At 38.1% G+C, this 60660-nt stretch overlaps 1 protein-coding gene across 3 annotated transcripts; it reads right to left on the bottom strand.

The window, feature by feature from the left end:
* Window positions 1-6040: 6040 nt before the first annotated feature.
* cdh19 (cadherin 19, type 2) lies at window positions 6041-39286 on the bottom strand. Of its 3 annotated transcripts, XR_004655305.1 has the most exons (14): window positions 38684-39286; window positions 33305-33684; window positions 32872-33166; window positions 30947-31066; window positions 29082-29249; window positions 27811-28001; window positions 26000-26253; window positions 24475-24611; window positions 23511-23632; window positions 23092-23209; window positions 22076-22327; window positions 18854-20140; window positions 8544-8548; window positions 6041-6051 (listed from the first exon to the last, which is right to left on the bottom strand). XR_004655305.1 is itself a non-coding variant. In XM_034862319.1 (13 exons), exons 2-12 carry the CDS (start codon window positions 33548-33550, stop codon window positions 20785-20787), a joined length of 1920 nt encoding a protein of 639 aa, XP_034718210.1. In that variant the 5' UTR covers window positions 33551-33684; window positions 38684-39284; the 3' UTR covers window positions 19904-20140; window positions 20760-20784. The 3 variants fall into 3 exon arrangements, 2 of the variants coding, with proteins under 2 accessions (XP_034718209.1, XP_034718210.1); XM_034862319.1 differs by lacking the exons at window positions 6041-6051; window positions 8544-8548 and adding an exon at window positions 20760-20801 and having other exon boundaries at window positions 19904-20140; window positions 38684-39284; XM_034862318.1 differs by lacking the exons at window positions 6041-6051; window positions 8544-8548 and having other exon boundaries at window positions 18744-20140.
* Window positions 39287-60660: the final 21374 nt, after the last annotated feature.

The following is a 60660-nucleotide window of genomic DNA, read 5'->3' as shown; positions in this document are numbered from 1 at the left end:
AAAAAGGCTGCAATGAAACAAAGAGTGAAAAATTTAAAGGGGTCTGAATACTTTCCGTACCCACTGTATGTCATGAAAAGTCTTTTCACTATTAGAAAGTAATAGTATGTCAAAATGTCATGAAAAAGTCATAGTATAGTAAAAAAAGTCTGTATCGATTTAAAACCAAAAACCATTTGGGTTTTCCAACCAGCATTCTATCGTGCTGAGCGATCAGCTCTGATATAACTGGTTTGATATGTTAACTGGAGTTTAATCCTTTCACCTCAGATTATTTCAGTAGTCAGCCACTTATCTTGGTGAGCCATTACTAAAGGTGTCTATTGACGTTATTTTTTAGTTGTTGTTCACACAGGAAAATTAACACAGATACCCGGTCATAAAAAAAGTAATTATTTTAGTATTTTAAATTAAAAACGGCATTTAGGTGTCACAGCGTTGTTTTTTTTAAGTCATGGAAACTTCATAGTATGTCGGAAGAAATCATAAAAATTCCTAGTATACAACATCTAAAAAGTCATACAAAATCATAGTATTTAGTATAGTTGGTAAAGGTTCCTGTCCTGTCACAGTACTTGAGTAACAACTAGGTTCCATTCCACCACTGTTGACATGGTAACATCTTTGGGCTCAGACCGGGCCATGGCCTGCTTGTATTTATCTTGTATTCACCTATGAAGGTGGTAGTGAAGACATGAGAGTTGGTCATATATGTTAACAAACTATTGAATATAATCTGCTGAAATTTCAGCAGCAAAAGAATACATATCAAAATAAGAATAGAATCGCACTGGTTCTTCATTTTTAAATCTCAGCAATAACTTTTTACAAGCGTGCAAATGGAACTCGGCTGATGACAAATAACCATGCAGTTTTGGGTTCAATAGCTGTTGCTGCATCTCAGGACTCGCTGTTTTCATGAATACAACTGACAGTATAATTCACAGTGATGCAAGAGATTGCAATGAACTTGTTATGCATCTTTGCTTGATAAATATGTCGTCTTCTTACAGGTATTGACATAGTTTCCAAAGCTTTGAACCTGACAAAAACAAAACATCTGAGATTTTTTATAAATGCAAGTCAGGAGTAATCAAGGTCACGGTGTGTGCTAAATCATGGTGGAGTTCACACAAAGCTACAGGAAGAGATGTGTAGAGTGTTCTTTGTTACATAGTCACAGGTTGCTGTACATGATAGCCTCTAGCATAGCACATTCAAAACCACACATGTAACAATTAGACAAAGCAAATAGAAGAGGTCTATCCTCAAATAGAAGAGGGGAAACATTTGTAGTGGAAATGGACTTAGACAATAGACAACATCGGAATTAGTTGAAGTTGCAATTTTAGCCTGTTAACACATTCTAAGAGAGTCAAATGAAAACAACAAGGAACGTAAAAAAATAAAAAAAAAATCCAAAATAACAACATTATGTTACATGTGAGAGAACAAACAACACATTCTTCTTCTCACAGAAAAAGTTGAATTCATAAGCAATAACATGCACCGCTGCATTTCAGTTAAATACACTCTACCACTTTTCTGCTATCCTTACTTTATCTGGAATGAGTTGCTTATGGTGGCTAATGTTATCTGATATTTCTAAACTTAACTTTGAAAAAACAGAGATTTACCAAGTATAAAAGTAAAAGGGATGCTGATATGTAGTCACATAGTAAAATACATTTAATGGTAATGCCATTAAAAATAAGCACATTTTAAATGTCACAGTAGAGAAAAAGGTCTAAAGGCAATGATATATGTTAGATGTAAAATAGGTGCAATAATTACAATAAAAACAAATTCCTGGAAAATTGCCAAGCTTTACAAGTGTGTCTTCAAATAAGATCTAAATGCTTTGAATGTCTAAGGTCTATTCATCATTCAAATAAATCTGAGCTTTGGAAATGGGTGAGCAAACGAATCCAATGATGTTGATTGTTCAGCAACAGTTACATAGGCTCACTTTAAAAGTTCTACACTGTACTTTACCAATAAAAATGTGATTAAACTCAAATACAGCTATTTCTATTTTCTCATACGCCATCTGTTTTCTTACTGTTATGGAAAAGGAAGACTAGTAACCAATACAGATGTCAGTGATATTATAGCAAGATCCAGCTGGTATATCACATAGAGAGAGATTAGATTTTTTTATTTAAGCAGATAGACTCAAACACAACATCTGATGTGAACTCAAGCACTGATAGCAGCTGCTACAAGATGTTGATTTTGATTGACCAGCTGTCAATCAAAATCAGCAGAAAGTATTTTAAAAGGGTTGCTGCCTGGGGGTACTTATGAGCAATCAGGGACCCTCTGCTATCAGGGGCACAATCTGGACCTCAGTTGATTACTCATGTTGGCCCGGGCGCCTCGGCACTGGAGGCCCTGGGCTGCGACAGACACTTCACTCAATTCTTATCATAACCATGCATCATCAACAAATTGCCCTGACAGAGAGGTGCCCAATTTCAGAGACTCTCTACGAGATTAGGAACACGCTTTTCCTCAGATTGTCTGCTGGGACATCGCTAATGGAGTTTGACCTCTTGGCTGCCCGTTAAAGAAATCATTCTCCACAGTAGCCTTTTGGCTCCAAATGCAACGAAGGTGTGTGAGATAATTTGTCATGCTCATACTCTCTTCTATCTATAGTGAAGAACAGCAATATTGCCACTTTAATCTTATTAACAGGATCATCTCTTTAATTATGTGTTCGTGTGAAACTTAAAATAGAAGATAAACACGGGGGGTGATGTTTGTTTGTAATAATAAATGCATACACATATTCTTTATAGATTATTTTAATAGATATTGAGGTGAAAAAACATGCTATAGTTATGTCTTTCTACCTTCAGTATAAAATGCCCTCCTCTCTAGCATAGAGGATGAGGAATAAGTTGAAAATTGAGCTTAACTCTAAGCCAACAGGGGACTAAGTCCTTGCATATTAATGAATGCATGTGAATATTTATTTCTGCGATTACACAGCATGAAACAAAACTCCAAAGAAAGTCGGTCTCCGTTTTCTTGCTCATACGCAGAACAGAAATAAAAATTAGTGATGCGTTGGCTGTCCATCCTGTGGTGCCTGTTGGTGGCAGAGAAATGGGGCCCCTGCACCGCCATCAGCTGGACGACTCCACACTGGTCCTTTGAAAAAGAGAAAAGGGGGGAAAGGAAGATCAAAGGCTATTGCAGCACCATGTTTTATTCTCTGTCTCTCTCAGCAGCGCTCACAGTTTGCCTGCCTTCAGCAAGAGGAACGTCAGACCTGAGGTTTGTGTACTCTATAGTTCCACACAAATTAGACTGGTCCCAGACCTGGGCAATATAAATAATTCTCTTGAGATGTATGTGTGTGAGTGAGTGGGAGTGCAACAGCTTGCTGCTGAAGCGCCTGGGGAATACAAGGAGTGGAAAAGTAGGTCAAAGTGGCAAGATTAGGGTAATAGGGTGTAAAAGAAGTGAAATGTAGGATAAAAACTGGAAAATAACTCTAAATGGATTCATATATGATGTCCAAGGAAACTGGCCAGAGTAATGAAGTGGAGCCAGAGGAGGAAAATTTGACTGGAAAAAAAGTGATAACTTTCAAAAGCTGCCATTTTTCTTCTTCTCTGAAACAACAAGATAATTGTGAGAACTCTCTTTAAACTTCATCCATTAGAAGCAAGGTTTTACATAACTTCATATGCATTTATCTGCACATTTAATGGCAGGGTTGGAGACTATTTCTAATTTACACCGGCAACGCAATACTTCGATAAGTGAAATTGCTGTCTTTTCTCCACTCCGCTCTAAAGCAGCGAGGCAGCGGTGCAGGACATGCTAATTTCAAATTTTGCTAGATTTTCAACATTACTAACCTTGCCTTTAATGGCTTGACATACGATGGACTCACAGTTGTTATTTCCAGTCTACCATTTCTTGGTACAAGAACAATTATATATCAGATTGTTTTTATTTTTTTACATTTTGGGCTTTTAAATCTCACCCTAAAAGAAAACCTTTTTACATCATCCAATTTCTTTGCCTTGGATGGTTGAAAGAAAATCTTTTGGAGCAAGGTCTCACAGTAAATACAATAAGAGAAAGTGGACATTCCTATCTCCGCAAAATGAAAGCCCAGTTTGTGTTCATTGTGGGTAATTTCCCCCTGATTTTGATTCAAACATGACCGCAGATACAAACATGCTTAGAGAATTAGTACAATGAAGAATTAAAGTAATTAGAAAATGATGCACTGGAGCCCTCTCAAGTTATGATTGGCAAAAACATGTCAGGGCAACATCAGCAATAATGAGCCATAATCGACACAGGCCTAATTAGCAGCATTTGGTACTTTTACGTAGGTTTATCATCATTAGCCAAGCTTGGCTAGATATAGCACCGAATATGTGGGTGGCAGTGTTTGTTCATCATGTAGACAAGGAAAATAGTTACATGCTACAATAGGCTTGGTGGAGGGGGGTGTTTCTGTAGGCCTACAACTGCCATTAGGAGGGGCTTCAGGGCTAATTAGATCTCAAAAGACTCTGGAAAGTGTGGAAGGAAACATGCATATTTTACCAAACAGCAGGATTTACTGTAGGTGCTTGGGAGGGGGGGTGGTTAAGGTTAGACCTTTTCAGCCGAATTATACATTTAAATCAGGGTGACTAATATATCATCTATCAACGGGACTATTACAACCCATCAACAAAGGATTAACACAACCTCTGGGCATTGTAGTACCACCATTGTGTTTAAATCAGGCTGACGTCCTTGAGCTCCAAAAAAAAAAGCGTCCAAATCCACTGTGGGAGATTTCTCTCTTTCCTGATCTGACGGTGTTTGTTTGACATAATTAATGAAAATATTCATCGATCATGTCTTCTGCCATCCACTAATTTACATATTTTTGCATGAAGCAACTAAGCACACAGTCGACACGCTGCTTAATAATTCATTGGATGTTTTCCCTTTCTATTGTAATTTTAAGGTGTGAACATGCTGGTTTTATTTTTCTAATAAAACCAAATGGCACAATGAGAGGATGGAATTATCCCGGTTGTATTTAATTGAGTTTGACCAGGTCCCAGCTCAGTGTCGGTCTAATCTCCCCCGCAGCACTGTAGTCTCTCTCCCAGGGAGACAGGGGAGGCCGATAAACTTTGAAGCTTGCGCTGAGAACCTGCTCGCTGCTCCCTCTGCATTATTCATGATGCAGGGACTAGAGCATCTTCAAATGGCCTGTCATTTCCTTTTACCCTCCATCACAATGGCCATATGCTGCACACACTACAGGAGGAGATGGGGGAAAGCAATCTCCAGCTAAGCCTAGCCAAACAGGAACACATACATGCTAACAGATACATTCACAGGTAAACCCACACAAGGGGATATGTACAAGTGGGTGAAGTTGGAAATAAAAAAATTTAAAAAAAGGCATGTTTCAATCAGTGCCATTCAAAACTAACCTTCTCCCACTGCTTCCACTCCACGCAGCTACTGCTGCTAAAGTAAACATGAGGATATTGTTGCGTTTGTGTCAAACCGGAGTGGAGGAAGTTACAAAGGGGAACAATCAAAACTTTTCTGCAATGTATTCAAAGAAAGTTTTGTGACATCTTTGGGAAGGTAAGAAATGCACAGGCATAATTGTTCTCATAGGACACAAAATATGTAAATCTCTCATGGTGAGGTGCACTTTTTTTCAGAGTTAAACAAAGTGTGGAGGCGTAATCGTTGTAAGAACATAAGTCTCATGGTATCCGGGTCCTCAATTCTTTTCTCAGATCCATGACATTTTGTCAGCCACCGCGGTGTCCTATCAGCCAATGTTCCGCACGTTATTTGTATTTAGAGAGTTTGTTTGCGTGACAAAACCACACAAGGCACGTCCCACTGAGGTAATTGGGATTGCCGTCATTTGGCCTCCCTAAAGTCTGCCATTCAGCATTAACATATCATTAGCTCTTTCTGGGACCGTTCACTCAGAAAATTAGAGGTCTCTGAAGACCTCCGACTCCATCAATATGTGAAAACCAGTTGACACCTTCTCTTTGTCGTTCTCTGGAGAGAGAAGCAGAATGAAATGAGGCGTGGGAGTAAGAATGGTATTTCAGGTGATTATATTCATTTGAAAAACTTTGTATTTGTGGCTACAGTTGATGAAATACATGTATAACAAACAAGGTAAATGGCACTCTTTTGCCTGACCTTCACCTTGAAGTAAAACGACACCTCAGACAGATTGCTGAATGTGATAAAATTGCATGTATGGTTCCCAAGGGCTGACATGGATTCCCCTAAAATAACATCAGCCTTAAAGTGATTCGCTTAAATGCTATGGTAAAAACCCTGTCCTTGTTGAATGGTGGAGATGAACTGTGCTGCCTTGATACCTAATGACAAAACATCTGGTAGATTGTTCCTACGCTGTGATGAAATTGCTGTAGCTCCAGCATTTAGTCTTCGTAAATACCTGGTTTTGACACGTATAATAGCGTGAACTCTAACTTGTTTTGTTGTCGTCTCTCAAACTAAATGAATAGCTGCTGTAAAAGTAAAGACTTTCTACTTCAGGGTAATTAGAGGTTAAAATTGAAAAACAAATATGCAACGCCACAAATAATTCTAAAAAGAGAACGGTGCCTAAGGATGTATAATAATGTGTCTGCAAGGTCAATAGGGTTTAGTTGATCTCTATTTTAAGGAGACATCTCTTCTGTACATATAATTATTTTAAATAGTGTTCAATGTAAAAGAAGTAGTACTAGTAAAAGTGGTAATTATATTGCATACGCTGAAATACAGGACATAAGGGACAATATGGGACATTCTAATTATATGGTGTATATGCTATTTAATTGATTTATTATATATTTTCCCAGATATTGAGAAATATGAGTATGAGCCCAATAACTCTTGAATTGTGAACCATACAAACACAAAATACCAACATACGTGCCTCTAATTTAAAATAGATGTCATTTAGGTTCCATTTACCACTTGTGTGGGCCTCTATATTGATTAATATTGTGATTTCTGGAAAATAGATTAAAAAACTGCCGTTTATAGATGAATTCGACAGATAGAAATTTGGCTTAAGCGGCAAATTAAGCAACTGCAGTGAAACACAAATCAATACTTTATTACATTAATGCAAATGTTGTGTAAAAATCCAATTTTGATAAATCCTTAAAGTAGCCCAGCTCACGCATTGTAACATTGCCAACAATAACATAATGCAAAAATATGAGAAGTTAGTGTAAACAATATGGAGTTAGGACAATTTAAGGACATGTTCTCACAGTATGTGTCCTCATAACACCGCTAAAATAAAATAAAATCTTTGCCAGATTAAGGCCCAGTAGTATTGTTACAGTATTACCTTGTATTGCTATTATCATACACCAGATACCAAACACAATCGGACAGAAAAGTTTGAGCCGCTCAGGGCTTCTTGTATCAATCAAATACAGAAAATATCCTCAAGGTTGCGCCATAGCTGGCAGCGAAATAAAGCTATCTGGCCAGGGGATGAGTTCGGGCTCCTGATGGGCGTATCAACACATGCGAGACACTGAGTAAATATTTCCTGTGGACAGCCATTAGAAAGTCACTGTTTGGTGATAAAGGCTGTCTAATCCCTGCTGGTATGTATTTCAAATTCAGCAGACAGAAGGAAGCTGATCCAATTCCCTGCATCCTGCAGGACACAGATCTGCATTTCCTCTGCACTTTGATGAAACAGCAGCCAAGCTGTCCGCCTCCATTAACAGCCTCTCTGATTTTACACTGCGCTCTGACAACTGGGTGTGTGTGTGTGTGTGTGTGTGTGTGTGTGTGTGTGTCTAAGTGTGTGTAATAAATATGTTTGAGTGCCTGTGATGTATGTCTTGGGATGTGATGTCAGGACACAGACTAACTAACCTAGATTTACTTCTGATTAAAAAACCAACACTATTTATTGGGAAGAGTTTTATTGTATTTTGTGTCTTGTAATCTGGTACAAATACTGAGAAAAAGGAAATGCAGTTTTGCACCTAACTAGGTAATCTACAGCAATCTCTATAGACTGCAATATATTGAGATAGGATAATAAAAAATGGTTTGAAGTATTTTGCAGTCACTCTCATTTATTACTCTTTTGTTATGTTAGTTTAACAACAATTCACTGTCTATCAGTTCAAACATATTACACTGTAATTAGTCTTCAGAATAATTTTGTGTTTTAATTTTGGAGGAAATCTGCTGTTAACCAGCAACAAAGTCACAGTGAGACAGCAGCGTTTCAACCGGCAGTTAAAAATTGAAGCTTAACTAGCAGCAGGAGGTATATTAAAACACAACATGGAAGCATTTTATTGTCATGTGCTGTCATCTTTTAATACAGGTGTTATAAGACAGAGACAAGGACAGTGTAGTGTAAACAAGTCAAAGTGCTTTTTTTCATGGTAGTATTTTCCAGGTCACATCCTTCTAACACCATTGGTACAAACATGGCTGGCGGCTCAAGTTCTCAGACTTTAGGGTCTGCTAAATGCCACACAGGCTTATCACAGTTATGCAGAACAATGATCCACACATTTTGAAGGGCATGACAAAAAAAAAAAAAGAAAGATTATTTTTGTTCCACCTCCACGATGACGTGTATACATCGCATAGTTAACTACAATAAATTGGCCAGAAATTAGCCAATGAGTTCAGACGCGCTTGTAATGTGGCATAAATTGCCTACCCTTTCAGGCGGGGGAACAAACGGACTCAATGTCAGCGCTCTCTCCCACATGTTGAATGCTTAGTTTGTCATGCAGTACAAGATCTTCGGGCCTGTTTAGTATTCACCCACTTGAGTTTCCTAAAGGTTACCAAACCTAATTAGACATTTATGCAGGATCTTCAAAGGTCCCTCCGTTATTAATGATGTGCTACTTCTGAGGACTGCATCGATGGCTTTTTTTCTGACTCCAAGAGCACACTCCTCACAATATGCGCATACACAATAGAGACACGCAGACCTCCACAATGCAATAAGAGACTGGTGGCTGGCTGGGTGTGATTACTAAAATTGCTTGCATAGAGTACTAAACTAAAGTGCACTCACACTATATACATGTATTTACAATATGGTTTAGTACAGGGTCAGGTACACCAAAGAAAGCCAGCATAATGCAACAAAACTATTCCTAGTAAAGCCTTCAAAATAAAAGCACCGACTCCCTGCAATTGTGGTATGTTTAGCTTTTTACACAGAAAAAGAAGAACAGCTAATGAACCAAAATAATGATGTAAAATGTATTGTCACCACTAAGACAATCTGCATGTTGTTTTCTCAATTAATTGATCCACAACCCAAAAGGATATTCATTTCACTATCACCAGTGATACTACAAGTATTTAGATTCTATACTTGGTAAAGGAGCAGGGACTGCATTCATAACTCCACTTCAGTAAAAGTACTACCAACAAATCATATGAAAAGTATCAAAAAGAGGCCTATGTGTTTGAGGCAGAATGACAGAAAACAATATTTGTGCAACAAGGCCTATCCTACAAATTGCAGTACGTGCGGTGGGCCTACTTAAGTGTAGGCTACTAGAAAGGATGTAAATTAAACTAACTAGAATATTATAAACTCAAATGAAATGAGAGTTAATTTAAATACATTTTATTTAATTAAAATTAAAAAATACGTCATCAGTGTAGCTAGAATTAACCGGAAAAGTGGACAAAACTCAGACTATTAAATAAAAATGACGGACTTAGTAGAGCTTTGGAAACCATGGCAATATTAAGAGACATTTATAACCTGCCACTTAATATATACTGTATATGTATAAAAATCAACAACAAAATTAAGCATCAGGAATGTAACAATACTTAACTGTAAGTTTTACACAGCGCAGGTGCGTAGTTCCATCAGTAAGAGTGTACTCACCTGTCTGACTCTGAACGTCTTGTGCACCTTGACCTTCATCGTCTGCTCCAGGTTCAACGTCTCTGTTCATTCATTCTCAAAGCAAACGCAGTCCACGCAGTCCCTTTGTCTCCGATTATTGTCACAAACTGCAGAAAGTCCTCACACTCCATCCTGTAGGTAATAGTTCCTCAGTGGACGTAAAAGGACATCGCTGGAAGATACAACGTGAACATTTAAGCATGTTAGCTTGTTAGCTAGCCACAGCTTGCTCCTGTTGGTGACGCATAAACGTGGGTGCGTTTGATTTGGGTCACCTGGCAAGCTGCTGGGTGGTGCATTTAATCTGTGAATAATTAAAGTAGATGCAACCTTTTTTTAGCCTACCTGCTGAGATTGAATTATGCTAACCATTAGGTTAATTATTACCATTTTTGTCTAAAGTACAAGCACACAAAAAAGAACTTTGTTACAGTGAAAAAGGCCTACATATAATCAGTTGCATTCACCAATGGTACTGTCCATAACTAACAAAAGTATAATTTTTGATGAAAATAAATTACAAAAATGATTCATCAATTATCCAAATTGGTGTTTATTAATTTTCTGTAATTGATTAATGGACTAATTGTTGTTTAAGATTTATATTTATTTTGAAACAACAAAACAGGAGAGCAGAATAACATGTTTTTGTTTTTGTTGTTTTTTTTACATCCCAGCATGAAAATTTACACAAAATACACAAAAACAGACAAACAAACAAGAGGGGAGGGGCAGGGGGCAGGGGAATTTTAATTAACAGAAAATGTTTAAATAGAAAATTAAGCTTAATCTGCTCGATGTTATTGCTGGGCACTCACAAGCAAAAGATGTAGTATAATATATGAAGAGCCATCCTTAGATAGCCTTTCATAGGGAGAATATATAGTAATTAATCATGCCACATTGATGATGTAGGTAGATGATGTAGATGTGTGCAGCATATAACTTGATACTTTATTTTACTTTATAAGAGAAAATATGCTTTTGGGTTCATTGTCGTTTTAATAATAAGACATTTCTCAACCTCTGTTTAAACACAAGAACTTTAACGTTGTTTTTGTTCCTTTCAGCACACTTCAGAACATAAATCATCTTATTTACTACATGTTTTACAAGTCACATACAGTTCATTATTCTCAAATTGTGTTTCCTGTGTATGGTTGTTTGACTGATCTAGTAATTGTTTTCGGAATTATACAAAACGGTGCATCCGGTCTGGTGAGCTACAGCAGGTGATGCCCAAAGTCCGTTTCCCAGCTGTACTTCAGCTTTATTAAAATGGTTGGTCTTTTAAATTATAAACAGCAAAGAGAAGGAAGATGGCGCAAACTTCTCAGAGAATATTGACTGATTAATTGTATTTTCTACCAAAAACTACAAGTGACATTTTGCCTGATGCTTAAAGAGGAACCGAGAAAAGTTTAATAATTCTACTTTTTGCATTTTTCTCAGAAAGAAGTAGAAGTCAAGATTAGCTAAGTGTCAGATTTTAGGCCTGGCTTCAGTGCGAGACCAGGACCGTAGTCCATCCTTTCCTCATGTCCTGAATTTGGAATTAAATCTGAAATTTTTTTTTTTAATGACTGAAATAAAAACAACTGTGCACCTTTAGTCTCTCTTTGCCCTCTAACATGATTAGCTAAATCTGACTGCCAAATTATTTTACAATTATGCAGCCATGTTTACATATACTCTCAGCGGTGCCCTAGGTAAATGTAATTGACAAGATAAAATCCGATTTCCATTTATTATTTACATTCAGACTTTAATCAATTATGAATGACAGCTAATTAGTGGTGTTCAGGGGCCATCACTCTCCGAAGTGTACAGGTCTACTAAATGTACTGTATGTCATGGAGTGTGGACATTGACAAAAAACCTTTCACCACTTTACAGATTTGGGTGTCTTTTTGCTGGGGTGAATTCACTAATCATCTGGGAGAAGTGTGTGCAGTGTGCGTCTGTGTGCACATGCCCGCATGTGCTTGATAATAATAAGGCAAGTGAAAATGAAGAGGAGCTAAACTGTGTAAGTCATTTCTCATTTCCTTGCTTCAGTGCCTGTCAGAAGAAAGCCCTGCATTTTGAATGATGGCTCAGACAACAAAAAGTGAACAACAAACCCTGTGGCTCAGAGGAGAGATGGAGGAGGAAAAAGAAAGAAAGAAAGAGTGCAAACATTTATGACAAATACAAAAAATGACCCAGCAAACAAACAAGGCAAAATCCCAATATCAATGCCTCAATAATACCACTGAACATGCCCTGAAAGTGAAACGTAATAGAGAGAAAAAATTACCAATACAGTTGGCACTCGTACAGTTTTGGAAGGACCTTTCAAGGGGCTGATTTAATGTGAGAGCATCAATCCTTTAGCAGCACAGGGCCTTGACAGCAAGTGAAAGTAATCTCTTCTTTATTAATGGGACTTTTCACTTTGGACCCGAGGCCTTTGGTATTCAATAATAGTAGTTCATAGTACAGACCTAAGGTAAGAACAATATGAAATCCGAACAAGTGGATGTGTTATGTATGATAAGTGGAAGGTAAGTTTACTAAATTTAGCAGTGCCCTTTGAGAGGAAGAAGAAGAAGACGAAGAAGACAAGGAAAAGATGAGATAAGATGTAAGAAACCAAACTCTGAAAATAGCCTATTGTGTATTGTGATTCATGTGTGAAGAGAAAAACATTTTCTTCTTCAATTTAATTAGTTTTTTTTGCCAGTTTGACTATTTCAATAATCTTGCATTTAATGTATTCAATTCTTTATCAGGTAACTGCTGTAGAGTCCCTAAACAAATAAACTAAGACGCTAACTTAGTTTAAAACCCATTGTTTATGATTTTGTCTTTTGATTTCTATCACAACATCACTGTCAAACACACATAAAGTGTTGGGCAAATTCCTTTTCCTTACATTGCGGCTGGAAATATGGATTGACCTTCTTCTACACTGGTAAATAAACTCAATATCAAAATATGAATATACTCTGACCCACAACTTCACTGTTTTAGTCACTCCCACAGCTCTCATAGTGTCAGCTTTGGACACAGTAGGCAGCTATTTTTAATGAAAAAAATCCCAAAAAACTCACCGTATGTATCTGACAAGCACAAAAAGCAGACAAGCAAAGACAGACAGGAAAGCATAGTAATTATTGGACTTCCATCCAACACAATTCCTTGCTAACAATTGTTTGGTTACAGATTTACCAATAGGCAATTTATTAATCTGTAATAGGGGGGACGGTCCAATAGAGGCACGCCAGTGATGTGAAGACTGGTTCTTTTTTAGCAACCCGCTATATAAGCTATAGCTTAGAGAATAGTATAAATGCAAGATGAAACTAATTGAAGGGTGAGACTAAGAGAAAAATGGAGGATGGCGGATGGCATTACCCATCAAATTGCCTAGTGAAATCCATCAATTTAAAAGGTGATAATATCTAAACGTTTTGTTTACAGCTTGTTTCTACAGCCCTCAAGTGGCCAAGAAAATCTGTTATTGTATTCTCTATAATAGTGAATATTTACGGATAAATAAGCATTATTAATGATAATGATTATTAATGATAAAAAAAAAAAAAAATACATCTGAGCTCTCCTCACCTAGGAAAGCTTATTTGTTTGTATGTTTTATCAGAGTGCAAGGTTACTTAGGATCTACAAAATGATGCTTTCCAACCAATAAAAGACAAACATGAAACTACAGAACCACAGTGAATGCCAAGCCTTTGTCAGTGATGATGATGGCTGCGTAGAGGCTTGAAGCAGAGTCTTCAGTTGAAGGATGACCTATCTACCATTCATACTGCCATTCTATTGTCTCTTGTGTAGCTCACTGTTTAGTTTTCATGAGCCGGTTTGAATTGCAATCTGATTTGTCAAAAGAAATGGCAGGGCAACTTTTTTATGTTCATTTGATCCTGGAGTCAAAATGATGATTGGTGATTAGCAACAGGCTCACTAACTCTACAATCACACAATCACAGACTGTTCTGCTTTCCAGAAGCAGCCATTAATCTGGCTGGTGCTTAAAAAATGGCTGCTTCCTAAATGTACATCATCAGTGTTACACTTCAAAGCTGGAAATACCTAACCTTAGGTCTATGCTGCATTGCGATGTGTTCAATGAGGGCTAACAATGTCACTGCAGTAATTCACACAATTGTATACACCAGAATGTTAATGGCTACGCAGTACCTGTATATACTTTGTTAGTTTCTTATGTGGTTTTAGTGAAAATTTTTTTTAGAACATAACCTCAAAATCAGATGGAAACTTTGAAAAATTATTTAATTGATCATTCAACTGTTCGCCAAATCCCATCCCCATTCTCTCACAGCACACATACAGTTCAGCGGAATAGAGCTAACGGTAGTGCCATTATTTAAACATTAATGAGCCCTCAAAAGTAAATGGTGAACTATTTTTTAAACTACTTCTACTTCGTGCAGATTTTCCACTTAAGATTCTTTTAAACAGTTGGTTATTGATTTCATTTGGAAGTAGACAATAGCTGGCTTATTATTTCTACCTGGCAACCATTGATTTTGCCTACTTTTACGTCCCTGGCAGAGTTTTTTAGCTGTGGTTACCTGATCAAGCTAACCACAGCTCCATGAAATGAACATTACAGAGGCCCCAAAGGTTCAGAGTGAGATTTTTTAAAACATTTTTTACGTTTCCTGCCAATATGTTTTGCATTCCCCAGTATTTTAATTTATTTACTTCTTTATTTTTGTAAGTGACCATGTACAATATATGTACATTATAAATGTTATAATTTTATGTATTTTACATGTGTAGATATCCTCCAGTCCAGTTGTAACGCTGCATTTTAAAGGGAAGGCTCTGCGCATACAGAAAGGATATTTGGCTGACTGTTTAATGTTTTCAGCTGACTCATTAAAATACAAGAACCCTGTAAAAAAAAAAAAAAAAAAGGTAAATATCCATTTGATGACTACATAACGTGCAATCAACATTAGCATCCTTCCTCACAGCGGGGAAATACCAAACAATGGAACTGCTAGTCGTGATTGGGCCATTTCATTTTTGTGTAACATGAAAAAACTACTGTACTTAGTTACAATGTGTTTCTTGGCCTTGGTAGTTGCTACTTCAGGTAGTTAGCCAGTGAGGCAGGCATGCTAAGGGTTGCATTTTACAGAAACACACTGTTACTTTCATTCCTTACACTTTTGCTCTCGTGTTTTGTTTTTTTAATATGATTAAAAAAAGACAACACCCTACAAATGCTCAATATAAGTATTACTCTTACTACAGCCCAACCACAACACTTAAGCACTAACCCTAATATGAGGGGAACACACCTGCAGTACCTCGTTGCTATGCTGCTGTAGGGTGGAGAGGGGTCTAGCAGATCCATCAACCAAAAACAAAATTCAGCTAGGCACGAACAGTCTTGATAATAATCGAGTTGCCTCAAGCATGATATGAAATTATCAGCTGTCTTGCAAACGAGGCCACATGTTACCAGCCAGCCTCTGTTGAGCAACAAAACAAGATTCCAAAGTTTTTGCACAGCACTATTACTTATTAATTTCTTTTTGTAACAATCCCCAAGTCTCATCACAATGAAAAGCTTATTAATGGACCACAGTCTTGAAGGCTCACATGTAATAACTTGCTGGAAATATATTCTGTAAATCCCAAAATATTAAAGTTTGCAAAATCTTTTAACACATTTGCTGTCAGATTTGACACCAGCACACATGATAACAGCTGAGTGGTTTGTACAGGCTCACACATGGGCGTCATCTCTGTCAGTGTGCTTAAATACTTGACACTTGGTGAGTGTTGTTTTAATATTAATTATTAGTGCTGTCAGTTAAACGCATTATTTACGCAATTAATAAATGCAATTAATTGTGTTTAATTATTGTCATTTATTATTTATTAATTTGTATTGTGATGTTTAGCCTTAATCTCTATCCCCATTCCGTCACTGGGATGAGTTGTTAATAATCCAGGATTTTAATGTATTAGCACACACATTATTCACATATCCTTCCGACTCGACCAGTCATTTAATCTTCATCTTCTGAAGAATCTTGCACTTGCAGAGATTAGATATAAGATATAGAAGTCTGATTTATGGAGCGCTCTCATTTGGTTAATACCTTAAAACCTATATATTCTAACTTTTTCAAAAAATGTTTTTTTCCCTCTGTTTGCATTGTTTATGGTCATATATTCATTAAAAGGCTAGAAATATGGACAATATGTGTGATTATAAGAGCTTTGTCAACTATAAGAAACATATAAATACACAATATAATAATTACATTCACATCACCAAATTCTACGTGAGTGATAGGATCAGCCAAACCTTAGGCATACATATTGTATGTAATTTTTATATATATATATATATATATATATATATATATATATAAAAAAATGGGTCTCAAAATCCATTGAGGTATCTTTTCAATCAACTCACTGCCTGCCAAATGAGAGCCCCCTCTCAAAGACCCTCCAGTGAGCATTGTGGCGCTTTGTGATACATTTGGCAGTGGGTTTGAAAAGAAGAGCTGAATCTATAACCTGTGCAGAGGACAGAGACAATTGACGGTAGCGAAATCCTTCACATTGCCGTAATGGGTATAATTACACAAAGAAAAGGGCTGTTAGGTTAAATTACCCGTGATATTCACCATGGGTAATGACAGAAATTCAGAAGGTTAAATGACACCAGGAGCTGAATGACTTTTGACATTAAGGTACTTTAAAAAAAAAGAATTATAGCAAAGCCTTTATGGGAAAATCCAATACCCTACACGTTGGACTGTAGAGATTGGTTTGAAAGGACTTTAAAAAAGACCTTTTTTTTGAAAGCACCCGTGTCTTTAGAAACCATCGTGAGACAATGATTTTGTCTAAAAAGCACTGACCGAATAGTTTTACTTGCAGTTGCGGTGATTGCTGAGTGGTTCACCTACAAATACAAGTAACCTCGGCAAAAAAGGAAAAGCTGAATAGATTCAAGCAATTATTTGTATCCCCTAGTATAGCCTCTTACCTCAGGGCTTTTCAACTACTATCCAAGTAGGTTTATTTATGAAAGTCTTCAGTTTTTCTTTCAGTGAGAACTATACTCTCTCCGGTCTAAATGCTGACCTTGGCAGACAGCAAACAGCCCAATTAGTGACTGAGAAGGTAAAGGGGGCTGGATCTGAGCCCTATGCAATTACCTCAAGTCACCCCACGAGCAGCCACCCACACAACTAATGCAACCATGTAGTGTTTGCCAATAATACTGTAAATGACCATGAAGAAAGAAAAGAGTCAGACGCTGTATGCGCTTTTTTCACAGAGATCCTGCTGTTGTGTTTCTCAAGAGTTTCACTCTCTTTATACATTTCAAATCAAGCCTTTTTCTCTTCTTTCACTTATACTTCGCTGGAGTTTTGCTGCCACTTACCCATGCGCCCGCTTTCCACTGCTGATTGCTTACATAAGTTGTGTGATCTGCTCTCCCGTGACTCAACCTAAAGCAGAAAGTCATATCAGACAGCATAATACATGTTAATTAGTTCATATGTAATGAATGTTCTTCTGTATGTGAAATTTAAAGCCAATCAGTAAAGAAAATCTATATTACAAAATATGTTGCCATACATGTACCTAAGGGAAATATGCATTTATATAATTTTATAATGTAAACTCAAAATACACATTATGTACAGTACACACTGTTATGAACCAAAATACCAAATATAAAACAGATGTGAATAATATTACAGATGGTGAAGAAGCCAAGTAGAGCTCAGTTCTATAAGTAAGTACCAATCTTTGCCTGGTTTGAACGTTTAACAGTTGTTTTAATACTGTAGGTATTTTTCTAATCAGTGTAATATTGTCACACTGTAATAAGTGTAATAATTTAAGCATGAATCCCATTGTTGCATTCTTCAACAACTGCATAACGTGATAATACCATTTCTTTAGCTTGCTCCACTGGGTGGACCACAAAAATAAAAGAAAGCAGCTTTAAAGGTTGGGGAAGGGTCAGGGTAAAGGTTTAACAAAACAAAAAACCTTTACCTTGGTAGAACAAAGAATGCAACCTGTAGCTTCTGGAGTAAAAAGGCAGAACGAGTAGGACTTTCCTTAAAAGCATTGGCTAAACTCATAAAAAAGCATCCCTATCAATCATAACTTATGACCCACTAAAAGTGTGTATGAATCAGAGAAGACCATGCCCTCTTGCTGTATTTTCTCTTTATTTTCATTTCTGGGCATCAGCCTTTGGGTAATGGGAGAGTTGGCCCCACGTACGCGCAATCACACATCCAAGAGGAAGCTACAAAAATGGCAGATACAGCGCAGGAAGCACCAAGCAGACAAACTCGTGCCCAAATGAGAGTGAATCTGGGGTTGGCTTTCACCCGCTGGCGAGCACAAGTCGGGGGGCGGGCGCTTCTGACGTTGAGCCAAGGAAGAAGTGGGGTGAACTTTGAATGTTGTGTGACTGTCCTCTCTAAGCAGCAAATGTGGGATCAGCATGGCAACATGTTAAGTGTACACAGCACTAAAGGCAGCATAAGGAGGATTTCTCTGTTGCGGTTTGTAAAACTATTTGCACAACCACAAGAGGTTGCCTGTCAGGAGAAACACAAGTGAGAATAGTCTTGTAAATATTTTCTCTTTCTACAACAGACTACAGGCTCACATTTTTCAGGAAGTCAATTTTACTCTTGTCACGTGACAAGATCAGGAAAGGGAAGAAAGTCAACAGTAGCGGGCAGGATGGGATTCATTAACAATAGGTCAGTTTTATATGCAAAAAACACGACAGCATAGGAGTCATTCTTCCTGGATTGGGATGGGAAAAGATTTCTTTGTGGGAATGGGATGGGACAGTAGTACAAATGTATAGCATAGATGACATTTAATGGATGGCATTTGATTGTTGCATTAGAGTGAGTGTAGGAAGAAACTTCTTGCCCTTTGACTTTAAGGCACTAAGACATAGTTTAACATACACATTTATATCTGACAGACAAAGTTAAACATGTGCTCAAACCCCTTTTGTTGCTGTAACATGTAATCCATGTTGAAAGTTACACACAGAATTTTTTTTAAACTACAGAAAACAAAAATGGGTCCAGACACGCAAGACACACATGAAATTATTATTGTTACGGTTTGATTTCTATGTTTAAAGGAATAGATCAACATTTTGTGAAATACACTCCCCTTTTTCGCTGTGAGCATGAGAATGAAATATTACTTACATGTCTGTATAATAAAGATAAAGCTACAGCCAGCTGCCAGTTAGGTTAGCTTAGCATAAAGACCGGGAACAGTGGGGGAAAGCCACAAAGAAGAAGGCATACCAGCACTTCTCAAGCCTTCAAAGAAAGAGTCAGGCTAGCAGTTTCGCTCTGTTTCCAGTATTTATGCTAAGCTAAGCTAAGATGCTGCTATTGCTTACCGTACACACTTTACTGTACACACATGAGAGTGGTTTCAATCATCTCATCTAACTCTGGGCAAGAAAGAGAATAAGCCTAGTTTTCAAAATGTTAAAATGTTGAAAGTGCAACATCATATAATTGGAAATAAACTGAACAGGTCCACCGTGCAAAAAAAAGAGAAGAACAGCCGTTTTAGGAGAAGAAGAAGAGCCCCGTCAGAATATAGTGTCTTTGTCTTCTCCCCCATACCAAGGAGTGAGTTTAACCACGTAGGGTCTGGGATTACAAAGACGTTGCTCAGGTTCAGGCTCCAAAGAAGATGACTCCAGCGAGCTCAGGGACCCTGTGGGAGACCCGGACCCCTCATATGCATAGGTTTTTAGGCAGTCAAATGGGGGAACGTAAGGATCCTGATCTGCCTCTGTCAGCCTGTCCAAAATAAACTGCCTGAAGAGCTCATCGTCCGGACCAATGAGGTGGGATTCCCTGAGGGACATGCGTATGCTGGCCCTGACATCCTCCCTCCGCAGCCTCCTGTCCTTCCTCCTAGGGTGGTGGCGCAGCGGTACGCCGGGCTGGCAGAAGTCCAGGCCTGCTCCTCCACCCCCTAGTTCTCCGTAATACAGCACCTTCTGCGACACCATCTCAGGCAGCTCCAGCTCTTTCACCTCCACCTCCAATCCCTCCTGCTGCTTCCGCCTGTGCCTCCTCACCATCAGCATTAGAATTGACAGCACTACAGACGCAACACAGCATGAGATCATTACCGTTAAACACCAGGGCATGAGCTTAGTGAGAAAAAAGCATGTGCCTGATGGAGCATAGAATGTACTTGTACACCGGACATAATAGCAGCCAGATTTGTTTTTCTAAAACATGTTGTGGAAGCAAAAATCAAAATGAAAGCAATTTGGGCTATAACTTACCTTTTTTTAATTTGAAGTCACGCATTAAAAAAAGACTTCTTTTATTTGCTCCATGTGACACAGGATCTTAAAGAGTGTTTATTTTTATTCTGTTGGGGTTTTCACAGGGTATTGTGCTCATCAGACAGAATGTTAGCATAGCTGGTTTTGTCATTAATCTTTCATGTGATGGGCAAAGGGAGGACACAAAGCAGCCGAGGTCATAATAAAGCTCTTCACTATGCAAACCCATCAATGTCCCAAGGTGGCATTGCTACTGATGTATTGCAACCAAAATGGTCATTACCTGACATCATTGCTTTGCAAGCTTTCAGCATTTTAAAAGGGTGTGTTAAAGGCACGCTGGTGAGTTTTAAAAAAAGGTTTCAAATGAAAGTGTAAATATGTTAATGAAAAATCCTGCTGTTGAACACTTGTTTATATACTTGCCAAAATGATGCGAGGTGGAGCTGCTCTAGCTCAACAGTTCCACTGAAAAAGAATGACTTTTTTACAACAAAATCCCAGTGGGGTCTGTCTGTCTGTTTGTCTGTCTAAGGACTATTTTGACTTTTTAGGAGTTTGATCCTTGGTTAACTTAATATCTCAGAACCATGAGTGAAGTAATAATAGATGTTGAGCATTATTTGAAGTAGACAATGTGTTCTGTCTTGTGAAAATCCTACATCTGAAGATGTAGACAAAAGTCTACATCTTCAGTGAAAGCCTTTGTGAAGCCACAGTGCAAAAACAATCTAACCTCTAGTACACTTTACTCTTCTTGTTTAAACAAAACAATCTACATTTGCAACATGCCAAATTATTGGCAAAACAACATCTTTGGAAATTCTGCAGTAGCCTTTTTATTAGCTGTTTGAAAGATGTGTGAAGATGCCAAACCCCAGAAAGAGCACCTCTGGACAATTTCCTGTAAATAGTTTGACATTATTTTGCCTATTGTAATTCTATTGGCTTCTACTGTACAATATATGACCAGCCTGCTGGGATTTTTTATACTTGAATTGCTTAAATCTGTATTCTCTATACATTTGACATTCAATTGAATGCGTTGTTATTTTCTTCTCTTCCTTTTTTAAGACGTAAGTCCGGTTTCCATCCAAATGTTTCACAAATTTTAAAAACAGAAAAAAAAATCTTCCATTCACAACATCATGTGATTGTTAGCTGTTTTTTCATCAAAATAAGTACATTATTATTTATATACTATGCATATACTATTTCTCCAGTCAGAAAACCATTATACCACTACAGAAGGAGAGGGCCACCCACCAAACGGTGAAAAACAATGTAAAAACATTTCTGTAAAGACATTTCCGTTTGTTTCATCCCCCTTTCCTGACTCTCTGTTGTCTATCAGACCACACATGAGACAAGAATTAGTTATAGCACACCTAGCGGTCCTCCCCGCCCCTACACCGTGAGAAGAGCTGACGGTAGCAGCTCAAGAGCACCCGAGACCTTAGCAACTAAAGCCACTAGAATTCAGCCAGCATGTGTGCAACATACTGCTTTTAAATCACGACTTTTTCAAAACTCTGGTAGTTCCACTCAGTTTTTTTTTAAGTGCAAATTAAAAATGCGCATAAAACAGATGGATGGAAACACACCCATAGATGACGTTGATGCCAGATTGCTAAGACTTCCAAGAGACCAGACTCCAAAATAAACCAGTATATATATGTCTATTATATCATAGTTTCATATTCTGGCACTGGATGATACAAGGTAAGACAATGCTTTCTTACCAGTGAGTGTGACAAGGCAGATCAGAATCCCAAACAAGGTTTGCAGGCTGACCCCCATAGACAGGGCAAGGGCCTCTACCCCCCCGGTGGGACAATGGCCGGCAGTCTGGCAGCTGCACACGTTGATGGTCAAAGTGCTGGTGCTGGAGAGTGCCGGAGAACCGCTGTCCGTCACCACAACAGGCAGGAGATACTGTGTTCGATCCTTGCGGGTAAATGTACTCCTGCGGGCCACAATGCTAGCTGTATTGTCTAAAAATGTAAAGAATGGTGCACTTTTTTTAATTTTATGGCATTTTGGAATTCCACTGAAACATGTTATGTGACAATCCAAGATCTCTCAAAGGCCTGAGCACCTTGTCAAATCTAATTTTCAATGTGTACATTTGGAAAATCTGTTTTAGTTCCACCCGTAAGACTTCATCAAGGCACCTAACAATAACTCCTTGGGAGTTAAATGAGTCCCGTGGCATTGGGAAATGTGTTTTATTAAGTGTGTGATTCATTTTTTGGTTGCTGACTGGACCACTATGCTTGCGTGACCTAACTTTTTCAACACATACAACAATTCTGAGAAAGTGTTGACCGCCAACTGACCACAAGGCAAACACTCATTTAATTTACTTGAGAAGCAGTCAGCCACAAAAACACACTACTGGAGGTTTTCATTTCAAAATGTGTCAAAACACTTACGTGTACAATTATTTATTGAACATTATGTACACTGTACATAATGTTCAATAAATAATTGTAAACAAGAAAATAGTTAATACCCCTGCTCATACAGGTTGTGGAGTTGCTGCAGCTCAACGCCATTCTTTCAGCCACTAAATGGGAGGAACTTTGAGTATGGCTCCATCTGGTTTTATTTATTCACTTACAGTATGTCCCACAGCTGAAAGCCCCCAAACTGAAGTAAAAATTTAAATCCAGGATTTTTACCTTAGTATTTCCACACCAGTTAATAAGGTAAATAATCTGAATACTTCTTCCACCAGTACTAATTGAATAAAAACCTTGATTGTCTCTGAGAGTGAAGTTTGGATTGATGTGCTTCTCGGGGACCATAGAGTAGTAGAAGTGGTGTCCCTCCACAGGATCGTCCGGATCAACAGCACTGAGCAACTGAATGACCTGAGAGAAACAAAGACACATTTCTGAGAATATAAAAGCAGATTTCAGATTTTCTTATATGTAGCATTTGTATTTTCCTTTTCCAAAAAGACAATCTCAGTAGCTGGCATTGCTATTGTTCTAATATGGTATAGTGCTGTAAAATAGTAAAATGACTCCTTGTGAGTCCCTTAATGTTTTTTAAAATAGAACATTGATGTAACACATGTTGCAATATGAGAATTTTTTCTGTCACCTTCTTGGAAATCTCATGGCCACACTGCTATAAATCATAAACATCAGTGCATCATAATATACATACTTCTCCCGCCTGTGTTCCCTCACAGATATATGGCTGGTAATCTCTTGCAAGCCTTGGCACATTGTCGTTTATGTCCAGCACTTTGATGAACACCACCACAGAGGAGGATAAATGGTTCTGCGCTGTAGTAGTGAAGATAGACATTTTCTGGAGTCCAGTGGGTGCATGTATCATAAATGCTTTGTAAAAGCTCTGTCAAAATAATACTGAAGAATGATAAATGTTTCTTCTTCTTGAAACAAGACTGTGGAGCAAACAAATGGGTATCGGCATTTCGCTGCTTTTTCCAAAACCAAGACATAATTAACATTATATAACAGTGAAAAAGACTTCTATGAACATTTTACGGTTTGTATCGACCAGTGGTTCCCAATATTTTGAAGTAGGCCTACTGCTTTATCGATATCATCTGTCATGTTGAATTTGCATTGCCAGACTTCTACATCTCCAGATCTCCAAAGCTCTGTGTCAGAGCTGGCTCGTTTACATTTTTTTGAACTGATGCTAAACCCAAGATGCGGCGTGGTACCAGCATCACCAGATGTACGATAAGTATCTTCTTTGTGCAATCATTTTGCCCTCTTTATAATGTACAGTACGATCAATAATGCCAAAAGTTTCATTATGTGTGATTATTTGATCATTTTCAAAATATACGTTGGATTTAGACATAGCTGTCTCTCTCTCCTGCTGCAGCCACCGACATCACTCTCAATTGTAAGGTCTATACTTCATGTAATACAGTGGACTCATATATATCTTTTTGATCAATTTGTAGTTTATTTTATTTGAAAAAAAACCTCCAGTACTTCTGGTTGGGAATCACTGCTCTAGACTCTAGATGTTTTTCACATTTCTCGTTAACTCGTTGTTGTGAATAAATTCAGGTTTCATGACAGATACATGTGCAATAAGTTGAACAAATAAAGAAGATGCTACAGTACAAACAGGACATTCTTCTTACTTGTTTCCTTGGCTTCAACAGTCACATTGTGCCAGTTTGTAGTCTCTTGGTCCAAAGCTTTAGCGACAGTTATAGTTCCATTGTTTGGGTCTATTTTGAAAGCTTTTGGTTTATCACTCCTTTTGTCAATTGAATATCTGGAAGAAAAATCACAGAAACACACATTTAGTAGGCAAGGTTGTTTCCTGGGCAAACAAAACATTGTGATACCACAGGGAGATTAATTAGGAAAACTGCTCAGTTTTTTATCTGTTGACAGATATCCAACAAAGAGAGCACGCTCACACACACACACACACACACACACACACACGCACAAACAAACACAAACACACACACACACACATAGGCTACTGTGACAAAGAAACAAAGCATCTCACACAGATGGCATAGACACAGTTCTGTACAGTTTTTTTTTAGTTTAATGAATATTACTTCAAACCTGAACACAGACCTTTTCTATATATTCTATTTGTCTTCAGTGTGTAAATATAATTTAAAAACAATGAGACAGGGAACCTTGTACACATGGAGAAATGTTCTTTCTTGAAATAAATATTAGACACAATGTTAAAGGTGCTGCAGCTACAGTGACAAAAATACACATTATTGTTTCTTGTTTTCTGATAGTGGGTGACAAGTTAGTGCCTGCAATATTTTTATGTAAAAATAAACTTTAAAAAACAAAAAAGTATCATCCACAGACCACACAAACAGAATTGTTTATGAAGGAAATACTGCATAGGTCTTTGACACAACCATAGATTTAACACTCATTAATTATATATGTATATATATATATATATATATAAAGTTATTAAAACATGATGGTGAATTAGGGTAACCAGGAGTGAAAACACACTGAGTAAAGAGTCCTTTATGTGAGCCACGTTACTGATGACAACAAGGAAAATAAGCCAATTTGACCAAAGCAAACTTAATTATATTTAGTAGAACTGTTGAAACCCCTAAAATGTCAGCCTCGATGTATTAATCAATGAGACACTGTCTCCAAAGGGACAGTAATAGACGCTAGGCTGAGGATGATGTGCAGCACCTGCCACTCTTAAGCTCTGCTGAGCTGGACTACAGGCACCAGTATTGCTGCTGTCTCCGTCTGCAACGTGCCACACTTGCAAATGACTGCAAATCCCAATTCCATATGCCACCTTCTTTGGTGCTTTATTACAATCCCACGTCCTAGCCACGTTGCTTTGTGATAATACCCTGGCAATAGATAGAAAAAGTCTGTGAGGTATAAAAAAAAATAAAAAATCGTCATGATTTATTCAGCAGGGCTCATTTCCTCCTAAAGTAATATGAGATAAATATGACCATGTACAGGGTATCCAGAGATCAAGGGTAAAAATGGATGCACCGAGCCAGGAACACTATTTGAAATGGAATGATTTTTCACCCTGTAGAGAAAGCTGTCTAGGGACGTTCTGCCCCCACCAGCTTTATCATTCTTGCTGTTGGGTGGCAGATGCCATTCTTCCTGTTATAGACGATTCACATTACCTACCTGATGGGATTGTTGACTGTGTCAGTATCTCTGGCACTGACACTGCCAACCACAGTTCCCACTGCTGCATTTTCAGGAACTTTCCACTCGTAGACCGCTGAGAGGAAGACTGGCGGCTCGTCCACATCCTCCACAACAATCTTGAGCGTTGTCCTGTCCGTAAACTCCTCCAGAGTCAGAAACCGAGTGTCCACGTGATCATTGACTGCTTCAGCGGCCATTACAAAACGCCTTTTAGTTTCATAGTCCAAAGGCTGTGAAGGACAGAAATACCTCTTAATAATTCATTTAAACATAGTGGCTGTTATAAGCAGAAACACCTTGTTCATCGCCGATTTAACAAGCGTAAAGAGTAACAACTTTTCAAATATGCTTTGCCAACTAGTATGTAAGACAGATGATCATTCCCATGGGAGCGGGAAATCACTCAAACGCAATGTTAAAATTGTTTAGTCAATCTCAATAAGCTACCAACTGTGAGCACACACTTAAATAATGCTGGTTTTTTTAATTAACATTATGACGCCAGTAATAACAAAACAGCATGCAAACCATTACTGCGCTCCCAAAATAATTCAGAAACAGAGTCAATAATGTTTTTTTATTTCATTATAACTGTATCTAAATTAAAATCTATGAAGGAAAAGCAAATTCTTTCCAGTGATGGGATATAACAAAAAAGTACATTTACTCAAGTACAGTTCCTAAAGGTATAATATGCAGTTATGTCCTAAAAAACAATGTGTAGACAAATACACAAATAAACCTCTCAATCATTACTTATGACACCCTAGAAGTGTGGCTGCAGTCTCTGTTTCATTATATTTTTTTTGCAGGACATTTAAGGGCATAAGCAAAGAGTGATAACAACAATAAACGCTGTGTGTTACAAACAGTAAGCAATACTGTATATTATACATTAGGTATAATATTGAGGCATTTTACTTGAGTAATACCAATTAATGCTACTTTATATGTTTTACTGCATCTCATATAACTTAAGTTACTGTACAGATTTATGTTACTAATACAACATAAACATTAACAAATACATCATGATGTATTATTGTAGGTTAAGCAACCAAGCAGTATATAATCTAGTTGGAATTAGCTCCTCATTTACCAGCTGCAACATTTAAGTGATGTTAACTTAATGCATCAATAAGTATAATGCCGTAAAATAATATATTATTCTCAAATGGGCCATTCCGCATAAACACACACTTACTTTTGGTTCTTTAAGTACATTTTGATATAGATACTTTTGTATGACTCTTTTTTTGTGTGCCAAGCTGACAGCCACATTCTGCTTCATGATGTATCATGCACACGTTTACAGAGCTGATAGGCAACATTTCACTGGAATTGTATCTTGCATGATTTTATGTGACAAATAAAAATTGATTGAATGGTTGATTGATTGATTGATATTGCTGTCAGGTGTGTTACCGTGTGTTATTGTTGGGTCTCTGTGCCAGGCTGTTACACTGTTGCTGCTTTTGTGTATGCCAGCTGTCTGTGTGTGCGCATAGTGACAGGATATGTTGCCATACCCTCTATCAGGTGTAATGTTTTATTTATTTATTTTTAATTTTGTTCGTTGGTGTCTGTAATGTTAATCAAATCCTAAACGCCGGAGATTAAAAAGTTTTTGTAAAAATAATAATGTTTCAGAAACTAATGGCCTCTGTGCCCACCCACACTATGATTTCTTGCTACCCTACTGCCCTTGAAGCATTAGATTAAAAATGTAAATATATTTAAAAAAGCATATATTAGACAAAGAGATGATGTACTTTATATGTTTTCACCTTGGCTAGCAGAACCACTGCCTCCTGTGTCACTGGGTCTGTTTTGATGACAAAAGTGGAGCTTTCCTCCAGGTCAGGCTCCAGACTGTAGGTCATCCTGGCATTGATGCCAGTGTCTCCATCATGTGCCATAAACCTGCCGACTGTGGTGCCCACAGCTGCATTTTCAGGGACGGCAAAGGTGTACAGGTCTAAAAAACAAGGGTGTTTTAAAAAAATCTTTCATGTTGACACCATTAGAGGAATGCAGAATCTGGATAATATGAAATTGATACTTTTGCAGAACACAAGGGTAAGTCACATTTGGAGGAAAAACAACAAATGAAAAAAAGTTTCTTTACTCAAACATCGCCTACTAAACTTGACAGTAAGTTGTTAACAGCTAGTCAAGAGTCTGCTAGTGTGTAAAGTGATAAGAAGTGGGAACATTGTGGCGGAGGGTCAATTTGTGTGAGTCACAGATAAATTGTGGCAACTCCACATAATCCCAGCCTAACTCTAATAAGAAGATGAGAAAATGAGATTGTGTCTTTGAGTGACTCTATTTGGATAGTTGCCACAACTGGGAGGAACTCAACAGCAACCAGCTGCTCCTGAAAAAAAATAATCTCTGCTGATAATAATTACCAATTATGTTACAAAACAGAGGGCACAGTTCAAAGTGAAGTGTGGTCATACAATATTTATAAGGCCCTATGACTCAACATAGAATCCATGGCATCTAGTAGTACCGGCAATGAATGTGAATGTGACATTAATAGTTAAAGGTATCATCCTTGCTGTCTCATTTCTACAAAATTGATTTCTTCCCAGGGCATTAATTTATTGAGGTTTATTGCTGAGAAAGCTAGGTTTGTTTCTAAAGGTCATGACAAATGTCCTTTCATGTGTGAATGATTAAATTCATCCAGTGGGCAATGCATGTACACGTGCACGCGCAGATAAACATCCCCATCTTCTTTCCCGTCTTGTTCACTCACTCTTTCTCTCTCTTTTGCTCTTTCTCTCTATGTCTCTCTCTCTCTCTCTCTCTCTCTTATTCTTTGACTGTCTCTTTTTTAATTTTGTCTGCCGGCTAAACTACAAGGCGTGTACAGCCCAATGCAGCACAAACCACCCACCCGAACCAGAGAAGTGTGATCAAATGAATGCCTCTTAGGTATAATATTAAACATGTTCTCACAGTCTGCAATGCTTTGTGCTCTTTCATTGATTCCCAGAGTGTGTATGGCCTGGTGGTTGCATCACTGTGACTCATATGAGTGACTCACGGTGCTGGAATGTGGGTCCATTGTCGTTGACATCAGTCAGGCTGACAGTGACAGTGGTGGAAGAGGAGTAACCGCCACTGAGGCCTAGCATATCTTTCACCTGCACGACTACCAGGTACTGTTCTCTGGCCTCGCGGTCCATGTTTGGCCAAGATGTTAAAATAATCCCTGCAGGGGGAGAAAACAGACGAAAAAGAAGTCATCAAGAGTATTTGTGGGTGGTATTCTATGCCATTATTATACAAAATCAAAGTAAATGTTGCCTTAAGTAGTTACACCATAATAAAGTCTGAACATTTTAGACACAAATACATAGAGGGCTTTAGGACGCTGTATCTGTCTGGCCAAAGTGGAGTCTGTGGGCAACAATAAACAGAAGAACTATTTCAAATAAGAGAATTAGATTGACATGGCAAGAAAAGGCTATTTTTGCCTTATAAGTCATAATTTCAACCATTTATCTAATCTTGTGGTTAGATGACATAAGTTTTCCAGCAGTCCTTAGCTATCTACAGTAGAAATCAGTCAACATTGCCAAAAAACAGCTGCTTTTGGCTGTGTTAACACAGACTGGTGCAGAAATGGGGTGTTTGTATCCAACTAACTGCTCACCGCTGGTGGAGTTTTTGGCTGTTATATGCAGACCGTTGTATATTCCACGCAAATTCATGGCTGTGTTTATACTTGGTGTTTACACCAAGCACTAACGCTATCAATGCGTTAGTTGAACTTTACGGAGCCTATAATTTGTAGGCACTAAATGTAGCCTGTTTTGTATGTTGTTTTTATATAATGTTGTTTTTATATATTTAAATGTGTAACACAACTTGAGCAACGGTGAAACATTGTTTTCATGTACTGCATATGGTTGAAATGACAATAAAACACATTTGAGTTGACCTGACTGTCTTTTATGTCTGTTTTCGGTAGACGTGGCTTGGGATTGGGCTCGTAAGAAAGCAAAGCAAGTGCATTCTGGGAGTTGTTTTTTATCCACATGAGCCAAAAATACATTTTCTGGCTTTTCTTGGTCTAGAAGGCACCAACTTCTAAAAAACTTTCACATGTCTACTACATAAATGACCCAATTTAATACTTATTCACATTTTCAGCAGTGAAATATCCCTTTAATAGATTTTGGACAACAATAGAGCTCGATGTAGGCCTATCAGACTTTGGCTACACAAACACAACTTAGTTGTAGGATCAATTCTTTAACAATGAGAAACATTTTACTGTAAACATCTCTGGGCCTATCCTAACAGGTTAACCGAAGCCATAAGCAAAACTACAACTTGTATCCACTGCTGCCCACTTCTTAATAAAAACAGCTAGTTCCCAAAAACATGTCAGATTTGCCCTTTTACACATTGCATTCATTTGCATGTAAAAAAATGTTGACGTCAATAATGCCCTCCCCCAACTCGGCACAGTTCAGGTCAACAATGTGTGTGGGAAGTTCTGCAACTGACCTCTGTATCACACTACATGCACTGGTATCGCTTGGACCAATTCCCTGTGTAAACACTCACATTTTTCCCAATGGTCTAAAACAAAGTAGCTAAATGGGTGAACAGCTGTTTTAGGAGATAAAGTTGCCAGGGGAATCTTTTAAATTTTCAAAGTGATAAGTAGTTTATAACTTGTCAAAAGTGACCAGAGGGAGACAGCCAAAGACTAAATAGGCTTCAGTCTCAACAGACTGAGACATTTCTGCCTTTTGACTTTTTCTAAGCCCACTTGTTACATAGTTAAACATGATTTCTGCACAGTTGAATCTCTAGTGCGTCTCACAAATAGCCCAAAGTGTTACAACTAAAGTGAGTACATTTCAGACCAAAAGCCTCTGTATTTGTAAGTAGTACCTGTCTTTGGCTCCACAGAGAAGTAGGGCTCCCCCTGCAGGATGGAGTAGATGAGCTTGGCGTTGTTTCCAAACATGGGATCATCAGCATCTGTGGCTGTCACCTGGGCCACTGTGGTCCCTGGAGGTGGGGGGGGGGAGTTCACACAGTCAGAGTTAGCTCAGGCTGCAGTTCCGGTCGACTGGGAAATAAAGTGATTATGCCATAGTTCCGCAGGGTATGTCTGTCTGTCTGTCTGTCTTTCTCAAGGGGGAGGGGGGGGGGGGGGGGGGGCAGTGGAAATGAAAGAAGGGAGGGGGGAGGGTTTTGGGAAGGATGTTGACAAAGGGGCGAGGAGGCCTTTCACAACTCAGGCTGTGCAGGTGTGTGTGACAACCTCTCAAGCCATATAGCTACATCTCTCTCACTACCCACCTGCTGCTCATTTTCTCTTCATCGCACTCTCATTCAGTGTCACCACTCTATCTTTCACACTTACTACCCTTTTCTGCACTGACCATATCTTCTCCCTCAGTCCTCTTGTCTATCTCATTCTTTTTTTCCCCGGAAAGCCCTCTGATTTTTACTCACAGGCAGGGATTTACCCCAGCATTTCTTATTTTTAGTCACCCCTATGCCAACCTTCCCCTCTCACGTTCTCTTTCCGAGTCAAAAGCATTATGATTTATTAGGAGTGAGATATTATGCTGCAAAAGCAGATTACATAGAAATTGAAATGGTAATGTTTGTGGTATGAAAGGGCAGTGGTTATAATAATGTGATTTAAGAAATTTATCCATAAAGCCATCCAAGCTACGTTTCAGAATCCAATACTTTAAACTTCCTGAATGGGGACAGATGACAGACATTCATATAACCTTTAGTTCATTGTCTTCAGTCAAGATTTAAGTTATGAAAATTATTTTTAAATGTATATCCTATGCCAATGACAGGTTTATATCAATAGATGTTTAACTTTTATTATTAAAAATAAATATTCACTTGTTTGTTTGTATGAATAATGTTTCCAATAGGCCTCTATTTCTCTGATATTAAACGTGAAAAATATAATACATCTGGTTTATTTAAACTAAATAACAACTGAAGTGTACAAATTACATTTTCCCATTTTATAGTCTATTTCTTGCTTGGGAGCAGTGACTTGTTGGAGTCTCCACTGGTTGCCTAGCAATGATGATTCTGGGAAGTTACAGCCCCTGAGATAGTATGTGGTAAGGATTAAGCTTTAAAGGCAATACTGATGTTAAACTGGTATATAGTTTAGTGTGTTAACATGCTTTTTTGTAAAGAGCACAAAACACGAAGTACAGCTGAGGCTGAAAGTCGTGGGTTTTGCAGGGCGTTTGTTATAAAGCAAAGTATTGGACAGATTATAATTTTGACCTGATGATAGCGCTAGATTAAAAGATATGATGTCACCAAAGTTATTATGAATCTACCTGTAGAGACCAGTAATTCCTGTACAAAAATGTAATGGCATCTCATCCGACAACTGTCAAGATCTTTCAGTAAGATGTAAAGTTGTTGAATCAATCAACAATGCCATTTAATGCTTGCATGAGAAATTAACAGCAACATCACTAGTACTAATTAGTGTTTCTGGGTAATCCACAGACTGTGACTATTTATTCAGTTTGTAGTTCCAGCAAAAACTGTTTACAGTGAGTGAGGTATGTGGATTATTCTCCTTAATAACAGAGGCATACATTTTATTGCTGTTGAATTTTTAAAAGTCAGTTTTCCGTGTATTGAGTGAATCTCAGAGTCATAATCTCAAAACCTCACATTTTGAGATGTGTCTCTGAGATCAAATCAAACTACCTGCACGGCTAGTTACTCTAGGGCAGTGTATTTTGAACAGACCCTTTCAATTTAATTATACCTGGTTGTACTTTCAATTCTTACTGTTATAACTTTCAACATACCCATTGGACACATCTCAGGGATGCTGGACACATACGGTTCATTCACGAACTGTGGGACATTGTCATTGATGTCCTGCACCTTGATGATGAACTCTGACTGGGGTTCTTCTGGTTCATTGGACCTCCTGTTGATAGCCTGGGCTTGAAGAACATAGAAGGCCTTTTCCTCTCGGTCAAGCTTCTTCAGTGCCCGGATCTCACCAGAATACTCATCTATCTCAAAGACATCACCGGCGCCTTCTCCTGATAATATGTACTTGATGGTAAACTCGCCTCGGTCATAGTCAGATTTGAGCTACAAAAAGAGAAGAAGGTATCTGTGAGCTTGCTTTTGTCCAACAATTCTTTTTTTTCAGAAGTAATCAGAAAACATGCATTTTCAAAGGGAAATAGCATGTCAAGGACATGGAGGACATTCAATCTGAAGCGGTACCTGGCCAATAACGCGAGGAGTGGGATCTTCCTCGGGGACAAACAGCTGTTTCCAGATCCAGCCTCTCTTCAGGCGACGATGCATTTGAGTGGACCCCTGGGCCAATTGTTGGGCTTCCAGACCCTGAGTACCTCTCATATCGCTCAGCACCCCGCCAGGAATCATAGAAAAGACCGTAACCATGGCCAAAACACTGGGCATGCTCATTTTTACTGTCCATCCGTGCCTTTCCTCTGCACTTTCCATGGTTATTGGACACAAGATGGAAGTTTCACTAGTCCAGTGTTACCAATTCTTTATTCAACAGCACAGTAATTCATGATCCCGGCAGTACTGTATCCCATCTTGTTATGATGTGGTGTGTATGCATACTCATGTCTCTGAAACGAAAGTTAACAATTTAATTAATGGCTGCAGTGAGAAATTTCCAACTGTGCACAGAGATTGCAAAATGAGGAAATTGAAATTGTAGCAGTGTAGTGTAAACTCCAAAAATCAATTTTTTCATTTCACACAGCTATAAAAACCTATGTGGAGTATTCTGTATGTCTTTAAGGCTGTGTATAGCTATCTGGAATTAGAAGCTTCAGCCACTGCAAGTGGTTATAGTGCAAATGCAAATTTTACCAAACCACCTAAAAGTTGACAGTTCGATAGTATGAAAACATTATTGCAATATAAATGCAGTCCACTTATCATCTGTAAAACAGAGTTTCTCCACAAGGAATGATGAAAGAATACCAGTTTAAGTCTTGTGTTTACCAGAAATGTGCTCATAAACTTGTAAATAAACCATTTGGCATGAAAAAGCATACAAAATGACTAATTAACTAAAGAGATCTTCTCAACTAAAGACCAAAACGACCGATTAGTCGACTTATCAGCTTAGAGAGGGCAGCCCTACTAGAGACCATCTTGCGATGCGATCTCACTAGCCAGCCAGGGCTGTGTTGGTTGGTTGGTTGGTTGAGATCCACTGTTCTATATGAGAACTATGATGGCATCTTTTAATCTATCTAAAGAGTTATGCCAAATCCATTGCACAACAACAACTCAGATGTGTAACAAATTCAAGCAAGAAAGCCAGATCAGAATTGCATTTTACAAGAGAAAAACAACCCTTTGTCCGAACAGTTTTTTTCTTGCATCCTGCAGTCCTGCACGGGCGTCTGAAAACAGCCCTCTGTTTTGAATTCAGACAAGGCCCTGTATTGTGTTTCACAGGATGGGGGGGGGGGGGAAGAAGGGCCTTAACATCATTCCTTAAGCATGATACTGCACTCTGCAGCTGACTAATGAAGATTTCTAATTAGATCAATGTCTCCCCAGACATGGAAAACAGAGACACACATTCCACTGACAAACCATGAGGCGAATCGATGCACCAATTATAATGTGCATCGGGTCAAGAGTGTAAGGACAATGAAAGTCAGACAAATCAGCAAATTAGTCAGGACAACACAAATACAATATGTTGCCCTGACAACCCTGCCAAAGTTAACATAGTTTAACTTCAACAAATTCATCAATTCCCTATGAGTGCCTGAAATGGGCAAGCACTCACCAGCAAATCTATGTAAAATCAGACATTTAGCCACCCCATCTAGCCCAAATGGAATGATTCTTTGTTTCATAATCATATTTTCAGACACTGTGACAATTTGACTGTGAGATTGGCAGACAATGGAGGCTCCTTCGATTAACTTATCCAATAGTCGACTATTCAAGACTTTATTTTTTACTTTATAAATATAAAGATTCACAAAACTCATGTGATAATCATGTCATAGAGCTGCTGAACTAGGGTACTCGTGTTCTTTTCAATAACCATCCTCTGTTAAAGAGACCGAAATATCACATCACAGCATTGTCATTTTAAGTTACAAAAGGTGATCACTGGTGTCAACATTTTTGTTTTCTCTGAGTAAATTAGCAGTTTCTCCTGTGAAATTAGTTTTCGTTTCTCCACTGCATAGGTGTGTATGCCGCAAAACTAAGGCTGTTCTTTTGTATTATCTCAGACTTTTGTCTGTCTTTGTTTACTTTGAAAAGTAAAACATTTTTTTGGTCCAGAAATGAACCCCTTAACTTGAATTAACTGCTCCCAAGTCTAGCGGTAAACCATACATCAGCCCTCAGTGGGATCAGATGTTATTAAGGGCTAGAAGTCACAAAAGCCATAATTCTAAACCATTTTAATAGAGTTTTTTGTAATATCAGCACATAACATATAGAGTCCCACTACGTGGACGCTTTAATCCAAAGTATTGCACAGGAACACAAGTGCATGCATTTTTAGCAAGGGTGGTCCCTGTGGAAATTTTGAATATAGAGTATACCGCAGGACATTGTTTCAGCAGTTAAAGTAGTTGCAGTATTACTACTTTAACAGCTCATAATATTCATGTTTAATCTTGTAAAATTAAATTAGCTGTCAAGACCATTTGTAATGAGCTGGTAAAATCAATTACTGATGCGATGGCTTTCATTTCTGAGATTCAATTACGAAACAGAATGTGAATGAGAGTATGTGTTTGTGCGTATGTATGTCTTTACGGGCTGTATTCATATCTCCGAGTATTGTGGAGTGACAGTCCAATTAGTAGCCAGTGAATCGTGAGCTGTTATAGTCTTTCATGTGGCTGCCAAGCATGCGCCCAAACTGAACGTCTTGAGCCAAAACTAGACAACAGCCCTACATGATGTTACTCTAAGCAACTCCTCAGCTGTCAACATGCCAAGGAGTCTGCTTAAAAATCTTTCCTGGTGGTATCAGCCTTTACTGATGTGGCTGGAATAGTGCACAGGTCAACAGATGTTTAGGTGCCAATTTAACAAGATAGGCGTTTCTAGAAATATGTGATGAAATTCTGAGGAAATAATGGGTATGCCAAAAAACAAAACTCAGCTCGAGGTCTGTAAATAGCAAAGTTATTAGGGAGCAAGTAAAACCCATGTCCATGAATGACAGCTATCTTTATAGAGCTTAATAATAATTGTGATCTTGCCAAAGTGTGATGAACATATCACATTTAGTAATAGATATGCTCCATATAGGCCTTTCACAATGCAATCCCCCAGGTATCATTTATAGGTGGAACTAGATGTTCTGGGGAAAAGAAATCAAGAGAAACTAAAAATATCGAAAAACACCATTGAACTCTCTGGTCAATTTTCTCCTTTCAAAAGAAATTCTCATTTCTACATGACATGCAGTACATGCAGAGTACCATGTGGTTGACAGCCATTCATTACCTCTAATAGGCTTTCCTCCCATTTCCAGAAGACCTCCTGTAGCCTGTATGTACAGTGCGCTACTCTGCCATATGACAGAATGGCAATGAGCTGCAGTCTCACAATGTTAAGCACCAGATGTGCTGAAACCGTCACATTATTTTCCTATATGGTGATGTGGTCTAGCTAATAAAATAGGTCTCTGTTGTAGAAATGGTTCCAGGATGCTGTTAAAGATATTTAAATGCAGCAGTAAAGAAAACGAAGCATTTACGTGACATTCAACATGCACTGGCGACGCTATATGCTAAGTAATGCTAACTTTATGTTAGCATTATTTATGCTGTTTTTAATGCATCATGGAAAAGTATGAAAACGTCTATAGATGAAAATGTGAAAATTGATTTAAATATATACTCTATAGCTTTTTGCAATCTATAGCTGTTTGCATTCTTGAAGCCAAATCCATCAGTTAAGACTCGCTTCTTTAAGATCACCCTTCCAAAACAATAAGTCCTTAATTGGTCAATTGGGAGCCTATCATGGGACCTGTTGTTTACTGTATTCAGCTCCGTGAAACAACATCACTGACATGTAGTTTGTTTCCCAAATCAAGACCCCAAATGAGTCCAGAGACTGAGCTAAAATGACAAGGGGGAATGTCAAGCCATCATGTACTTGCTAGTAAGTAATTTGTTTAATTTTATGATGTGCACAAGTAGAAATTAACAGCAAAGTGTTACAAATTTCCTCTGAAATTTTCAGCTATATCACTCTACCTACTATTTTTTCTTTTTAATCAAAAAACAATTAACTGTTGCAAAAAAGATAGAGGTAAATCTAAACTACATGCAATTATCAATAGAGACTTAATTAGCGTGGTAAAAATCAGATATGGACTTAATACACTTTATTTGAATGGTCCTTTCATTTTACTATCTATTCAACTATGGCTGGGAACATCATGCAATCCCATTGCATTGAATTGATTGGCTAAGGTTTCCATACACTGAGGATGTTCTGCAGTTGGAAAGGGGGTATTTGTGCATCACTGTTTACTGTACCTTCAGTAAGTGGATCAAAATAGTGTTATTTGTTTCACCAGAAACATGTTTAAAATTTCTAAAATTGTATAAAAAGAAGGACATTGGAACTGTTTCATAATTATTTAATCACACCACATTTTGAATACTTAAATCTCTGAATTGAATGTTTTTTTATTTACCGAAGGTGGAATGCACCAAGGCCTCGTGTTTTGTTGCTACGTACTATAGGCCAGTGCACAGAAGTTACTCAATATGGGATTTGAAAAAAGTGTTTATTTCAAAACACTTTCTGCTAGAAGGCCAGAAGCCATCTTATAAAAATGCTGATTTCCTGCTGTGACCAACACAAAGACTCTCCCTTGCACTCAGAATTGACAGCATTCACTTATTATGGATCTCAGAACTCCTGCTGCTACTTTATTGACGTTGAAAGCCTCTTTACTCTTTGTATTCCTCTTCTGGATAATATGTAAAATTGAATCTTCTGACAAAACACTGATCTTGTATAGGATGTTTACCACCACACCAACCTGTGATTCTGCTTTCCCTTAAGCCACTTGTCAATAACTATTTAATCACACCACATGTTGAAAAATCTCTGAATCACATTTCTAAAACTCGAATGCAATTTAGGTTCACGTTTTGTTGCTACATACTAAAGGCCAGTCTACAGAGGTCCGTTTATACGAGATTTGATAAAAAAACATTTATTTCAATGAAATAAACCTTAGGGATTATCAACATAGAGGCCTCAAATGGTCAACTCCCAAAAAATCACTTTGCTTTACTTTTGTTACTTTGCTGCGCTACTCCAAATCCACTTTAAATGCATTTCCCAACCATTTAAATGTCATTGTCAGTTATTTCAGAAGTTACGAAGAACAGAAGAACAATTCTAAAAAGACAGAAGCCAAACAAAAAATGTTTGCCACGGCAAGAAATCAGCATGATCAGAATTCCTGCTGCTTCTTCAATATTAAAAGTCTCTTGACTTCTTGCATTCCTCGTTAGGTTCTTTTCCTGGATAATATATAAAATTGCAACACTTGACAAAACACTGATCTCTTATAGGATGTATAGCGTCCACCACCACACCCACCTGTTCTGTGTGATTCTGCTGTCCCCCCAAGTCACCAACCGCCGTCAAGAGAGATCATCATGGGGTGTAAAGAAACACAATCTGCTTAACTAAATGCCTTGGTACTGGAAAGCAATTCAGTCACCACAATAGCAGAAGCGAATGCGCGTGTTTCTCACAATGCATAATCCCCTCCACTGACGACCTCCCCTTTTCTTCTTCTTCTCTCCCCTTTTCTGCCCTTCTTACACATCCCGGGGAAGAACAAACACAGGCTCTATTGTCTGAGACACTGCAGAACACTCAGGGCCTTTATCACCATGCAAATAGCCACAGCCCAGACTTACAAATGGATTTCTATCTTTTTACCCTCTCTAGTTTTTCCTCCCCATTTTTGTGAACAATCGAGCGCTTTTTAGATTCGAGCTGGAGCATGGAGGGAATGGTAATTCATCCACTGTACGACCACTATTTCTGTAAGTGATAGAAAGGCAACAGTCTGTCTTTTGACATTTCATGCCGAGAGGGCATGCTGTTTCTGCATGCCTCGTCCTCATATGGTCACATTTAAAATTTGACCTGTCATGACACTGAGTAGGCAAAATCCCTCGAGATGTTGTTTGTCCTCCAGAGTCTCCCGGTTGTTTCCATTTCCATTTCCATTATGGGTCAACTCTACCTCACCTCAGTTATATTCTTGATGTGAAGATGGACCTATCAGTCTCAAAACCAATCTTGAAACACAAAACTGTAAGGCCTTTATTATAGACTGATGTTTGGAGTTATTCAATTTATGACAGAGGAAGCTTGTTTAATAATTTAAAAAATGTTATGGAGAAGAGGTGGGATTAAATAAGTGTTCTTCCCACTACTAGACAACAAAAAAATCTAGTGTTTTGTTATCTTTTAATATTATTTTCTGAGAGATCTTATTTTTCTGTTTTCTTGTACATGTTCAAAATCAATTTCAAAGAAAGAAAGAAAGGAATGTAAAATAACAACACATCTTGAAGATGCAGATTTGTTTAAGCCAAATATAAAATGACAGTTTGACTTACATGACTATACATGATTAATACTAAATTTTGTGTTCCTCAATAATCAGTCCTGCAACTTACCGACTGTTTTACTGTCCTCTTGATGTAAACAAAGAATTGACAGCAGAAGAAAACAATCATTTATTGTAGCTTGTGTTTTGAATTTAGTACTTCTTTAAATCCTGAATCAGTGGCACATATTTTACTTTCTCCATGTTTCTCAGCCTCCGCAAATACATCCTGCGTTTCACTCTTACTTCTGTCTCCTAACTCTTAAAATAGAATCAGCACCTTGCGGTTGTATCCTTTGCCAACCAGTCAAGTTGCAGTTTACTTGGTTGTCTGTCTAGACTCATTTTCCAACGTAGTGAAGACTTTCAAAATGTAATAAAATGGATGAAACACGGATGCGTCACACACACGCATCTTCAACCCGGCAGCACAGAAGATCTTGCTACAATATTGCAACAATAGCGGATTATTGTAATGCCGTTGGAGTTTACAAGCTATGAAGTTACATTCATGCTAATTTGTATAAAGCAGAAACAAGTTTGACGATGGTGGTTAAATGAGCACTAATGTAAAAGCAATAGTTTTAAGAAAAACACATTTTTCAAGATTTAATTCTGTCAACGTGCACTTGTTTTGATTTAACTACCGTTTGTAACTAAATTCCGCCCACAAAGTCACTTAAATTCATCACTGTACTAAGGCTTAAAACGCCAAAACTTTCACTGTAAGTCTAAGCTATAGCACGGAGTTAGCTTCTTATACTTCCTGGTATTGTATATGACAGATTCATATTTGATACAGCAAGTTTCAGACAATGCATCCCTTGTTGATATGAGGGCACAATGTTGCAGAGGACAAAACGAAAAATCCTAGAATGGTATTTGCCCTCAACTACAGTCACGGTAATTTTGGTCACTCCAGTTACAAGTTTATCATTTCCTGAGTCATTTGGAATTTGACAAACAAATAACCTTTTGGATAAAATACCCAAAGAGCCTTCATTATATGCTTCTGGTGCACATGCTAACCTCCGAGGGTTAATTACAAACCTAAACAATGCTAATAGATTCAATCGTTAGTAGGCTCTTTCAGGGGCAAGCTAGTATTGTTGAGCTGTAAATGTCTCCAAAGTGGCTGCACCAGACTTCCCTTTAGGGCTTTGTGACAGGTTGGAATTTGTTATTTCAGAAGTTGAGATTAGTTCTCCCTGTGAACTCCTCCGCTCCCATTCTGATTCCATATCAAACAGAGAAATGTCAGGACCTGCACCGTGACATTTAAAACCCCCATTGTAGACCTTGTCTAATTGAACCACCCTCATTATAATGATGGAGTGTGGACCGACCAATGCAAAAGAACATCAGAATTGAAAGCTATGGTTTGGTGCCAGCAAGGATTATTTACATTCCCGCTGTCTTCCTCTCTCTGAACGCAGCGGTGAATCCGACTATCTCTCTGTCTCCGGTGACATTTCAGGGCTGTCAAATAATGGGCACAGAGTAATGGTCAGCATATTTGCAACAAGATAAGGGTGAGTCTGGTCAAATCAGCATTCACATGGATGTCATGTTGTATAAAGAATGTAAGCTGTACTGGTAATTTACTGCATGCTTATATCATGTATTTTTCACTCAGCTGAGACACCATTCTCTTCACAGGAGGCACAAAATGAAGATAATGTGGCCTTGACATTAAAGCTGATGAATTTACACAGGCGTGTATTGTTTTTCACATTTTCTTTATCCAGTACTGTGCTATTCTGATTAATATTTTTTGAATACATCTTTGAAAAACAAGATAATACCTAATGCAGCACTATACCAACGTCAATATAAAGTTCACAAGTTCAGGCTCACAAGAGATGAAGTACTGAACTGTTCAGGCTTTGTTATGTTGTGCCCTTCACGTCTTACATTCATATTGTTGCATCGTCTCGCTGTAATTGGAAGAAGAATAAAGCGTCATTGGCATTCTGCTCAGTCCACTGTGGTGAGTTTGATGAGAATGTCACATTAAAAATGCATGTTCCTTGTACGTTCTTTGGCCTTTGTCTTTAGCCATGGGAAACAGCGGACACTTATGACAAATAAGGACAGAGCTGACTCTGCCTGATCTCTCTATTCGACAGGAACCATCAGCGTCTCCTCCCAGTGTCTGCCTCATCCACACGAAACGTGCATTTGTCAACCGCCTGGGTTAATGGAAGGGGGAAAAAATGAGTCACAATAGAAAAGTTGCTTAGACTTCCAAACATTATTCTAAATACCCATTTTGACCAGGTGTGGAACGGCTGCGGATCCGCTCTGGAACGGTGGTGGAGTCATTAGATTTCAATTAAAGTCAATGTGTGTATATTTACTGACTACGGAACGGCTTCGGCGATCCGCAACCTTCCTGAGCAGATACGCAGAGCGTCTATGCTCGAGTGATTTTCAAAATAAAATAGACTCATGCTCATGGCGGATCCTATTTCCCTGCACTACACTTTGAACACACAGCACAGAGTTGTTTCCCCTCTACTCCTCTGGATGGAAAACAGTCGCTGGTTTTGTGGTTTTATTCTACATTAATTTGCGAGATCTTGTGGGTCCTCGTAACTTCAGCTGTCAGTCTTAGCCGCAGCCGTTCCGCAACAAATCTGGACCTGGTGGGTGTTGACAGACGGTGGAGCGCGGAGCCGACACGCAGAGCAGAAGATCCCCAGCTGTTCTGCAACTGGTGGAAATTGGGGGTAAGACAAAATCCAAGAAAAACCTAAACCTTTTACCTGATAAATGATAATTTAAATGCAGCTTGCTTTCTTGGAAAATGCTCAACTAAAGAAGGCTGCAAACATCACTGTTTACCGCTTTACTATTTTTGTAGTACTTTGTAGTGATGTTTGAACCAGCTGACTGATGGCCGGCAGCCAACTCTCGACCAGCTGCTGGCTGACTACTTGTGAGACAGCTCAGGTCTCCTAAATCCTCCAGGAATCTGCCACAAATGAGCACCAGTCCTGGGCAGCGAGGAAAATCTCCTGGAACCAGACAGCAATGTTTTTCGTTTACAAAAAGTGGTTCTGTCCATAAAATATATAGCATTTCATCAATGTAATAAGATACAGTAGGGAGGGAATTATACTTATGCCACCACTATATGTATCTAAAAGTTGTAGTTATTTGTCACTTTACAGATAAATGTTATACAAATAAACATATGTGGTCAAATATGAAGTGTTGCTAGTGATTAAGCTACTGTACACAACAGTTTTTAGAAGTGTTAAAAAAAGCACAACAGAGAATCCTTTCTGATCGTCAGGAAAACATTACCTCAAACGTTTAAGCACTATTCAAAATCAATAGATAAAGAATTGCAAAGTGGGGAGAGCTATTTAGAGTGTGATTTTTTTTAGGAGCACTTCTATGGCTTGGATGGACATAAAACTCTGCTGATTGATTCATCTGTACAAAGGATTTACAACTGTGTTTGAAAAGATCTGGTTCATTAATAAAACATTAAAGGTACAAGCCTGCATACCTTTGTTCCCAACCGCAACAACAAAGCATTTTTAATTTGCTCGGATTCATACGTCTTTACCATAGCAACAGAGACCAAGGATCATGGGTATTGCAGTGTTTGGAACAGTCCGCCAGACCCAAGTGACAGACCAATTCTGAGTAAGGAAAAATCAGCAGCTCCTTCCATTATGCAACGTTATTAAGCAACAACACTACTGGCATATGCTAAGTGATTACAAACACTTTATAAATGCTTCAAATACATTTAAAACCAGCCAACCTTTTTCCCTTGGAAAATATCCATGTTTATTACACAATAATACACTCCTAGTATGCAGGGAAATAATGCCATAAAGTAATACCATAAAGAAATGAAGGCATGTTGCTGCAAACAGGGTGTGAGGTATTTTTGTATGGCAGATTAGGGCCTGTGTAAACAGAGATTATGGGTGTCTGACCCATTAGTAGCCACTGTTAAAACACATCTAAAGGAGTTTGAGCTGTTTTTATGGACTGTATAACAATTCAGTTTCAGTTTGCCACTCAGCTTTCATCTATCGTAATCAATCAACAGAAACGGATGGCCAACCAAAGCCACGAGTAGTTTGAGGCAACATGCGGGGCCTGGCTCTCATGTAGGGACACATTATGTGGAACTTAGGCTGTGACTAATGTGGTCTACAACTCCCATGCATAGCCAAAGACAACATCAGTGTTAACTTTAAACATGTCATGATATTACATCTAGACTGGACTGTTGTAATGTACTGTTCTCGGGGCTGCCTAAGAAAAGTCTGCGAGGTCTACAGATGGTCCAGAATGCTGCAGCACGTATTCTTACTGGATCATCTAAATACATACACATAACTCCTGCGTTGGCCTCACTTCACTGGCTCCCTGTCCAGGTTAGAGCAGACCTTAAGGTCGAACTGTTAACGTACAAAATAGTGAATGGCCTTGCACCAGTATATCTGTCTGATCTGTTAACCTCTTTGGTGCCTTCTCAGTTGCTGCGCTCCCACGGTTCAGGACTCCTGACGGTACCTGACGGAGCGAGCCTTCTTGTTTCGCGCTCAAACATTATGGAACAGTCTTCCAGTGGATATTAGACTGGCATGTTCAATTGGGGTCTTTAAATCGAAGCTTAAGACCCACTTATTCACTGCTGCGTATGAGTACTAAATGCTCATTGATCCTTAATGTATTTGTATAGTGTAATTTACTTTTTACTGTCTCGGTTTAAAAAAAATTGTAGGTTGTATTTAAAGTGTATTCTTGTTTGAAAGCACTTTGATGAAAAGCGCTCTATAAATAAATCTATTATTACTATTAATTATTTGAACATTTTGTATTTTAAATTAAGGTGTGTTTTCTGAGTATATTTTGCTTTATTCACTTACTTAGTCACGATTATAATGCAGTATTATTGTCTACACAGTGTTAAATTGACAAGATGTAAAACCACCTGCATTAACCACTGTGGTTTATTTTCTTTTTTACTTCATGCCAGTGAAGTTTCATCCTCTGAGAGTGAGAACTGACAGCATTTCTCAAAGGAGTCACTCAAAGAACGAGCAGACTCCTCTCTGTTCTCGGGGGAAATATAGTTTTGAGTTGAACGGGCGGTATTCATCATGCTGATGAAATGCATAATTAATTCTCATCATTCCTGTAATCCTTCTCAAGACTTGACCGCAAAGACGAAAATTACGAGCCGGGGCCCGTGTAAGCAGTCTGGGCTGATATCTATTGTGGTTTTCTCACACAGTGGCAAAGAAATGCAGATGATAAATCGGCAAGGTTACAAAGTATTTACACGAATAAGTTGAAAACAATCGATCCAGTGCAGCACACTGTCATACCCTTAGGGATGCGGTTCCCCTAAAAGAATGCACAATCCCCCTGGCCTGGGTTCATTTGAGACGCAGATTGTGTCTGATTGATCAATGAGAACCACTGCTGAGCCATCAATCTAACAGGAGTGGAATAGGAAAAAGGGAACATTAACATGTATAAGCTGCCGTGTCCCGACAATGTCCTCTACCTTGAGTTGGTGGGAAAGCAGCCACCTCTGGGGACATGAACAAAAGTGGTACGTCTAAGACCTGCGTCAGGAACACGTTATATAAGGACAACAGGGACGATGTCAACATCTCAACTCCTTTGTGATCTCATCTCTGTTGTGGCAGAGGCTCTTTATCTCTCTATCTTACAAACTATATATCTATCATGAAGGCGCTGCTACTCCTGCACATCTTTTTCTACACAGGTTAGAGAGTTAATAATCCCTGAATTGTACATAACTTGAAAATCACCTTCAAAGGCCCTCCAGGTAATCATCACTGTGAGCCGCTAATGAAAGCATAAAATTGCTGGCACCTCTCTGGCAGCTTTTGCGCTGCAGTATTTAAGACAAACAGGTGATTAATGAGTGATTTGTGCTGGTATTGCTGGTAGACAGCTGTTCCATATTGCAGCAATGATTGGGCGGAGCAGTTAAGATCTGTTCTTCAAGGTCTTTCTACAAGAGTGTGTTGCTTCTAAGATCCATTAACAATAAATGGCTAACATGTGTGGCCGGGTTAGCTCACTTGATAGAGCAGTTTACTCCTCGACGCAGCAGCCGTGGGTTTAACTCCGACCTGTGGCTCTTTGCTGCATGTCGTTCCCCTTCTCTCTCCCATTTGATGTGTTCATTTGTCCTGTACAATTAAAGGCCTATAATGCCCCCCCAAAAAAAATGTAATCTGCATACTGCCTACTAACTTAAAGCTTAAGCATGCCATTACCATGGACTGTATAAAATATGAAAATAGTCTCCGTGGGGTCACCCATATAGTATATACAGTATATACCCCAATAGTTTCTGAAGGGCAAAATTAAGGCTCATAGTGGGCGACTCTCGCCACGGCTCAGGCCGTCAGTATTGGTGTGATGTCGCCTACTCCCGGATAATCCAAAAATGGACAAAGAGGTGGAGCATGGATGGAGCTGAGGTGGGCCAAATGAATCCCTCCGTACAGTCTATGCATGCCTCCTGTGATGGCAGCCACCTGACACTTAAAGTGGCGAGCCCTTAACTGGTGAGTTATAAAAAAAGTCACTCCCTGCACAGTTGTCATGAAGGAGGAAATTAGCTACATATACCAAAACCATTTTTTGTGCCATTTCAAGATAGGGGTCTATGGAAATTGATTGGTCGCTATTGGAGCCATCCTTAAGAGCCCATTGGAGGGACTGGAGTTTTTGGCACATTTTTTTTCTTCATTTTTTTAACTGCGCTTAAATTTTTAATTTTTTTTTAGACATTACCAATTAAGATAAATCGGTCAATTCCATTTTGCCTTTGAGAAATTGTTTTTATTTAACTATATAAGCGAAAAGCATTACTAAGCCAAACCTAGGTAGAAGCAGCCACAAGCAGGGTGAGGATATTGGAAGTTAAGTGTTTGCCAAAGGGCATCTTGACACAAGCTGACAAGTGGTGAGAACAGCATGTCTTGTTAACTTTTGCCACCCTGATTTTTGCACCTAATCTTGGAGGTGATATTCCAGTTCCTTCTCCAATCATCCTGCCATGAAGCGACAGCATTTCATTACACACTGTACATTCAAAAACAATATTACTGCAGGACAAAATGCAATTTGAAGTTAATGTGTAAATATGTTGGTGCATCGAGAAGTTTATCGCCCTGTCTGTCTATAATAAATAATAGACAAGTTCACAAATTACTACAGATTCAAATATTTTTTTACAAGCTGAAAAAATATATCTGTGCGGTGACCAAATGTCAGTTGTGGGGATATACAGAATAAGCTTAAATATTGACATTCAGAATGCAGCAGAATCAGTCCTAACAGTAGCCAGTCACAGTAATACTCAGCTTGTGGCATTATTCATTCAGTCCTGCAGTCATGCGTTGGCGCAGTAGCTAATCTCTGCCCCCAAGGCACTTCAGCAGTAATGCACCTGTTAACAAAAATCCCCATCCATGTCATTTTGAATTGTAAAAAGATTAGCTAATATTTTTTAATAGTTTGAGGGGATTTTTTTTTTTTCTCTCTGGCTGGAAGTCTGCACCGTCACTCCATCCCGTTTTTTTGAAAAGGAAAATGGTGAACCTCCACCCAAAATAAATATATCTGTGTTTTATATTGTAAAACTAACAGCAGCATTTTGTAAACAATTATTTATGTTAAATTGCCCACGTTTTACTTAACAAATTACTAAAGTGCTGGGAAAACTCATAATGGAGCGATGCAGGGAAGACTTTTAAAGGCCATTATGTGGCCTGGTTTCCCACAGCTGCACATCTACTGTATTTTAGGCATGCACCTAGGACTGTAATAATTCCATATTGTGCTGGGCAATTAATTGTCACAGAGATATTTGTAATTAACAATATTATTGTCTCTTTTAGTGAAATAATACATGTTTTATTTACATGGTATTACTATTTTTTTTAATAATTTAAAGTTTAAATGAATCCCAGGATACATCTTTTGTTATGTATTACTGTTATTTGACCCAGATATACAGGTTCACAGCCATGCTTCTTTATTATCATAAAACATTTTGTGCTTAATTGAACCAAAAAATTGAAAAAATAACATGCATTCCCTTCAATAAGAAACAAAACAATAATCATAAACAGAAATCAGAGCGGGTTCAATTTTTCTGGCTTTTTGTTCGGAGTTGCTATGTCAATAGGTGACAGCTGCCACTAACATAGCTTTAGTTAGCTAAACAATCCAACGAATAATAACTTATATTATTACAAGTTGTAATTTAAACATAATTAACAATTACCTTCAACAGTCATAGCCAAAGACCTCAGCAACAGTTAGCAAACAAATTGTTCTGTACGGATTAGAAAAATAAAAGTGGAACCCCATGGAACTACGTTAGCATAATGTTAATATCTGACGGCCAATTCCGCTACAGCGACGTCATTTACTGTAACGTTCCTACTTAAATAGCCTCGGTTTGCCAGACCTTCCTCCAAAGCGCGCTGAAGGAGGGTCTGGCTACATAGCATTCAGAGATGGGAGGAAGACGTTCTCTGGTTATTGGCATGTCTTTAAACCAATCAGAATTAGCATAAGCTCCACACCCAGTGGCTGCAAAGAAAAAAGAGAGAGTTTGCTGTCACAATTACCCTGCAGAGATCTGAGGAGCAGTTAACAATAGTCCTCATAAATCCACTGAATTTTAAATTCCAAAACAAAGGAAGCGGAAGGAAAAGGAAAATACATGCATCCGGCGGAATTTCCCCGGAGCAATCCTGGAAGTGGAACGTCAACAATTGAGACTACTAATTAAACAAAGCACCCTAGTAGATTAAACACCACAGACTAACTACATAACTTAAACACATCTAAAGGTGATTCAGTGGATTCTCAACGTTCAAAAGCCGACTGGACTTGCAACTGCGGGTAGGGCGTATTCTGGTAGGAATCCATAGTATCAAAGGCTAGCGTACATTACTGTTAGGTGATGCTACGACGGTATACGGTATACAATTGGATACAAGCCAAACAATCCAAACAATAGTGAGACCAATCTCTTTAAAAAAAAGCTCTAATGCTTTAATTGCGGTTATACAAAATAACCACAATTATGAAAAAATATGCGGTTAGAAAATGATTTAATAATTGTTACAGGCCTACATGCACCAATTTTATAAATTACTTCTTTTCTGTTCATCCAGCATGAGTACAATTTCTTACTGATTATGCAGCTATGAACAGCAGTACCTGGCTTACTGTACGTGTCTGACACCTAAACATACTTTAGATCATTATAATGTGAGCCTTAAATCTGGAGATCAAAAGAGAAAATACAAAATCAATCTACACCTTTAATCCTTAAAAATAATTTTGTTGTGTATAAATGTAAGTCACAGGAGTTGTGACATTATGTAAGCTGCTAATTTGAACCTGTAAAATTATACTGTATCTTTAGTGAACACTTGTATCTGTTCCTTCTGTTTGAAGCCCCACTAATCTTTCCATCACAAACCTGCTTTCCCTCAGGCGTTTGTTGCTTTTACATTTTTAGAGCTGTTTTCACTTGTAAGCATTGAAATAAATCATTTAAAATTGAATCATGAGCAGAATGTCAGATTTCATGATGAGCAGCATTTCTTCTGAGAGAACGGATATTGGATCGAAACGCCCTTCTTAAATTATGACACCTATAACACCTACAGATCAGTTGTTGCTTTCATTTTGACAAACGTAAATTGTTCACTAAATGAAAACTGAACAAACAGCGTTCATTTGAATTTTATGTTAAATCAATACTTAATCCAAGTGGGGAATTCAGACAAAGGATCGGATCATAGCAATGTGAGGACCAAAGTAGTACTAGTAACATTTTTCCTATCAAGACCCCCAATACTTTATGAATACCCACCACCATGCTCATCAAGAAAGGTATAAGTCAACTGAAAAATACTAGGCGCTATTTTTTAATACCAATAACTGTGTGTTTTTCCATTAATACTTTAAGATTCAAAATGAAGAAACAAAAAATACAAGCTGTAAGTCTCTAACAGAACAGCAAGAAATTAAAATATGAATAACATCTCTATACTGTAGTCAACTTTATGTTAACAAGAATAAGAAACCTGTAAACCTATTAGGACCACAAGCAGTTCTGCACGCTGCTGGAGGGTAAGTCACTGACAAAAGGACACTTTGGCTCACGGTAACACATGGGAGGGACTGTGGGAGAAAGTCTTGTAAATGCATTTCCATGTAACGGCCACATCAGTTGCACTCAAAGGTAGAGTCATGAGTTTTTGTAAGTGTAGCCATGTATAATCTCACAAAGGTAAACACAAACTTGATAAAACCAACATGAAAACCAGTCAAATTCAAAAATTGCTAACATTTGGCAACATTTTTTTTTATTATAGGCTGATTGGAGGTAACAGGTAAGCTCCACTCTAATTTAACCTTAGTTTTAGGATGTCCTAAAACAAACATGAAAAATCATAGAAGAGAATTTTCTCATTCCAAAAGTGGATATTTCCAATGGTTGACTCACAAGATAAGACATACAGATTAAACCTCCTGATTCAGACCTATCAGCACCATTATTACAAAGGCTAATTTGGGTGTGATAGCTCAAACAAATGTTCAGCACAGACTTAGTCTCCAGAGAATGATAGTTAATTGCTAAGAGCTCCAGGATTTGTCTCTGCATGGCACTATCCTTTGTCAGGGTTTACAGATATTATGTTTTAAGCCATGCTAGCAGCCTGACTCTGAGGATGGAAATGTTGGAAGGTCCACCACTTGAGTCCAGGCTACATTGGCTAGACAATTACTTGATGGATTGATAGAAATATCCATAGTCCCCAGAGGATGAATACTGACTTTGGTTATCCCTGTCTTATGATCCTGTGCCACCCATAAGGTTGAGATTGTGTTTTTTAGTGAACATCGACGAGCTTTGGATAGATTACTAGGACAATTGGTACAGGCATTCATGTTTCCTTCAGGATACATTTTAATACCTTTGTTGATACCCACACTTTTAATATAGTGCCATCATCAGGTCAACATTTTAAATTGTGTAACACTCTGTTTTCTGACCAAACACCAAAACAAAAGACATTCCTATATGCCTCAACTGTACTTTGTGTTTAATATTAACAACAAAAATTTGCATGCTAACACGCCTCACTATAACAGCGAATATTGTACACCTGCTAATAATCAGCATGTAAACAACCGTTGTGCACATCTAAGCAGGCTCACTTTAGCATTTAGCTCATAGTTATTTTGCACCTTGGTACAGCCTCACAAAGCTGCTAGCACATAACAGTATTAAGCCAAAATGATTTATTTAAGAATTTAGCACTGTGTTTTCATATTTAAATGGAAACATAATATTTAAAGCATTTTTACTTGTCTATAGAACATCAAAATGAAAAGGTAAAAGTCACAAAGGGATAGAATACCTCTGGGGATAAGATGGAGGCTCAATATTGGCCTCACAGCAAGACTTCTGTTCAAACCTGTGTTGTCTGTGTGTTATCCCTTTGATAGACTGGCAATCTTCCATTGTGTGTATTGCCTCTTGCACAGTGCATGCTGGGATAGGAACCAGCCCCCTGCAACCCTGAAGAGGATTAGAAATGAGATGGACAGTTATATGGACAGACGTGTTAAGGCCAAAGTCACACAGCTTCCTGGTCAACTTTGGTTGTTTGTAAATGTGCTAAAGATACAAATAAAGTTTGAATTTGTCACAAATGCACTTTTAAGAATACAGTCTGTAATGTACAGTAATTTGATTATATTGAATGCCTTCTATCACATGATTGCATTATTCACTGACATGTTACTGTCTCATCACGTTCAACACTTTGACATTGCATCCACGTCGCAATCTACAACTTTGTTTAGAGGTAATTTTTCCTTGACCATGACAATGCTGCCAGTCCGAACCTTGAATGTCAGTCCGGACAATTGATACGATAAACCCAATTGAAACTTTCAATCTCGCTCCCGCTGATAAGAACAGAGCGAGTCTGCAAGGGGGAAGAAGGAGGGGACTTTCTTTTCTTGACGACCTAGTGTCAGTAACAGCAGAATCTCTATTAGACTGGCTAGAAAAACAACATTTGAGAGCACATCTCATACAGTCCGGCTCAATGCATTTTGCACAGCAATATGGTTTCAGTTTTTCAAAGGAGGGTGAAGAGAGGAAACTTTTGTGATTCACTGTATTTTTGTAAAGACTGCTTGATGTTAGGATTCCAGTTCAAAAAGTCCTAACAACATACATCAGATATATTTTAAAGGATGAGGAACTCCCCACTCATCAGTGTAATGGATAATGAAATCTCATTGGTGGAAAAAATATGTAAATTAAAGAGGCACAAATGAGTATTATTACAGTGATAGAGTTAATCAGAGGTATTATTGTATAATTAGTTAAATAACAATTGTATAATTACTCGGGTATGCTTCAAGACTAGACATTTATATGAGGAAGGCTGCTTTACAAACTGTGGATGCTATAAGTTGCAATATGGGGGGAGAACTACAGACAAAAACTCACTTAGGATATCTTGGCCTAAGCTGCACCAATTGAGATTATTATGTTTTTCTTTTTTTATTTGTCTCCTGCAAGTCCCAATATTTTATAAAATGAAATATTACATTTATGGTGTACTCTTTCATGTAAAAGTAGCAGTACCATAATTTACAAATACAATATATTATATTACAAGCATAAGTCCTGCATTCAAAGTTGTACATTACTACAGATTATCAGTAAAATGTATTTAAGTATAAAACGTTAAAGAACTCCATTTGCAGAATGACTTCTATCATTAACAATGCATGGCTAAACGTATGTGGACACTAGAACATTACACTCTTATGTGGTTGTTCAACATATCACTCCCAAGCCCTGGGCATTAATCTACTGCTTTAACTGCCTCTGCTCACTCTAGGAAGGCTTTCCACACGATTTTGGAAGCTGGCTGCAGAGACTAACATTCACAGCATTAGTGAGGTCGGGCACTGATGTTAGTAATAAGCCCTGGCTTGCTGCAGGCATTCTAGTTCATCATAAAGGCGTTGCATGGGGTTGAGGTCAGGGTTCTGCGGCTAGGCAAGTTCTTACACACAAGTCTGTTTGGTAAAACTACTGGCCTTGCTTTGTACACAGGGGTTTTGTCATGATGTAAAAGGAAAGGGCCTTGTTAAAACAACAACAACAAAAACAGGTGGAAACAATTGATTGTCTAAAATATCACTGTATGCAGCATGACAATTTCCCTTCATTGTAACTAATATGTCTAGCCCCAGAACAAAAGTACACAGAAGTGAAATTCTGATTCTAAGTGCACACTACTTACAGGAAACACCGTTCACCAGTGGTGTTAATGGGTCAGTCAAGGTCCAACTTGATGAGCCAATCCTGTCGCAACACATCACATAAAAAGATCCCGGAGCTTGGGAGTACATAGCCACCCTTCCTCTGTCACGGTGTCCATCAGCGTATCGATCCAAAGACCTTATCAAGCAGTGTATCTGAAGCCAACAGGGTGGTGGGGATTGGCTTTGCAAATCTCTACCTCTTCTAACTTTCCTTTTGATCTGAGCATGGCCTCTTTGGTCTGCGTTTCATAATCAGCTGCGGTGAACTTGTCTACGTGGCTAACTCTTTCTGCACGTTACTACTGGAGCAGGATCAGCCTCTTTGGAGTTGCCAAGTGCCACCTCAAATTTATTTCACCTAATTCTGTCAGTCTGATGATGTATCTGATTGCAAACAGAGATCATCTTTCGAGAATTTTCAAACCATTTAAAAAATTTAAATCAACTCATCAGCATATGCATATGTCACACAGCTTGTTGGCTTTTACATTAGTAATGTTTTATTGATTCACCGTGTGTAACTATTGCATCATAGATTACAAAGAATAAAAGTGCGGGAACATCAGTATCATCAGAATGAATTAAATAATTTAATTTAAATAATTTCATGATGACAAGAGACAGAAATGTACATCATGTCTCACTTCCCCACAGCATTTCAAAGAGGACACAGAGCCATAACAAATACAGGCAGATCCCATTGAATACAGGGTTTACATCTTTAAAGAGAATGATTAATGTGAAGCAATATGTAATGTTGATGTGCATGTCCAGTAATTTGCACCATCAAAGAGCTATACAATTGCACCTACCAATAAGCTTTACAAAACAACTTAGAACTGTATTTTAAAGTTGTCAGTATAAATACTAATAATGTAAATTAACCAGTGGCGCAATGTTGGCCTAAAGTGACGAGTGTAACTCATTTACTTAAGTATTTATGTACAAATTTGAGGTATTTATTCTTTACTTTTAATGTAACGTTCTACTTCTACGTCGCTACATTTCAGAGAGAAATATTGTACTTTTCACCCCATTACATTAATCTGACATCTTTAGTCACTAGTTACTATACAAATTATGTTTTTTTGCACACAAAACACATGCAGTTTATAAAATAATTTTTATAATAAATTAAACTACACAGCAATACAATGGCCTACAAGTCCAGCTGAATTGACTAGCCCATGAAACGCAGAACACTTTGGATCGCTTCCAGTTTCTAACACCTAAGGATTTTTCTGGATTGAGTACTTCTACTTTTAATACCTTAAAGCTATAGTGTGTGGTTTCTGTTGCCCCATGAGGAATTCTAAGTAATGACAACAACACTGTCTTGCTGTCTCACTTGAGCTTCTGCACGGGAAAGTCCCCGGATGACACAATCTTCTGAACATAGCCATACTGAGAAATACACGCTGGGAGTGAGAATGTGTTGAATGTTGATTAAAAAACATTAGTTTAGAGCATAAGTAACATTAACATATTCAAAACCCTCCAGGTAAACAATGTAAGCGTTGCACAGCAATTTGTTGAACTTGAAATTGAATGTTTACATACACAGAGCTGTTCTTGCTAACACTCAAGGTATTAACCGTCTTAGCCTGAGTCATACTGTTGCTTTTAATACACGAGAAAGGAAATGATGATTCTAGTGTCAGGTGTAATCCTCTTGGCACTTAGACAAACACACAGGGGAAATAGAGTGAGATTTGTTTCTTCTTAAACTAAATGTGCGTTCATGGCTGGCTTGTGAGATTTTTGTTATGCTTTACCTTCTCTGTATTTAGCTTCAAGAAAAAGTGAATGTAGTTCAGCATTCTGCCCAAGTGCTCTATATTGTTTGATGCTGGAGTTTTCTTTCCCAGAAAAGCTTGCTTTAAGCTGTGCATTGCTACAGTATGCATATTGCATTAGAGCGGTATTAAGAGCTTTGTAACCAGGAGAAAACATGGATTTAGATTAGACATTCTCTGACTGCTATGTATTTGTCAGTTTGAGAATGAACAAATATTCAATTTGCACAGGATCAGATAACAGATAAAATGGAACTAATGAATTTTAATATGTTGTGATATTCAAACCCAAACATGTCACTGCTATCATTTGATGTTAGAGTTTGACCTACCAGTCAAAGGACAATTCAAAGCGTTTTGCTAGCTTTGTTTGGTCTCAGTTTTTAAGCTCTGTTATTATGAAAGCTTATCAGGTCTCTGACATATTGCACTACAAACAGAAATTTAAGAAATATTTAAGTTAAATAATTTAAATATCATGATGGTGGGAGAGAGAAAATGTAACGTAATGTTTTGCAATCATGTCACAGAATGAGAATTAGTTGCATATCGTGGGTTAACATACACAATTAATTACAGATGCTAACTTAATATTTGCATGCTAATTTGTTGGAGGTAGTTATTTGGTAGTTTGGTGGAGGTATTTCAGGTTGTTGGTAAGATATGAAAAAAAGGTTAATGCACGTAATGATGTTAGGGCCCTGGCTGTTACTTCAATCTAGTTTTATTGTTTTACTTTATTCTTCTTTTCTTTGCAGGACTAAACTTAACTGAAAGCAGGTCTTTCATTTTTTTCAGATTTCTTTAATGTTAGGTTTTTTTAATGTTAGTTATCAGTTTAAACATGTATTTTATCCTGTATTTTAATCATAGAAATAAAATGGATTTAATCAGTTGTCTCTTATGCGCAAAAAACATTTTAGAGGTCTTTAGATAGATAGATAGATAGATAGATAGATAGATAGATAGATAGATAGATAGATAGATAGATAGATAGATAGATAGATAGATAGATAGATAGATAGATACATACATACAGGTAGATCCATCCCTTTGGGGGAATTCAGAGGTCCAGCTGTATAATACACGTTTTAAGGTGCACAGCTGCAGACAACATCATATCATCATATCAAATTCAAAAATCAACACTGTGAAGGCTCCGGGGATGAGCTGCCCATATTAATCCACAAGAGTGATTCCAGGTCAGTGAGCTCACAGTTGTGTAGCTGAGCTGGGAAGGTTTCTGCACAAATGTAGCAAACCTACCCGGTGTCCACAGAATACAGTTTATTCAGTGTGAGCTTTACATGGATCTGTTTCCACGTGTGAGGCTGTAGTCCAGACAGAACAGATCTGGTTTAGTCTTATGGCATGGTGTAAAGGGGACTACAACAAAATCACATCCAGTAAATTAATTTCTGTTCAACACCAAGACCAACATAGGCGATTCATTGTTGAAATCATCACAAAAATTTAAACATTTAGGTGAATCTATAACCATAAAAGTATGATCATTAAATATACTTAAAGTACCAAAAGTAAAGGTAATTATTAACTTGAATGGTCTATTGAGAATAATACAAATTATATTTGGGGATTATAATTATTGATACATTAGTGTGTACGCCACTTTAATAATGCAGCTGATAAAAGGTGAAACTTGTTACAATAACTTTATATACTGACGGGAATCTTAAAAAGTCCTCATTTATTAAATTCTCTTTTGTAACTAAAGCTATCCAGTAAATAGTGGAGTAAAAAGTACAACATTTGCCTCCAAAGTGTATTGTAATAGAAGTAGAAATGGAAATACTCAAGTAAGTACTTCAAAATTGTACTTAAGTACAATACTCGAGTAAATGTACCTACATTTAAATGTAAATGTGAATGTAGTCACATTCCACCACTGGTGACCGATGATTCATAAGAATGTTTTCTGGTCTGACACAATTATAGTTGAGGTTTGTAAAAGGTAAAGGTACTTTATTGTCACATACAAATACATGTAGCAATTCATTCTCTGCATTTAACCTATCCCTCAAGGGACCAGTTTAAGTTTAGGTACAATAACTTGCACTGTTTATAGGTTAAGGTCTGGTCATGTAAAAGTAACTCACGTACTCTTTGTCCACGACAACTCCTGTTGCCATAACATCACTTCCCTTTTTTTGGACAGACAACATCATATACTTCACATGGCTATCAGAAAATAAATGTCAAGTAAATATTGACATAATGACCAACACATCCCATTGCCAGACCTTTGTCAGCCTCACCTATAACTTGAGCTCAACGGTTACCATGTTAACATGCTGATGCTGAGTCTATAATGTACAATATATAATGGATACATTTTGACATGCTATAACATTTTGCTCCAGCCGACACTTCTGCCGAGCTGCTGTCTATCTCCTTCACTTTAGCCTCTGCTCTCTTTCACTCAGCACTAGAATGCTCTTTTTTTCTCAGTTAATCTATCCTGCCTCCATTCCGTTCTCTCTCGCTTTCTCTAAATACTGCAGCGTTACAGTATGGCAGGGTCAACATCCCTCCGGGCACAGTACTCTCTTTGCTGCTGCTACTGCTGGGATTGCCTGGTACCATTGTAAACTGTGTGAATTGAATTTGAATTTTGAATCAAATACATTTTGAAACCACCTTCTGAATTAGAAAAAATATATGGTTATGTATCCGTTAAGGCTACTCTTATTGCACAGGAACAGCAACAAGTATTGATGATAAGCATGACAACTATGATGTTGCAAACGGCAACACCTTTCCATGCATAGGGTTGACAGGTTTGGTTTGTCCATTTGTAAAAAGATGTTGAAAAATAAGTAAGGACAGTGAGCCATATTGCCTTCTGTATTGTATCATGTCTCAAATGACAAGTCACATTTTTTGTTTTTCTTTTTCACATTTTGGATATTTGGGGGCACATTCAAGTTTGTAATATCCTCAGTGTTTATCTATTCATGTGCAAAGTACTTTTAGCATTTATATTCTTTGATCGAAAGTTTTGGGCGTGACTGTTTGTAAAACATCAAAAAACATGTAGATCTACTGTATTTGCAAATCCACTCATGGCAGCACTTCAATACAACCACATCATTAATGCACAGTAACATACTGATCAAAGCCGAGGCATTAGGCTCAGTGCATACACAGGTTTAGACAGTTGAAATCCTTTGAATTGTTTGCAGCGCTGCAGAGAAAATAAACCATAGAAACCCAGAAAACATGACCTATTGCATGTTTTATGTCAATGAAGTTAAATTATTAAATATCCAAATGTGTCCAAAACCATGAGAGGTTAAAGTTCCAAGATGTCAACAGACCACAGCTGATATTTTCAGATCTGTTTTGAGAATCTACTCTACGAGCTAATCTTTTCATTGCTGAGTCTTCATGCTTAGCATTAGCATACAGCATGACACCAGCATATGACATTGTGTCAGTGTTTTCATAGATTACTAAGCATTTGCATAGAAATAAACAGGACTGCCAATGCAAAGACTGCTATTTTCCCCCTCACATGAGGGATAATTCCGGAGCCATGACAAATCCTGAGCTTTATTCATTGACCCTGGGGGGTCAACTAAGTTTGCTGTGAGAAGACGCAGCAAGCGCCTCAGGTTCACGAGAACAGTAGTGTTGGCACGTTGATCGATGGCAGGGATGCTTATCAACCACAGTGCGTTACAGACACCTAATTGCAATTGATCCTTTTTGCTGTACCATTAATTGTAAATCCTTTCTCAATCACAAACTCCACACTAAACATGTACTCTAAGTGTTCATTCATCAGTGGACATCGTTTTTCAATACAGGAGTGCTGTGGGAGACAGTACCAGAGCTAAGAGACACAACGCCTTGCTCAGAGTTTTGAGATTCACTCTCCTGTTTGGGTGGTTTAAAGGGCAAGGTTGATAGCTGAATGCTCTCATCAAGATGTCAATGCACCGACTCCTGCATCAAAACCAAGTCATCATAAAATAACTGTTTGTTTTATTCTTGTTTTAGTGATGCAGCAGCATGGCTCTGTAGCACGCTCACACTCTGAGCTAAGACGATGAACATTATATGTGCTAAGCGTTGTTTTCAAATATTGTTAGCATGTGTAACCCAGGTCTCATTTTTCGCACTTGAACACACCTGAAAAACAGCAGTCACATGGTAGCCTCAGTTACCCAATCAGAGCACTTAAGCATGGGTTAAAAGCTACAGTGAGTTTTCCCTAATCAGTCGTGTGAGGGGGAAGCCACTGGAGCAGCTGCACTAGGTATGTCTCAATACAAACACACTGGCATTTAGCTCAAAGCACTATAGTGCCCGACAGAGCTGCCAGCCATGGTGGTAGACTATTAGTTGAGTTGACTTGTCACTGAAGAATACTATTCTTAGCTATTGGGTATACTTTGTGTACAAATTATATTTGTATGTCTTTTATACGGTTATGCACAGTGGGTGAAATTAGAGTAATGTCCCACAATTTGAGTAAATGATAATTTTTTTTATTTTCTTGTTGGACAAATTACATGCCACATTATGCAAACATCTTTCAAGGAACTTTTCTTTCCCCCTCAGCTACATGTGTATTTTGAACACCTACGCCCTAATGAAGCAGCCCAGAGCTTTACTGGAATAACCATAATATAAGACAGGATGACAGGCAGTGTGCACCTATAAAGCTAAGATCTTCTTCCCCTGTGGCAACAGAGTGTACATAACTAAACAGCAGATTCTCCGCTGCAAAGTGAGGCTTGCCCAAAAGGATAAACTCCTCCAGGAAGCCGTGAAATAAATTGGTTATTAAATAAGGTAGACCAAAGATAAAGATGTCAGCAGTAATAATGCTTTTCATTTTGACTCTGATCCCATTTGTTCAGAGGGGAGTGTGAGCCTTGCCGTCTCACTGAGTTGACATAAGGGTTTCTCCCACTGAAAGACTGATCCGTCAGCAGATACATGGCAAAGGCGTCTTTGTCGCCGTGCCTGTTGAGGACAAACTAATATAGTAGAACTGCAGAGGTGTTGCTTTCTTACAAACACACTTCAGTACATTTACACAGATGGGCCTGAACACAGCAACAGTCACTGCTGATGTACACAGACTACGATGGTTACACTGAGTGTACCTCAGGTGCTTTGCTATTTTACACGTCCCAGTGGCAAAAACAAATGATGGGACATATGCACAGGAGTCTCAAAACATGTGGTCATCCTTCTGGAAAAAAGCTCAGCCTAAGCTCCCTGTATTATTCTGTTAGTGTTGAGTATGTTTCAGTTAGAGTTTTTGCTATGACAATTTTTAAAACCCATAATTGGCAAAACGGTCAACTTTAAGCTCAAAATCACACATTGTAAACTAAACTCTAACACTAATTTTCAAAATACAATAATGCAATACACTATGTCTTCCAAATCACTGCAAACATTCTCAAAGTCAAATAATTCTTCCAAAACTCTAACACATGTTCTCTCCCAACAGGAGCATTTGTTTCAGGTCTGCTCGTATACAATAGATAATAGTATATTGTATTGATGATAGATTGTTTTACACTGTAGTTTCTCTTGAAGTCTTGCTACATTTTTGTTTTGTTGGGTTAAATAATGCATGCATTTTGTTTCTTTTGCTGCAAAATTTCAATAAAAAAGTGAATGAGCCATCTGTTAAATAACATCTTTAGAAAACGCTCTTATTATGGTAATAGCGGTGGTTGTTATATTCAAGGTATTACGGTGTT

Source organism: Etheostoma cragini, chromosome 22, assembly GCF_013103735.1.
Source record: "Etheostoma cragini isolate CJK2018 chromosome 22, CSU_Ecrag_1.0, whole genome shotgun sequence".
NCBI classification, from domain to species: domain Eukaryota; kingdom Metazoa; phylum Chordata; class Actinopteri; order Perciformes; family Percidae; genus Etheostoma; species Etheostoma cragini.
The sequence above is the reverse complement of the archived record's forward strand: the minus strand, read 5'-3'. Positions and strand labels throughout refer to the sequence as shown.

Bases quoted from the DNA above. Each gene is read 5' to 3' on its own strand.
- cdh19 (XM_034862318.1), bottom strand. From the start codon at position 33,550: ATGGAAAGTGCAGAGGAAAGGCACGGATGGACAGTAAAAATGAGCATG. The intron at 24,612-25,999 runs GTAGGTAATGTG...TTTTTCTTCCAG, and splicing joins ACAGTCAACAATCCCATCAG to ATATTCAATTGACAAAAGGA. The intron at 23,633-24,474 runs GTAAGAAGAATG...TCACTACTACAG, and splicing joins TGTTGAAGCCAAGGAAACAA to CGCAGAACCATTTATCCTCC.